The sequence below is a fragment of the Callionymus lyra genome, chromosome 3 (assembly GCF_982586985.1).
Source record: "Callionymus lyra chromosome 3, fCalLyr1.hap1.1, whole genome shotgun sequence".
In the NCBI taxonomy this organism is placed as follows: Eukaryota; Metazoa; Chordata; class Actinopteri; order Syngnathiformes; family Callionymidae; genus Callionymus; species Callionymus lyra.
The window spans coordinates 23541019-23613107 of record NC_141820.1 but is presented as its reverse complement, the minus strand read 5'-3'; the positions used below and the strand labels follow the sequence as shown (position 1 = coordinate 23613107).

Sequence of the window (72089 nt, the reverse complement as noted above, 5' to 3'; positions counted from 1 at the left end):
CCACCTGCCTTGTTGATTAAGTCACAACATTATGTCCTTATATTTTAATTTTCCCAACGATCTTGCTTATTTTACCTCTATTTTGACTCTGGATTCTTCTCATATTTGCTGCTCTAGGTTTGCAAAACTCCTCCTTCGTCTCCCAGCGCTGCGCTCCATCGGCTTGAAGTGCCTCGAGCACCTGTTCTTCTTTAAACTGATCGGGGACACGCCCATCGACACTTTCTTGATGGAGATGCTGGAGGCGCCGCACCAGCTCACCTAGAGAGGATGAGTTCTGACCTCACAGGACTATTTCACCTGCCACACCCTGTTGAGGACATTGCCGCTTCTCATTGGGCTGCTTGCTGCAGCGCCTGCTGGTTTGAAACCCACCAGCACTCACATCCACACACAAACACACACAGGCACACACACAAAGTGTGCCGACACCCCACTGTTACAAGCTGATCCAAACTTGAATCAAATAATTGAAATGTTAAACGCACACACTCGTTATACTTCCTGTATTACTCCTCTGTTCTGGATAAAGCTCATGAGACAATTTTCTTTCATACACAAATGATAAATGTCTTAATTTAAGTCCTATTTATCATCTCAGAGTTTGTCCTGCTCTTGAATCACTGGCATCCAAGATGTTTCATCTGACATTTTAGCTGCGGCTCCGTGTCCGACTTTCACTTTAGCTTGAAATCAGGTGCATAGCATTTCAATAACAAACCCTGGAGGAGTCTTTCACAGGTTGGTGGACTCGGTGAGGTCGACCAATCTATATCCTTAATGCTTTTTATTTGAATATTCATGCTGATAAGTTTTTGAATTTCTATCTTGAAGTACTGTACTCATGAAATGAGAGCTCTTTCCAAGGCATTGAAATCCAGGAAAAGGGTCTGGGAGCACTTTGTCGAACTTCCCGCCCTGATGCGCACAGTGGGCTTTGTAAGACGAATGACTTGAATATTATGTTTAGTTTTTGAATTCTCAACGTTGGCAGTTGGTAGACATTTCGAGCAGCTCAGTTCACAACCTCTTATTTTCCTTCCTCAATTCTCCCTCTTAGTGGTGGTCATTTATGCACTTTTGTCAGTCGTAACCGCATTGATGCCAAACAGACCATCGCCTCGGACCCCCGGCGTGCACAGAGAGGTGCTGCGTGTAGGATATTCTTATTAAAGATTAGTTTAAAGATAGAAAAATGAGCGTTGCATACTGAATAGATAAGTTGATGCTTCGTGAGAATCCAACTGTGTGGAGTCCATCCCCTCATCCTTCTGAGCCACTTGGATGTTCTATCACTGAAGTGACTCGGGGTACACACAGTAAGGGAATTACTGTGAAAAATGTGGATGTTGATTGATCACAGTAAGAGTTAATTTCCAATAGATAACAATTGGGGCTGCACAGTATATACAAATGCATATTTAAGTTTGTATTTCTAACAAATGTAGCTTTTGTTTTGCCTCAAATGTTTGCTTAATGGTTGAACTTGCTTCGTTCTTCTTTTAGTAAATGATTCTTACTTGTATATATTGCTACTGCTGAATCAGGCGCCCACTCACAATCACACACTGATGGGAGTAGGCTGCAACCCAGTGCCAGCTAACCATCAGGGTTCAGGATTCACATGTAAGGAGCAATTATTGTGTTGAATGAAATTATTCACTCATTGTTCAAATAGTTGCTAAATGTCCTTAATGCCAAAAGTGTTGATGGGGCGTATACTGTGCAGCCCTCACAGTGTTGCAATGCATTAATTGACTCGATGATAAAAATCCTACACGCGTGTCTTTAGTCGATGTTTATTTGCCCACTATTGCCACTTTTTCCTATTCTACGGTAAAGGTCAAAGACCTTTATTATTGCGTACTGTTCCGAGTGCTGATCCCCCCCCCCTTCTCTGCTACTTTTGCACTAACTCATGCCAACTGCTGTTGCAGCTCACTGATGAGAAATGAACAGCACTCAACGTAACTGAAGTTCATGGGCAACTGAGCCGCCCTTGCATGTATTCGAACCATCTACAGGTGCTCACAGTAAAGTAGATTAGTTCTCGAACATTTCAGGCTCAAAGGTTTATTTAACAAATAATAAATGAACCTTCCGGTATCTTTCTACGAGGAAATTCTACATTAGTTCTCTACCAGGTGCTAAATAACTGTCAGATCAACACTTTACAGCGATGCAAAGCACATGATTCAAGCATGCTGACAAGTCACACACGTTGAGTTCAGCGATAGATCCAGGTTTTCCTTCTGTTGAGTCCCCCTACGAGAGCCAATAGAATTGATTTTGTTGTCGGGAGCTTCATCCACTATCCTGTGTTTTACATGTTATCACGTGACGGGGCTAAAACTCACGTCATCGAAAAGTAGTTAAATTAGGAATATGACGTCAGATTAGAAGAGCTGCGTCTTTGTCATGATTCCTGGTGAAAAAGAAATACAAAACTCATGAGCGAGCAAGATATTGGTAATTAAAGTACATGATGTGCCAAAATGGTCACGTTTGCCTCTTCACTAAGACTTTCTGATCCAAATGAATCCCCTCTTCTTTAAAAAGGAATTTGAATCATTTATCAAATTGATACTCGGTGCAAACCTCGGTGGCGTCTGAAATTTAGCTTCTCACTGTCGAGATTCCTGCTGTGCAGTTAGTCTAGAAACGTCTTCTCAAAAAGGATATTAGGACCGTTGAGGTCGGCAGCTGAACAACCTGTGTGACGGGACTTTTCATTCGGTTTCTCCCCTTTAATCGTGTTTTGATGTCAAATCGCTTCATATTTCATGACTTGTATCTAAACAAGGATGTGGATGTTGGAGGATGTGGATGAAAACTATCAAACCTTGATCTTAAAGCAGCGATATGTAAGATTGAAAATATTGTATCTGGCTCCCTCTAGTGTCAGAATTTCACACCTGAAGTTGTACGTCCGTTGTGCGTATACCAAGTGTTTTTTATTTTTTTTTACAAAATGAGTTAAAGGCTCTTGTTGTGACACTTACTCATATTATCTTCCTAGTAACTTAAAGTATTTTGGTACTTTAGCAATATGCTGTAAAGCAGTTTGGTCACATGGGCACTCACAGATGGTCGTCCATGAAAAGTTGAGCGCTTGGTTTTACTAAATGAGTCTTGACTCTTCAAAATTAAAGCATTATAGAAATTATAAATAAACAAAAGGAAAATTGCTTCATATATTGCCGCTTTAACATGTGATCGTGACCGCAGTGATTGGATTGGTCGATCATTTCTCTTGATGGACATCTTGGCTTACCTTTTTCTATTACGATCCAAATGAAGTGGGATTTGTTTTGAGTGTTTTTGACTACATTTTTGTGAGCTTCCTCTTTTGAACCTTCAAGCAGAGCGAATAATTCCTGTAGAGTGGTGCACAAATGTCAACAAATATTGGTTAGAGGATATGGTTAAAAATATGCAACATGTTAGTTGTAGTTTGATTCAAAAACAAGGTTGTTCTTTATTATGCACAGTCCTGTCAAGAGCATGACAAGCACATCCAGGAAAAAAAAATGTATGAGGGGCCTTGATATTCTATAATTTACCTGATTTTATATATAGCAAGGCATGTCAACATTATACAGCAGTTATCTGAGTGGGTATGAACTTTAAATAATTATGTCTGTCTCTTGCTCGACTATTAATTCTGTGGTGCTGGAACTGTTTTGACTTTTCACTGTTATCTTCGATTGTTGTTTTGGAAAGGACAATGGAAAGAGAGTTGGTGCAGTGTTACATTTTCAATTATTCATTCTTGTACGCGTGGTTTCATCTTTTAAAAGTCGGATGAATATAGATTTTGGGCACCGAGTGTTAAAACATTGCCTTGCAATTGAATAGTTTAACTGATCCAGAAAATGGTCGTTGTTAACAGAAACTGCGGAAGCTTTTACTTAATTTCCTTGTTGGCCTGAAGATTTTGAGCTCGGCTGGTCAATGTTTGCTTTGTGTCGGCTCTTTAAGAAAATACCTTAATACCTGGAAATTTCTTTTAATGTTCTTGAAGCTTTATTAAGGTTCAGAAATGGGTGCGTGTGGCGTGATGGTATTTTCCTCCCTCGACCTTTGACCCCGTTCGCTAAGAAACTGTCCAGGAAAGCACCAGGTCCAATGGACTCTTGTTCGTGGTGTCAAACTCGGTAAAATATTTGGCCAAAGACGGTGAATTTCAGAGGAATGCCATTTAGAGTTATTGGAGACTCATTTTGGCACGAATCATCTTTAATCGTCAACTTCACATAATTCTCTTTCCCTAGAGCCAATATACGTTTTTTCAACCTGAACACTGAAATCTTTGAGGTGTGATTTTCACATTTCCAGTCCACTTTTTCAAGGTACACATTTTAAGCTATCCTGGGCCTCATGAACTGCCCTCGTTTTTCAGAATTGCCCCCCAATGCCTTGAGGTGTCACACCAAACCGTCTTCTAACATTGCCCAGAAACGAAGAAATGGAACATCTCATTGAAGAGTTCCAGAAATGACCCTGATGACCAGAACATCTCATCAGTGGTTGGAGTAAAGAATTCTTCCACTATTTTCGTCTTCCAGTCATGATATTGTGTGGCAGAGATGATCAACCTTATTGGTGACCTTTCATCACTCATGGACGAGAGTGCAGTCGATATCTGTTACTGACCGTCTCTCGATAGCTTGACTTGTGACCTTTGAACTGACCCCCCGGTGTCGGACGAGCCTGTATTTACTTGAGAAAAGGTTGACGCTGAGGCGACGCCCACAGAGGTTTTTGCTGTTGCGCTCGAACGCTATTCAACTAAGTAGTGTTGTCGCCATCGTTGTCGCTTTTTGTCTGTTGGGTTTTACTTGATTGAGAGTTTGTCTGATAACCAACCAAACCACCACACTTGACTCACACTGCCAACTGTGACCATCATATCCGTCTACTGGTTCCAGGATGTGGACTCGTGGACTTGATATGCCCTTTGATACCATCGGTATCGACCCTAATTTGGACACGGAATCAAAGTGTGGTCCAGATTTCGGCTGTCTCGGTCCTTAATCTGCACACGGGTGTCTTTGTGGAGTTTTGTGAAGCAACAACATTATGACCACTGACCAGTCAGGCTGGAAAACTAGCAAGGATAATCTTAAGTAGCAACGTGCGTTATCAGTTCCTACAAAGTGACCAAGACCTTAACAGGGACAACCGTTTGTCGAGGAGAATGAGAGTTGGCGCTACAATCAGTTGATTCCTGTGTTTAAAGCTGTGCTACAAAAGCTGATACTGCTAAGTGGGAGGAAATCAATCATAAAGACAGGTACTTGAAGACCGGACGTGTCAAGAAGAAAACCTTTCTTTGTTTGAGTTATATTACCATTGTTTCTTGTTCACGTGTGTCACTTCCTCTTCTCCATCTATGATCCTTTTTTTCTTTCTTTTTACAACACATTTAAAACTTGTAAAATTCAATTACGATATTTCACTTCCCTTTTTTTTTTTTTTTCTCCTCTCCGCCATCTGTCTGTTGTCATGTTCGTATCTCACTCAGTCGTTCACGTGACGCCGTGTTGACGATTGTGTGGATTGGAGATGGAAAGAAAACAAAATTGGAATTATTTTATATTTTTGGTGATTAATTCTGAATGTGTTTGTTGTACCTTGTCCGAATAAAGGTTTTAATACTGTACCTCAACTGCCTTTTATTTGTGTTATTTTCGACAACACCACATTTTGCATACATTTTCTAGAGACCGTGATGATCCTTGAAAACAAGTATTGAGATCCAAAGATAAAACGTTGATAACAAAGTCATTTGTGGAACCAGGTCTAAATAAAACATCGCAGATGCACAAAGGTCTAGATTGAGGGTTCCTTTTTAAAACAGCCTAGAAAAGTTTCAATTTTCTGAACAGTACCAGTGGAAATGTCTTTTGATTGAAGGCTGATGCAAAATAAGATTTTTTTTCTAAATGAATGACTAAGTTTGTGGTCCACCTAAAATCAACTTTCATCATAAGTACATGTATGTAAATGTACACATTAAAATGACATATTTTGGCACCAGGGCCCAGAGCTACTGACGTTAATTTCAACAGCTGATGCTTTATAAGAACTTCCCTGCAAATGTATAGCAACTTCTTGAAAAACCAGAATGAATGTAAAAGCAACATTTTAACGACTGCATGAAGAGAGGACGTGTATAGAGTCAGTCCAGCAGGACCCCAGGGCCCTGGATGACCACCGCACATGGCCGATCCCCGTGTCCACCGCTAGAGGGAGCACTGGTCCTAAAACTGCACCTGCGGCACTTATCGGTCATTGTTGAAATAAACGTGACGAGGTCCAGCTCGCAAATAAATCTAAGATGAGTTTCATCTTGTTTAATGATCATTATTAATACATTCATTTACATATTATCTTCACTTCTTGACTTTATATAACTGTGTGGGAAAACCTGCAAACACGTGTGACGGACAGTAAAACTTTTTTTTTGGTGTAATATTAACCGTTTTGGTGGTTTCCCCCCCCCCTTTTTAGATCTAGTGTCTTTCCTGCTGCTGCCAACGGAGTCACTTCTGTGTTCAGACGAATAAGATGTTATGGTCAGATTGAAAAAAGCATTTGAAACAAACGTTTCAATTGCTTTTTCATTGAGGTTAAAGATTGGTTTAGTGTTTTCACTCTTTGCTCAACCTCGGTGCCTCCGAGATTTTTTTTCAAAATTCGCTTCAAGCGTTTTACTGTCTCTCATCCCATCTTCTCTCCTCAGTCTCCTTCTGGCTCTAACTCCTCCTCTTCCTCCAGCAGGCCCCGCCCCTTCACCTGAGTGAGCAGCACAGAAAGATGTCTTTTATACCAGGGTTGAAATTCCTTCTCGTTGATCCCACAAATGTGTCCAACATAACGTTCGTGTCAGCGTGTGACTGGCTGGATCAGGAACGTCAATCTCACTCGCGTTGGTGGCAAAAAAAACACACAAAAACGGCATCTACACAAAACATAACAAATAACAGTCGGTTTAGTTTGGGAAATTTTCTGTGCAATTAAACCAACAACTGGTTGAGCAGAAACAACAATCATGACCATCGAGTAAAAAAAGTTAAAAGTTTAGTAACTAATGTGGACCTTTAGGCAATGTCCTTCGTGCTACATGAAATTGTATATATTGCTGTAAAATACAGCTGTGAAATGACTCATCTTAATAAGACAAAGGAAATCATTTTTATCAGTTTCACACACAAACAAAAACGATGAAAAGTATTTTTCATTTTCTTGAACACACATGTATTTAGAGATGTCAAACTTTATTTACAGTTGTTTTTTTAATGGAGACAGTCACACTCAAAGAAACCAGGACATGGGACAATATATGTACAAAGCACTATATTGTCAGTCTGTAGTCTTGACCTCACCACAAGATACTGACTGAACAGAGGAGATTAAAACTAAAAGAAGGATGTACAGAAAGTGATCTAAAAAAAAAGGGTGCAACAGTTAAGATGATAATAATCATAAAAAACGTGGAAAAATTTAGTTTGTGGTAGCTAAAATGTTTGCTGTCCTTGAAGGTACAGGCCGATATATATGTAGAACAGTACAAATATGCAGAAAACCCAAATTACTAGCTCGCCACTATCTTGTTACAAGTGTAATGACATCTTGCCGAGGATGAAAAAACTCAAGTCACTCACAGAGGCGAGTTCCCTTCTGAGCTATGTTGAGAATCTTCCACAGAAAAGTATATACTTCTCCATCAAAGAGTGGTTTCTGCTGTTGCCTAGAATATGGACGGTAAAAATACACCAGACTATGTGGAACAAGAAATGTAGCATGGGGACCAACATGTGGGAGCGAGTTCAAATCTTATTACAAACCTCATGTAAGTTCAAAACTGAATTACAGGCCGGGATTCAAACATAGTTTCTGGAATACATGACTAAACGTGAATATGGAAATAAGTCACTGAAGCGAACGAATGTAGGATTAAATGACATCTGAAGGGACCACATCAAACGAGGAAGACCTTTTTGATGAAAGTAAACCAAGTGAGAGCTCACTCAAAAGAGTAATCTGTTCCTTTTTTGGAGTTATAGACAAAAATATATGTCCATTCGCAAATGGAGCTCCATTTTATTCGTCCAAAAAGACACTTTAAAACATCCAAATACCTCCTTACTGCTCGTCTGTAACGTCCATCTTGTACTGACACCTTGACAAGAGGAAAACAAATACTAAAAAGTCTAGATTTTGAGCTTCTTCATTGCAGAAGCTAAAATGCTAACATGCTACACGGCCAGAGCTCCCAGGGTAGACAGTAGACTGTAGTTAGTTTTATTTATTTAACAAATATAATACAAATGAATGAATATCCAGTGAACTAGATGTAAACGTGTATTTGATGGTTGCTTACGATTTATTTTACTTTTACAGGATACATGACTTACCGAAACGAGGACAAGAAAACATATGAAAGTGGCCCACAAAGATGAAAGAAAGAAGAAAAGTTGGAAGTAGCAGTTGTCAATAAACATACATTAACGGGAGGAGCGTTTACACGTATTTTAACAACATCATTTCTTGACATGACCAAGAGAAAAATGCACTTGCCAAAGCCAAGATGAGCAAGACCGAGGAAAGTAGTTAGAGAATTAAACACGTTAGTTTGAATTATGTTAGGATCAGTCAGAGGTTAAGAATAGAGTGCAGACAGGGTGGAGATGAATGGAGTGATGGAGGTAACAGAAGAAGAGGATGATCGAGATATGTGAAGGTGGAGGACTCTTTGTGACTCCTGATGATCAAATTATGAAGAAACGTTTGTTTAGTTTAGTCGTTTTGTTTAGTACGACTCTGAATACTCTCAGAAAATGACTTGAAGTGGTTGTGAACTTCCTCAAGACTTGTAAAACTTGTTTCTTAGTCACACAGAATGATGACAAAAACGTAGTTTGTATTTTTATACCCAGTAAATCCTCATAAACATGGAGCCGTGGATGGAAAAGTCCTGGAAAAGCAGCCGAGGAGGGACAGCGGCAGGACTAATGTTCTGCTGCCGGAGAAGATGGAATGGGTCAGGAAACAACGGGCGAGCGAGCGCACGGAGAGGAAGAGGGAGGGTTGTGTTTTTGAATATCCGTATCACAGTCAATTACCCGCGGCCTGCTAATGTGCTTGTTGTTGTTCCGTAATCGGATGAAAACGAGGCGTCCTTTGATGACTGGAACGACACAGACTCGCTGGAATGAGCTCATAACCACAACACTTGTTTTATTTGTCAGTTTCCCTGACCTCATTACCCGACCGCTGCTTCTGTCGATGGTTTCTGCTCAAGACAAAGTAAGTAAAGGTTATTTGTAAAGCGCCTTTCAAGACCAGGGTCACAAAATGCTTGAGCAATCAAAAACAATACACAGTTAAAATAAATACTCTAAAAGATCAAGACACATAAGAAAAAAACATGAGTTCCAGAAAATCGGGGGAAAGCACAAATAAAAATGTTTTAAGATGTTTCTTGAAGGAGTCAGTAGATCATCAAACACAGAGGGAGAGGAAGATCGTTCCAAAGCTTAGGAGCAACAGCCTGGAAGGATTTCTCTCCTCTGGTCCTGAACCGTGTTCAGGAAGCATCAGTAGATTCTGATCCACAGACCTCAGAGCCCGAGCTGCGGTGTAAGGCTGGATCAGATCACTGATGTAAGGAGGAGCCTGACCATGACTAGATCTGAAAGTAAGAACCAGAATTTTAAAGTTGATCCTGAAAGAAACTGGAAGCCAGTGAAGAGTTTTAAGGATCAGAGAAATGTGAGTTCTTCTACTAGAGCGGGTCAGAATTCTCGCTGCAGAGTTTTGTATTAACTGCGGGCGAGACAGCTGCTTCTTGTTTAGACCCGAAAATAAACTGTTAAAGTTTATAACTGTTAAAGCGGCAGATCTAGATGGATTCAAATTCCCTTCATAAACAACAAGATCTTTAAATTTGTGTTTTCTCACACACTTCTCAACACAGCGCTCTTCAGTGTTGTGCCTGAACTAGTTTATTGAACGATACACACTCTTCGTTCATCTTTGTCAAGTAGGTTGCCAGATTTCTATAGTTCTGAACTAGTTCATATTTCATTTTGATGCATTGAACTTTGTAGAAATTGAAAGTTCCCAACACTGGCGCTCATCCTCACATGGTGATCCTCAAAGGTTCATTTCAAATCTATTTTTCTGTGGTGGTCAAAGCTGCTGCCTCAAAGGAAGGAGGTTGCCGGTTTGCTTCCAGCTTGAGGTGTTCCAGAACGCAGTTTGCTTGTATGCGTTTACTCCGGGTACTCCAGGTTCCCACGTCGTCCAAATACAGAGGTCGATTGAGAACTCTAAGATGTCCAAAGGTGTGAGTGTGCGTAGTTGTTTGTCTCTGTGTAGCCTGTGACAGACCGGCAATCGATCATGGCGTCCCCCCGCTCTCACCCTAAGTAGCTGGGATCGGGCACAGAATATAAAATCACTTATATCAGTTCATTTTTTTTCATCGCAATGAGTCTGTTTTTTTTTCTATCTTTGACCCTAAAATGTCAGTCCGTCTTGGCGGCCTCTAACAGCCCAGCCACGGTGTGTAAGGTTTGAAAATGTAGTCGTGAAGAACCTCAGGGGTCCCAAGCACCAGATCACACAGCGCTTCTTTCGACCTCACCATCTGACTCCCGGTAACTTCTCTCTGCTCCTCTACTGTATCCAGCGAGAGGGCCCTGGTCTCGGCAGCTTCCTGTCTCACAAAAGACCCCTCTGTTTCCCTCCCGAGTTTCCTCCGCTGCCACCCCGCACCCCTCCCTCAACACCCCTGTGGTACATTCCCTCCCTTTCCCCAGCATTCCTTGTTGACTTCGGACAGCAGAGGAGTCGCCCTGTCATCGCGGCGCTCCCGGTCGATCCTGCTGTAAAAGCAATATATATATATATATTTATTTCTTCTGATGATACACTTTTAGTTATATATTTTAACTATTGATTTACAGTTTTTTTGTGCTTAGTTTATTTTATGTTGTTTTTTTATGTTGTCATGGATATATTTTTAGGGGGGGCTTTATTATTAACCTTTTTATTGATCAAGTACACTCTGTTTATTCATGTCAAACTTTCTCAATATATGATGATGACTGAAAATAAATAAATTGTAATACATTTTTAACAATGTTGCAAAATCTTCAACAAACAACACAGAAAAAATTCTGTATATCTAAAAAAAACAACCAACTAATAAAAGCGTTTGGGATTTTAAAAAAACAACAACAAAAAAACCTATAAAAAACATCTATACTTTTTTTTTTTGCAGTTTGTAAATTATTTCTCACAAGCTTGTATTTTAATTTTGCACTTCCCAGCCACCGTACATAACAGATCGTCAGGTGCAAGACTTCCCAGTCACCCTCGCGTAACAAGTACAGCTCTTGTGTGACAAGTCTTTGGTGAAGCCACTGCTAATGCAACAGGACGAGCTGCTACAACTACAAGTCGTCACACCCAAGTCAAAATGACCCAGGTGACCCTTGACCTCAGTGTCCAGCTGGTCAGTCTGGGTCAGATCCAGGCTTTACTTTCCTTTGTTCATTCACTGTCCGAACGACTCCATACTTTGCATATTTAACATTCTTAAAGGCTACTGTAGTTGGGAAAACCACCACGACGTACACCGGTGTATTGATCAGAACCAGAAACAGCTTTATTTTACAGTAATGTTAAAAAAAAAAAATAGATTTACCATATTTTATCACAAGAGTCAAGTTATTTAACAACAACAACAAAAGTTTAATGTTACTGGCCAACATTGTAGTTTGCTGACTGAGTAGTTTTACCACTATAACAAAAGCAAAAGTACTTGATTATTGATGTAGCCAAAAATATGAACAAAGCATAATTTTTCTCTTTATTTATAATTAAATGGTACAAAGTACCACAATGCACTAATATTGTAACATCAGACAGAAGTAAACTATTTCAATTCAATTTAATAATGAAGATTGATGTCACACTTTCATTTTTTTTTTACTTTACCCTTGTGTTATTTCAGGATCAAGGTGACACACATTTGTTTTCGGGCCACCGGATCACCTTGACCCAAAGGTAACACAACGTTAAAGGGTTAAAAAAAATCATGTTCTGCTTTCATTTTGGTATCATTTTGTGTGTGTCCTGTATTCTCCTGTATTATTAAACTGATTGATGACTTGATGACAAATGGCGACTGATATTTTGATTTAAGTGTGTCTTAAATAGATGTTGGACTCTATTGTATCATCAGTATGTGTCTGTTTGTACAAATCTCTCTTTTCTTTTAAATATTTACATTAGAAATTTATCTTAAGCCCCGCCCACTGAAAACACTTGGTTTGTCTGGAGATTAAATATTGTTTACCATAACCACACCCACTCTATTGTGATGGTCAAGCACCAAGGTTTGTCACTGCACGTCATCAATTCAATAAGTATACACCTCCTAGGGACTCGTTGTATAAACAAAGCAGTGTGTAATTACAGCTGGCTGGAGGAGGAGTGAAGCTATTATTACATTCCAAGATTTCAGACGGGGGAGAACTTTATAAAGTAAAAAGTTCAAAACATGATCATGATGAGAGACTTACTGCATCTTGGAGAGGAAGACTTAAACATTTGAAACATGTGAGTGAGTCAGGAGAGTTTTTACATTGGTTTACCCTTAAATACAAGAATAAAGCAGCAATTTGTACCAAAAATATTTAGTTCATCCGTACTTTAACTCTCCCGACACTTTTTCCAGGACGTTAAAAAATGTAACTAATAAGTAAACGTGTGCTTCACTGAACAGGCACATAAAGCCCTCCCTGACCGAGGAAACTACGACACAAATGTTGTGACTCTGATCTGAAGTCAGCGAAGTGTAATCGTCGCCGCAGACAACAGCCGAAGTGACTTCGCGGAGGATAAACGTGACACAAATATGTACTTGTGTCAAAGTCCCACCCAAAGTTTTAGTCAGTAGGTCAGTCAGTGTTCGCTCCGTCTGTCCTGCCGGAGTGTTCTGGAGTCTCGGTGTGTAAATACCTTTGATCCCTCCTCTCTCCCTCATCTTCCTCCCCCCTGTTCTCCCCTTTTCACCTTCCTAAGCTCCCTTGGACTTTATCAATGGTGCTCCTTCATTTCCACCCGCTGGCCACATGCCTGTGTGCCCCTCACCACCAGCTCTCTTCCTCCACCTCCTCTATTCATTCCTTAGCCTGGTACCTTTTCACCAAACTCTCACCCTCTCCCAGGCGGCAGGACCTCCTCGCCCCCTATCTCTCTCCAACATCTCTGGCTCTCGACCAAAACGTTGACTTTCGGGGACGTTTATTTTCGCAATGCTTCTCTGTATTCATGCAAGAAGTCAAACTTTTCTGATCCTAACAAAAGTCTGTGACCCATCCTGGATTGGCTCCTTAAATTCACTGCCCAAGACCACCCATCACTAGAACATTCTTTTGTCCATCGTGCGGCGTTGAGAACAAGAAAGTGAAAGTGAGATGATTGAAGGAAGCACATCTGACAGTTTCGACGACACTCCTGGTGCTTGTGTTATCCTTCAGGGCTGGTGAACGCTCGCTGCTCGCGGGGGAAACAGACTCACTTGTGTGTGTTGCTCCACCAGCCCTCCTCCACCGCTGCCCCGTCGTCACCCCTGCTGTTCCCTCCCTCCCTCCTGCGCTGCCTATTTCGAGGTATGTGGTTAGGGTGTGTTCCCGTGGTCTGATATATAATCACTGACCCATTCTCTGCCCTGGATTCTTGGCTCTACCTGGACCCGCACACCTCCGCCGGTGTCGAGGCTCCGTTTACGAGTCACACTCTTTGACCCCCCTTCCCGAGCCTCCGGTCGCCGCTGCTGTCCCCTCACGGTCTCGTCTCGGCTCTGATCTATTTCGGTGTTTCTGTGGCGAGCAGGGTGTGTGTGAGCGTTTACGGCCCTGCCCAGTAAAATACAGACTTTTCAAGGAAGTCAGCAGTATAATATGGCCGCTTTATTGTAATTACAAGGTTCTCTTTTAGAAACGGCACATACAGAAAGTCAGCTGCCCGCAGACACTGGCCGTACGCTGACTTTCCTTCTCGAACGCCCTTCAGGTCTCCCCCGAAGTCCAGATGTTTCCCCGACAGGTGGCTCTGCATGATCCACGCGTGGATCTTTAGAAATCGTTTTTAATGGGTGGCCTTGTCACCTCCCATACAGTGTTTTTGCTCTTAATTCAAGCCCTTAACCGTCACGTCTGCCTCTGCAGAAGACACCCCTTCACATTCCTTCACCACAACACTAGAGTCTGAAGTTCTATACTGGCTCTACTCAGAGTCTCTGGCAGGTGACTGACAACAGAACTCATCTCTGCCTAATGTCGTCATGAAAAGGTACCTCAACTAAACTAGTCCTTGAGGCGTAGAAGCATCTGTACTCCTCTACCCTTGAAGATTACGGCCTGATAAATTCTATGTCAGAATCCAATTCGTCCACACGAACAAAGCTTCTTCTGTCACCGGAACCTCAAGTTCTACAAGCAGATTCTGGATGGTTCCGTAAATTCCATGTCTTAATCTGTGTGATCGAACCATCTTCCTAACCTCACCTGAAGAGTTCCTACATCACAAAAATCAGATACTTGGTACCGAGCAGAGCATGCTTTTTTTTGTTTGTCCGGAGGGCAAAGACAGGTGGATCTTGTGTTTCCAAAAAGTATATGGTCAGCCGGAGGTACTACAACCATATCACCCATTTTTTCCCCAGGCCAAGAATGGCATAATACGTAGATGCAGTTTCATCAGGTTTGATTCTTCCAAATTCCAATGGTTTTCACTGTTGCCATCGCCATGTAAATGAGCCTGAGGTCGTCAAGAGAGTGACTGGAAAGGAAGGCTCATGGTGAAGATGTCTGTATGCATACCGGTACCAACTTCGTACACGGTTCTGAGGTAGTAGTATCTTAAAAACCTCCAGTGAAAACTAGCAGAACTGTCATTCCTACATGACATCTCAACCCCTCCAGTCTTGGGGTGGATGACTGAGCACCCCAGAACCATCCGACCACTCCAGCTAGCTAGCGTGTCCTCGTGGCATGACCCCGGGTTTATGATTATAGATGTGGTTAGGAGCTTAATTTAAATCACGAAACAGGGATCCTTGCCTATGCAAGGAAGCAGTAATTCCTACATCCCTACTCAAGCGAACGAGACATTTAGTCATTCATTATAAGCTCCACATCCAAGACGCTGTGGTCACGTTGCATCATGGAGTCAACCCTGCTGATACAGAAGTCTGATTCTCTTGGTAATTGAAGAGCTGAGTAGAGGCAACCATGAGCGTAGACCACGGGCATGTATGTGTTCATTTACTATCAACCACGTTATAATGTTGAAATATTTGTAAAGAATCAGTGTGATCCATATCTTAGATTGATATCACTTCAACATAGTTTGACCTTATAGTTCTTGAAAACGGGGTCCAAAATAGGAACTTCCGGAAGTAATTTTGGCTTTGTCAGCATACTGTATAGACGCCCCACTTTTAAAGGTGCCGATGAGGAGTTGGTGCATGTTATCTGGTCATGCACTGTGATCGTCACATCACAACCAGAAGGTTGGACACAGACAGAAATAATCATTTACAGCAAACGTCTCACCTCCTCTTGAGTCCAAACTAGAACATGCTTCCGGCAATTCTGTCCGTTGTTGTTCTAGAGTTAGGGGGGATCTTCCGTTTTGGTTCAGTTCTGTTGTGACTTCTCTAAAAACACACACTCAGCCATGGTCACTATGACCATATCACACATTTTTGCACCGAATAATAAAGGGCGTCATACTCTGTAGATGCAGTTTTATCAGGTTTGAATCTTCCAAATTCCAATGGTTTTCACTGGTGCCGTCGCCATGTAAAAGAGCCGGAGGTCGTCAAAACAAGGGATACCACAAACACATTTGTTTTCTGGCCTTCGGGTCACCTTGACCCTGAGATAACACAAGGGATAACGAAGGAAGGCTCATGGTAAAGAAGTCTGGACGCAAAGACTTCAAGCATCAGCCACACTGGGTGACACCATCTACATTTTCACTCTGGCTTGAGAATGCCTTGATGCTCTTCTCACAGGATTAGTTTTACCTGTGGACCTTTGCTGCTTCGTAAATTATCCCCCACCTCTGTTATTTTAAGTACATTTGCACGGGATAAGCAACGTCTGTAAAATAGTCTGTTTTACTGACATTACGGCTGGATATGTCGTCAAATAAACATCGCAATTACTGAAAGAGAAAGGTAGCATGTACGCAGCAAGATGGAAAAGCGCGCAATTACAATAAATAACAGCAGGATACAGATTCGCACTGGACTAGTATTATCACCGGACACTTGTGTCAGGCCAAATACAGTAGGTCATTTGCGGCGGAATTATTACATTACAAATTACAAATATGGCGCATTCGCACGGGATTAAATCTCCGACATTCTCCGCAATTATTACAAATCGCCTTAGGTCCAGAGGTAACACTTATCTTTCGGCCTTTAATTTTAGATTTTAATAGCCTGGAATCTGTGTTTTCTTTTTTTTAAACTTCCTAAAGAGTTTTTCATAATTTACGGACTCCAGAAGATCTTGTTTATTACACAGCAGGTCGTCTGAAACTTTACGAAAAAAAAAAAAATCTCAATTATTGACATCAAAAGTGAATGAAGACGTAAAACAAGTTTTGGGGTAACCAACGCTCAATTATGGCGACTGCCGTGTGATTATGATGGTATGTTTGGCGATGGAAATCGCAAATCTTCTTTTAAGTCTTGATGAGAGGCGTTGAAGTCAATTTGAAATTATGACAGGAATGTCTCCCAGAATTATGGTCGTCTGGCTCGTCTGTGTCGTTTCAGTTTTGTTGCTGCTGTGGAATCATGTCAGGATCTAGTTCACACATTTATCTGACACTTTAACCCACAACTGATGCTTACTTAGCAAGAATAGCTAATGTTAGCATTGGTATGTTTGTTTATACTTTTTGTTATATATATACTATATATATACATAGATAAATTGCTATTCTTATTTAATTAAATTAAATTGTTTCAGGTACATATAATCATTAAATATTTTTATAAATGCTTTTAATGTATAAAATACCTTAATTTAATTGTAAATAAAATATATTTTTTAATTTCCTTATTATTTAAAATACCTTAATTTAATTGTAAATAAAATATATTTTTTAATTTCCTTATTATTTAATAAACATTTTTATTGATTTTTTTTAAATCCATATTTTATACCATTTTATTCATGTATTTTTCTTCCATATGAATAACAATAAGTTAGTAAATAGAATATAAGCAGCAATTAATGTTGTGTACTATTTTTTTCACGTTTGTCTTTTATTATTATTATTATTCATGAAGATGATTCTAAAATATACAGATAATTCATTTTGTCAAATAATATTTTTGTTTATTTTTATTTATTTATTAGTTTATATGTAGGTAAATAGTTTGTTTATTCCTCTCTCGTACGTTACTTAAAACAAACAAACAAATGAATTAAAATTCAATTCAATGACACATATTTCATCAGTTCAAGTCTTCCCTGCGTCAACCATCATATTTCTTAATCTATCATTGCTTTTTCTACTTTATTCTACGTTATGTTTCTTTAAATACATTCCTTTGAGCTCTTTATTCTACAGAACCCCAGTGTACTTTACCTTGTCTTGTCTGAAAGAGTAGCAAAATCAATCTAATCAAATGAACCAATCGTATTTAGAGGACCTGCCAGGTGGGCGGGCCTTCTGGTGCGGACAGAACCCTGATTGGCTGGCGGCTCTGTCTCCTATTCTACCTCGTTTAGTGAAACTGAAGACTTTCTCTGTGATCCCCACCTGCTGTCTTCTTCTGCGGTGAGGTCAAAGTGCACGAGGAAACACTATCATATACATTACCAGAAACGTTGCGCTCCTCTGTGCGCAGTTACGCGCGAGGTATCTTCCTTCTTCTCCTCCATCCTTCCCTCCCTCCCTCCATCACCACCTCTCCTCCCTCTCTCTCTCTGACTCTCCCTCACACACACACACACACACACACACACACACGAGGACGCACACACCGCCAGTCGTCGTGGGAGAAAGTAGAGAAAGGGGAGAGTTTGTTCCCAGGTCTCTCTCCGCGACTCTTTCCACTTTGGGTACTTGTACCCGGACTGACCCGATGGGGCTCTAGCACTCCGGGCTTCAAACTTTACTCAAACCACAGCCGAGGAGGTTCGAGCGCCACCACGGGACAGACGTAGGCGACTCATCCATCCAGGTGAGCGGGAGAAGCGTCGACTCCCGGGGGTTTCGAGAAGGTTCCAGTCGGGTTCGTGTCGTCGGCTGGCACTTCTGCGGGGAAAGGCAAAAGAAACACCCGAGCTGCACCAGAGCCGAACCACCGCTGATATGGATATTGACGATTGTCCCTTTCGGAAGAAATGGAGACCGCGGCGCATGGAGCTGTCATCGCTCGCCCTGCTGGTGGTGACGCTCGCCCTGTGTCAGACGACCGTGGTCCAAGCAGGTAAGACATTCAACTATACAACTGTAACTCCAGGATAAATGACGCCTGCACTTCTGCCATTAGTCTCCAGAAATAACCTCCCTGGGACAGCTACAAAATGTTTCAAATCCACTCCATTATTTAGATTGTGTCGCTTGCATTTGGAGTTATTTCGCAAACCTTTCAGCAGGTGGTCACGCGCAGCCCGAGGGGGGTCTTAGGCTACAACGGTGGTCGAGTCAACGTTCTCTGATTCATTTTTATTTGTATTTTACCGACATTAGTATGTATCATATATATATATATATATGAGAGGTCTTATTTTATGATTTTGAATTATATTTTTTTATAAGAGACTCTTAACGCTTTATTAATAATAGGTCAACTTTCAATATCTGATTTATTATAACACGTTTCTGATAATATGGTATAAACATAATATAAACGGCGCCTCTTGTAAACGTTTTAAAAAGTTAAGTGTTTTCATTTCCAAGCGGTTAAATTAAACGTCTAATCCAAACCACGTGATGGCGCACTTTAACCAAATTCAATTTTCTTTCTTTTCTTATTTTTTTTTAACATCCATATATTCCAAGGATTGTCATTTGTACTATCACCATAAACCCGATTGACCATTTGTGCTTATATATTTCGTTATTTTTTGTTATATTTTGATACTACATATAACTTTTATAATCTTAATTATTTTCATTAAAAAAATATTAAATTGCGGATCCTCTTTTATCCAAAAGTGAGGGCTGTTTGTATGAATACTTGACTCCGCAAGATAACGTATATTTTAAGTCTAATAAGGAAATCAAATGCTCCATTAGTTTGTTTGGTCCAACAAGATACTTGGATTTAATTAGTTTGTTCAAATCTCAACATAAAAACAGCGCGTTGAGATCCAGAACAAGTCCCAACATTTCTAGTTTTCAACTGTGGGATTAATGAAACTGTTTTGACCAAGACTGTGGACATGTAGAAATGAGTCTACACTCTGATTTGGGAACGTCTCACTACCTCTTTCTGCTCAAAGATCGTCCAGGTGAACAGGGATGATGGGGAAGCAGCAGTAGGTGGTTGGAGATGAGATTTAAGAAAACAGTTCATCTCGTGTATCTCTTGCATTACCGTCATATGACCACCAGAAGGCGCAGTCCGGTCTAAACTCAAGCTGTGTGTCAATTCCTGAAAGTGTTTCGACTATGAATAGTTCATTATGACAGCGCATCGCAGAGGTTTGAGAGTGAAAGCGTTTAGTGTCTCTCTCACTCTGTGTGTGTGTGTGTTTGTGTGTGTGCACTTGCGTAAATGCTTCCATGATGCAGGTTTTTTTTTTTTGCTTTGGAATGTTGAAGTTTACACTCATATGAATGTGAGTCTGTGTGCAGCACCTGTGCAAACCTTTGTTGATGACTGGGAATTTTAAATTCTTTTCATAAAGTCATCCAAGATTAAACTATTTTTCCACTCTGAGACCAGATGTTCACCACACCATGTCCATTGTTACACACTCATTGTAATCATCTCTGCAGAACATGATAGACCCCTAGAGACGAAATGGCATCATCTTTGGTTTCATGCTTGACAACCAGGATCAGCAATTATTGAGGAAGTAGTTCAATCATTTACAGACTTATTTAATGTTTGTCCTTTAATGTCCTTGTGTATTTCAACAGCTTTTATTGACGCAACATGACTTTCCCCTTTAGTTTGCAACATTTGTTGTAGATGTACTAATAAACAATGTTCAGAATACATTAATATTTGAAGTTATAGAATAGTTTTAAAAAATATACTTTATTTTGGAACTTTAATTCAACATGTGATGTGGCCAACACCTCACACAACACACAGAAGATATTAAAAAAGGAATTTTAATTGATATAGAATAAATATTATATTAATCAGATAATTATTTTGATCTAACACAGTTTGATGTTTCCAAATGGAGGCTCAGGGGCCACATGTTCCATAAACTTTAAAAATGTCCTTCAAATCTATTTCTTTTTAAATCAATGTCCACGATACAGTTTGACTGTATTTCTGGTGTGTCACTGACTTTATTTTCTATAATCCAAAGGCTTGGGACAGGAATGTCCTGATGTCATGTTTTACTTTGAAACATAACTAACACTTGTGTTTAGTTTGTGTGTATACACATGTACTTGAGTTGTCATCACATGCTACTTACCAAAAACACAATATCAAAGCAGATTCACAAGTAATCAGAGACATGCAACACTTTATTTTGAACTTTAAAACCATTATTTATTATTATCGCTTTATGTTTGTTGTTTTTTTAAAACCGTCAGTAATTATTAGAACAGTTCTTTTTTATTATTGTTATTATGGTTAATCATGGTAGATATTATTCCTGCACTGTTGTTAACTATTCCTTCTCTCACACAAAGTTGAAAAAAAAACGTTTTTCAATCAGAGTAGATTCATTAGCACACGAACAAAGCATGAAAATTTAAACTTTAACAGTAACTCTCTCTGACCCACATCCAGCCCCAAAAATCCTCAAAAGCTCCGACTCTTTATTCCCATAAAGAAAGTGAGGAGCAGCAGGAGTTGGGGGAGTGGTCTCTGTGTCAGCTCTGCTGAGCATGAAAGACTGGTTTTGTTCAGGGTGAGAGAAAATCAAAGTTAATATTTTCTTGACTGGGATGTTCCCCTGAAAGACCTTCTGTCTGATCCTGGCTGCTTCTCAAAGTACTTCGAGTGTCTGTTCCTGGAGGTTTGAGAACGTGAAGAGATTTGTTTCACTTCAAAACTCTGACACACACAATGACAGTAGAATTGTTGTAATCTTGCCTGTTAAGATTTTTGTACTTTGAACTACGGTTTCTTCACTATCTTTATCTCTTTGCTAACGTGTTTAAAAAACATCCCAAAACGCTGATGCCTTATGACTTGGAATGTGAATCGTTGAAGAAACTACATGATATGATCCATAGTGTTCCGGTACCAGTCCCTGATATGGTCCTTCTTCAGCCTTTTTACTCTTTTTATGAACCTGAGCCTCCCGTTGCTCTTCATCTGTTCTGTCATTCATTCATTTTCTGTCTCTTATTTAAAGCTGTAGAATCTTCATTATCTATCATTAACTGATAAAACAGATACAACAGATCAATGTTACTGAACTTAAAACCTGTTTCAAGTTCAGTAAAACTGCTAACTGTAGCCAAGATCAGACAAAGATATATTTTAAACCAAGAGGTGCTGATCCTCATCTCTGTTGGTCCCACATGTGTCATATAGCAGAGAGGTAACTGTAATTTGAGATGTGTTTTTTTTTTTTTTTTTAACAATTTAACTATATATTTTTCTTTTTTACAGTTTATGTTTCAAAATCTATTACAATGGGTTTTTTTTTCATAGAAGCTGATTTAAAAACAATTCCACTGAGAATCGTTCACAAAATATCCTCTCAAAACCTACTATTAAAAAAAGAACATTTTCTCTGAATATTACTTGTTTATTTGCTTTTACTAGAGTACATTTTTAGACTGGCAAATCTAACGGCACCTAAGTAAGTAAGTTAACTGTTATTGGAGTAGTACTTTTACTTATTTCTACCCACTGACTATAATGGGTTAATTCATTATTATTATTATTATCATTATTACTATTTTAGAAACTTGACCATGTGTATTTTATTAATTTAATTATATCGATTTTTAAATTAAAACTTTTAAAACTTTTTAAATTTAAACTTTTTTAAATTTAGTTTCTTTGACAACAGGAAACAGTTTTCTTGTTTCATTTTAGTTCTCCAAGATTCTAGACTGTGATTCTAATCTAGTCAGTAGTCAGTGAAACCGCGATCTCATGAGTCACGACGTGGTCTAACCTCCGTCCATCGTCTCCATAGAACTTCATTTCCTCTTTTAAAATGTTCTGTGGCTCAGAACCTGCTGCTGGGATTAACGTCTCCGAGAACTCCTGCGTTTCCTCCGCCACGAGCCACAGCCGTCACCTCGCAGTAATACCAGGGGCTTCGGCTCGGGCTGTGGCTGAAGCTTTTATGTCGAGTTGAAGGTTCGTACTTGGACAGTTTGGCACAGATGCACAATCGACTCTTTCTGACAATAATCCTTCAGGATGAACTTTTTTCCATCGACGCCTGTTTTTCACACGGTTACTTCAGTTTTCCGAATAACTTTGAGGAGCGTAAACTTTATTGCACCTGACAGGTTCAACCGGTTTCTTAGAATGAATAGAAAATCCTCCAGCAGAGCGACGTTGATGATGAAGTTCAACACTGAAGTTTTTGTCAAAGTATTTATGTTCAAACAAACAAACGTTATGTTCACAAACCGCTTCTATTAAACATGCATTTACATTCAGGTCAACACAGGAATATTATACCTACTTTTTTTTAATGTCCGACATTCCTCGTCCTACACTGTCTCTCCTCTCCATGAAACCATCTGATGACTCTTTAACTTGAACTGTTTCACCTCCTAGATCCAATCCATGTCTAGTCACTTGCAATTTAAACCATAGCTTCTTCAATTCTGACTTCTTTTTTTCTTCACTTTTCTTCACTTTTCACACTTGTTGCTGCTCCCAGCTCAGACATTACACCCTGCCTGCACTCTCCTCTTCGCCTCCCTCCATCTCTGTATGGATGATTGATCTCAAATCCTTTTTTTCATCTTCTACAAATCAACAAAACTACCAACAACTTCTTTGTCAAACCAACCTGTCAAACTGCCTGTGAGATATTTGTACACAAGGCTCGGGAAAAACTCACATAATGTCTACTCTAAAATCCCTGCCACCATTCAAACACGCCCAACAATGCACTGCAATATTACAATTACATTATAGTTTATGTTACAAGATAAATCAAACCATTGTCACCATCAAACACGGTTTGTTTCAGAGCATCTAAGATGTTGTGGCAGGAACTGGAAGCTAGGTAATGTGATGTGTTTTATAGTAATATGTAGTTTCTAAACTTTATTACACAGTAACTGAGTTAATATAAGCTAAAAACAGGGAGACCTGGTGATTTGGACAGCAGACATGATGTGCAGTTCAGACACAGAGACATGGGCGTCATAGCTCAGATGGTACAGTAGCTTGTGGCCTAAAAAGTTGCTGGTTTAATCCCAGCTCCAGATGAGATTCACATTTTGTCCCTTTAGTGTAGAAGTAAGAGCCATTTACCCTTTACAGAAGAGTCGGAGCTCAAGTTGATCTCTTCGGAATCAGAGTAAATCTGTTGCAACAACTGGTGTAGGCGAGAGCTGGACTTTCTGTTTCTCCGGTGCTGGTTTCGGTGGTTTGTTTGTGGACTGTTTGTCTCCTGCGAGGAGCTCGAGTCAGACCTGAAAGGTCCAGATCCATAATGACAGGCTCTCCGGAGGCTATTTTTGATCACTGGTATTTTACTTCTTGGAAGTCTGTTGTGTAGGAGGGTGTGGACTTTAGCTGGAGGGTTTTATGGGATCCTGATGTCCATCATCTCTTTTCCAGACAACTGCAGTGCAAATATTTAAATTCTAATGCTGCTGGTTTATTTGGACGCGGTCAGAGAGTGTTATTGTCAAGACGACGAGATTTTGTTTGTGTGGAAACGCTTAACTGAGATGCACGGTTAGGCAAGAAAGCAACTGAGTGACACTAGATATGTTTGTTGCTTGTAGATTTTAAATTAAATTAAACATAAATACAGTCAGCTGCATTTTGAAATTTTAACTATGACTCTGCTTGAGGAAAATGACCCAAATATGACCTCAGATAAAACTAAGAAGTAAAAGAGAGTAACACAAGTTATAGAAAGGTTTCTGACTTTAAACTGTAGGAAAAGTACATACAAGACGTAAGTGAGGCTAAAACAAAACTGTAAAATACAGAAAGACAAAGAAGAAAAATCTATGTCTTCTTCCAATAACATTGTCACCACCAACTGGGTTTTTAAGTGCAACTTATATGAAACTCCAACTCTCCTGACTCACATGTTTCAAATGTTGAAGTCTTCCTCTCCAAGATGCAGTAAGTCTCTCATCATGACCATGTTTTCAACTTATTACTTTATAAAGCTCAACCTCGTCTGAAATCTTGGCAAACTAGAGGTTACGAGAGCGGAGTCTATTATGACGTAACAATGGCTTCACTCCTCCTCCAGCCAGCTGTTATCACACCCCACTTTGTTTATACAACGGGTCCCTTGGAGATGCAGACTTCCAGGATTGATGACATGTGTGACAAACCTCGATGTTTGACCAATCACAGCAGAGTGGGTGTGGTTATTATAAACAAAATTTTATCTCCAGACAAAGTGTTTTCAGTGGACGGGGCTTAATCACATTTTCTAATGAAAGTATTTCAATGAAAAGAGTGTTTTGTACAAATAGACATACTGATGATACAATAGAGTCCAACATCTATTTTGGAGACACTTAAACCAACACATAAGTTAACACCTTTAAAGGTCAAGACCGACAACATATCTGAAAACTTTTATTAATTAATGAGGCTAATTTAAAACCATTAACCTGGAACCGTTTTTGTGATTTAAATGGACTTTTCTTATCCTTTAATATACTATGAGGTTGCTGGTTTGACATTAAATGCACTTAAAGGAAGTTGTAAAAGTGGTAAATCCGATGTATTCTTATTTGGGCTCTTTGGGAACCATGACAAGTCTCATGTAAAAAGTTTGACCGACATTTTGGCAGTTTGAGTCCAAAATGGCTGACCCTTCACTTTTAGCAGCGACATGCTTTTGAGCAGCAAAAGTTTGGTGTGCCTAACAAAATAAAATACTTTTTTTTTCATTAAGGTATAATTTGAAGGCCAACATTCATCATTAGAACTCTCAAAGGTTTGGTCCCAAACTGAGATTTAAAAATGGCCGACCTGTGGATTTTCTAGCGTCACAGGATATCTTAGAGTCGTATCATAGCTCTTAGCTCTCTCCCGATGTCTGACAGCCACAAGATAAATATACTCAGGCACTTGTGTGTGTCGAGCACTCGTTCCATCATAAATACACAGTAAGTACATGTTTGAAACGGTAGCCTGTAGTTAAGAGTCAGCGCCGAGGTCCGCTGACACAGCTGGTGATTGAGATTCGTTTTATATTTAAGGATGATGATTACAGACTCAGACCTGCTGTATCATTATTTGTCTTAATGGATGTGAATGAAATCAAATCAACGGTTAACATGTATTTATATACCGCTGTTAAATGAAGTTAAGGTCACATGGTCGATTTACCAACACAAATGTGACTTTTCTTTAGGATATTTAGGAAGATAAAAGCAGTAAACCCGTGGAAGAAGCACAGTACACACACTGTATGAATATTATAAACGTGACATAAGGTACCAACATTACTTTTAAAAGTTCAAGTTGGAATTGAATATCATTTAAAAAAAAAAGGATAATAAAAACAAAGTAACGAAAAAAGGAGTTTAAGAAGATTCTTAAAAATTGTCATAAAAATGTCATCAATGCAACTGCAAACATGTATTATTAAATAAATGAAACATACAAGAATTTAATCTTGTAATAAGCGTAATGTATATAAATGTAATCTTGTAATACATTTAATTTATACAAGTTTAATATTTTAATACATTTAATTTTTACAAGTTTAATCTTGTTATGCATTTCATTTATACCAGTTGAATCTTGTAATACATTTTATTTATACAAGTTTAATCTTTTAATAAATTAAATATACAAGAATGTAATCTTGTAATAAGAGTAATGTATACAAGTTTAATCTTGTAATTCATTTAATTTATAAAAGTTTAATCTTGTAATACATTTAATTTACACATGTTTAATCTTTTAATAAATTTAATTTATACAAGTTTGATATTGTAATATATTTAATTAATACAAGTTTAATCTTTTATACATTTAATTTATACAAGTTTAATATTGTAATACATTTCATTTAAACAAGTTTAATCTTTTATACCTTTAATTTATACAAGTTTAATATTGTAATATATTTAATTAAACAAGTTTAATATTTTAATAAATGTAAATTATACAAGTTTAATCTTTAATAAATGTAGTTAATACAAGTTTAATCTTTTAAGTAATTTAATTTATACAAGTTTAATCTTTTAATAAATTGAATATACAACATTTTGTAATAAATTTATATACGAGTTTAACATCTTACTGAATCTAATACAACTTTAATTTTGCAGTGTTTGTCATATAAACGACTTTAATCTCATAATAAATGTGAATAAATGCAAAATAATAATTTGATTGGCTCTCATACTCAATCTTACTTTACCGTGATGCTTGATTTAAAAGCATTTTCAACGCTCTCAACTTTCACAATTTTGACGACAATAACACTGGTGTGACTTTGTGTCAATCTGTGGTCAACGTTGCACAACCTTCTTGTGTCCACAACAATGTGGTGGTTGTGTAAAGGTGAGAGGTGAGAGGTCAACATGTCAGCTGGAGTGTGTGTCTGGTATTTGACGCAGCAGTACCAGCAGAACGAGAAACACACGCACACGCAGACACGCACAACGTGTTATGATTAGCATTAGCATAATTAGCATTTATCAATACTTTTGGTACTAACAGCTTTGTCAAGCAACAGTTAAACAAGAAATTGAACTCGGTGTCAGCAGAAGAAGAAAGAGAAATAGCTCCGCCACATGAAGTAAGAAAATGTAATGTTTCTTTTACATTAGGGTGACTTTCAAAACAAGCTAACATGATGTAGCACGCTGTTGTAAAGCATAGCATTTTAACTACTATTTAGGAAGCTAGCTGATGCTAACAAGCTCTAAGTGGGGATGTTGTTGTATTTGTCTTGTACTTCATGTTCGGTTTGAAGCTACTAAGTTAAACTACACTTACCTAATAATACTTTGAATCATATAATGTTGTTTTAATGATCCATTTCAGGACATTGAGACGCTGAGTTAGCGCTTAGCTCTTTCTGAAACTACTAAACTAAACAAATTGTAAATTCAGCTCAATTTCAGTTTCAGTTTCAAAATTGAAAAATCATCCAAAATAATCAGATTTCAATGACTTTCAGTTTTTTTATTGCCTTATAACCAAACTATGATTGACTGAAGTCCAACATGAGGTCAACACAGGTTGTTTGGCAGCCATTTTGACTAAGTAATAAATGAAGAGTGTGTTTAAAAACTGACTTGAAATTTAAACTCAAATAATGGGAAGAATAGCTATATTATTATCATCATCATCATTTATCTTAAATAGCACAACAGCTGCATCATTATAACTTTCTTAAGTAACACAAAGAAGTATAGCAGCAGCGTAACACTGCCACCCACAGGTGAAATAAAACAGTGGAGAAGAAGAGGTGAAGGATCTTGAGATGGTTCCACCTGATGATTCCACCTTCTGCTGCAAATCTCCCAAAATAAAGGTTATTAGTAGCTCTTTAATTAAAATGAGGACTCAAGTAGTGTTTTGAATGTAGCCATTAGTCATCTGGTATTCTTCCAGACCTCCATCGTGGGAATGTTTCAGTGTGAAAAAGACAAAACAAACTCCTGTCTCGTAGCGCCCTACATCCACTGTAATCCACACCCAGAGTGCCCTCACGTGCCGACGCGCCTCACTTCCTGTGCGAGCGCGGGCACAGTAATCGCCGTGTTTACATCAAACGGCGACGGCCATCTGTGAGCGCTTATGTTTCTAAAGACGACTGGAGGGAGAAGAAAGAGACCATTCTTTTTTCTCAGCTGTCTGTTTTTCTTCCTTGTCCGACTTCATATTTGTGACTCCTGGTCGCGGTGCCCCCCCGTCCTGGGTAAACGTGCACCCCAGTGGCCCCGTGTTATTTCTGAGGGTGTGTTTCGGCCGTCATTGTGGTATTCTGGGGAGGACTGCAGATGTGAGCGGGCCGAGCAGGAACAGAGCGCCACATTGTGCTGAGGTGCACTGGGGAAGCACTCGCTGCAATCTGAGCCTGCATCCTTCCATCAGAGGACCATACTGTCACTGTTGCCCCCCCTGCTTAGACCCTCCACACACCACACACTCCACCTCTGTCTGAACCCCTCCACATCCTCCTCTTCCCATCTCTCCACGCTCTCTTTCTTGCGTTCCCATCGGAGTCGTTGATGAAGGTGTTGAGGGCAGACTGTTGGCTTTCTGAGCGAAAAGCTTTCCCAGGAATGTGATGCCCTGGAATTTGCCAGCTTAAGTCGGTTGCTCTGAATAAATGAAGGAAAACCTGCGTCGAGCTTCTTCTGCATTATTAGTCAACATCAGACAGTTTTTGAATCATCCATGATATGTTAATAAAACTTAGGAGAGGTTTTAATGAAAGAAGATAACTAGCTTGTCTAAATGACTTCCACGTCATGACCTAACAAAAAATTTAGTCACCTAGTTAGTTACGTACAGTACTGCAAAAACTATAATTTTCTTGTCCCGCCCTCTTCCTCTCCTTCTCTTTTTTTATCACCGTCAGAAAGCCTTAATCCTCACAGTATAAGAAACACATGAATTTAAAAAAAACTCTTTCATTTTGAAGTAAAACTTTTTTTAAACGTTTAGATATTGATATGCATCCCAAAAAATGCAATATACATAAGACTTTTCCCAGCAGTTACTGGTTCTTAAAGCCTGTCTCGGACACACAATTTCCCCCCAAAATACTCCTGACAGATAAAAAGAATACCCAGTCTCTTTCAATGCAAAATTGCTCAAAAAACTGTTGGAAAAAGGACAGAGATAACTTTGTATATAATTTCCTGAAGAAAATAACTTAAATAATAGTGCAATGTCAAGACATTCCTTAAAAACATTTGCAATGTGTGACTTGTGGTGAGAGTCTGAAGAAAGGCGGTGGACTTTTTTAAAATGTTGATTTCTTAAACCAAAATAAGCTACAGCAGTTTTAGGTCATAATAATAATGCTTGCAATACAAGATAAACAATAGTTTTTTCTCAATGTCTGTTTTTTTTTTTGCTGCACTAACTGGATTTGCAGGTTAGAGTTGGGACGTAAACCAGTTGTTCTGTTTGTGCTCAAGCCTTCGTTGAATCTGAGCATTCAGGTTGAACTTAAGGTCCTCATGAATGGATCTAGAAAGGTATTCAGACCTAGTGCTCAAAGTCCAATTTAGTTAGTTCTGGTAATACTAATTATCCGGTTCTCCTAATGTTGGGTTCCCAAGCTTTGGTGTGATCTCAGTAACCAGAAACTCCTTGTCTTCCCCGCGAGACTTGGACCGTGACGGGCAGGAAAGTTGACATCTGACTCCGAATTTGAAAATGACCCAACATTCCACAAACTTGGTCCTGATGGTGTGCAGGTGGAAGATGCCATTATTGTGCTGATATGTGGTGAGCCTCGAACGAGCTTCCGGTCCAGGGTGTCCCTCAGGGCTTGGACCATTGTCCAATGCCGGGACATTAAACTGAACTACTCCACTCTCACTCATTCGTCATGTGATCGACTCTATTTCACGATTTGCATGTCGGCCAGGTGGTGTCAGGTTATTTAAACACAGAGCTAAAGCAATCCCTGCCCTCTACCTTTGAGCAAAGTGAGGAGAGCCGGAGTGCCGGGCGTGTGAAAGTGGAGACCTGAGGTGAGACTGTTTTGTGTGTGTGTGCGAGGCGAACCTGTGAGCCGCTTGTGTGTGTCCAAGCACAGACATTCTTTTGACCTGCCACTATCACATCAACAGCTACTTGTCTGGCTCACTTGATCTACGAGAGCACAAGCGGCTGTTTTTGCTCCGATTTACACTGAGCTGGACTGTATCTGCCGGCACTGCTGCCCCCGTGTTTGACTTGGACCTGGGCCCATTCGCTCGGGCACACTGCGTCCTTTCTTACTATAAGAGTAAATGTGGTCCTTGTGGAATCCTGAACGCCTCCTGAAGTGTTTTCAACGCTTATATTATCTGATCAGTCAAGCTGAAAATATGCAATCCGGGCAAAAAAATGTTGAAGGAAGAGTTATCCTAGATCAACGTTATCGAAGTGGAAATTTGTTGCAGAAATATGGCAAAGAATTGAGAAGTTTTTAAAAACTTCTACCTCTAGACCAGGGGTGTCAAACTCAATTACACAAGGGACCAAATTCTTTTAGCATCAAAGTTATTAACTTGACGAAATGTATATTTACCAACAGGAAGTACGAGTTTGATTGTGATATCATATTTTCATTAGTGGAGGCTCGACCTATTAACTATCCAACTATCTCTGTGTTTAAACTTTCTCGCATCAGTCCTATCAATTTCACTGTTATTGTTGGTCTCTGTACAATTGTTGGCCTTCATAATCTCTCCTACTTATCTTATCTTAAATATGTTTTCTATAGTTCACCATATCAATGTGAATCTACCTTGATTTTGAGCCAACCATTCACTGGGCCACATAAAAGGATTTGGCGGCCTGTATTTGGCCCCCGGGTCTTGAGATTGGCAAGTGCTCTTGACAAACATTTTTCCTGGTTAAAATATTCCATTTACACAGTTTTCAAACGGTTGGCTCAGAAAACAAAGTTGATTTAAAGATTTGACTATAAAAACCAATAGGCATCACAAATCAATGTAAGAAGGTAACTATTACCATTTGTCTTTGTCGTCTCTTGATATGTATTGAACATCACTTTCACTCTCACAGATTCATAGTGCAAATTGTTGACCTTATTTAAACGTTTTTTTGGTTGTTGTTTATTTCAGATCCAGTGGACGTGTTAAAAGCTCTACAGGTTCCTACCCTTCCTGAAGGCGTGAAGAAAGTTCCGGGCTTCTGCACATCTCGCCGCTCCAGCAATCCCGATCATGCCTACCGCATCACCAAGAAGGCCCAGATCTCTGCCCCCACCAAGCAACTCTTCTCAGGTAGACGTCAACAGTGTGTCCGTGTTTAACTTCTTCTTTATTGGGAGGCGACACACATGATTTCATTGTGTAATAGGGTCGAAGTAAGTACCTGATCTATTTCCATGTCGTAGTTTAACGACCACTCCTTTGGAGAGATTTCCAGATTAAGACAAAAAGTTCAGTGGTTTTGATCCATTTTATTTTTAAAAGCGCTTACGAAGAAGGTAGAAAGAATGTGTAAATTCTTGGGGGTAGAAAAGCTCTATTATGATTGAGGGTTCTATTGCTGAAGTTAAGTGAGGCTGTCAGGACTCCAGCTTTTGTGAGGCATAAAACGTCTAATTATGTATTGCAGCAGAGTGTGAAGGAAAACAAGACAAATTAAGTCGGCAGTTTTGTCCAACACCCAGAAGAGGACAAGAAAGTAGCACTTAAATGCTCGTGAAAAAAAGTATTATGAAGGTTTCAGTGAGGAGATGCTTGTGTTTGGATCACCTGTAATTAAGTTCTTCATTATTTTTACCCTTGTACACACAAACACACACGCACACACACATTCATGCAAAACTGCTGTTGTCATTGATTCAGAAGCCTAAATGTTCATTCATGAATCCCAGATATAAAAAAAATGATTGTGTTTATCATTGAAAAGACAGGTGCTACTCAACAGTTCACAAATGGAAAATGTATTTTGTTATTTTACCTCTTTTTGCATTTTGGAAAGAAACCGGAGAGACCAGCGAAATCTCATGAAAGCATTTATCAACAACAAAAGAGATTAATGCATTATTATCTGTAATTAATCTCACCTAAACCGACAAAAGGATTTTAAAAGCCCTTATCTTAACTTTTAACTTTTATTTAACTTAAAATGTATTATTAAGGCAGATCAAAATAGTATATATTAAAAAAAAAGTCTTCATGAAGTCTTTTATAGTTGACGACTTGCTAGCCATTTTTATTCTGCTGTATTTGAGACTCAACTGTTGCAATCTTTAGTTTCCACCAGCAAAGGTGAATTCTGTTTGTGTCTAAATAATTAGAAAATAAAAAAACAAAACACCAGGTCTATATATAGTGCTGCACATCAACAAATATATAAATAAAAGTATTATATGATTCACCGGACCAATCGGTTTCCACTTCAGGGTGGCTTGTTTTTTCCCTGAAAACTCAAGCACAAGACCAATACACAAGAAGTGTATTAAATTAAAAAACAGTAAAGAAAAAAGCAGTAATGATTGAATTTATGATTAAATTAATACATTTATATCATCTTAATTACAATCCCATTTCCGTTGGTCTGCCCTCTTGTGGAATCCTACTGTAAAAGACACAACAAAAGAAAATAAAAGCACACTTAAAACACATGGTGAAATATGAAACACTATTCGATTAGATGTTTCACTTTTTAAACATAAAAAAGAAGCCATGATTGATTTAAATTAATCTAAATACAGACAGGTATATTTTAAATAATTTTCACTGCTTTTTTATGTAATCAATAATAGTCAGTAGAAAGAAACTACGTCTGTTACTCATGCAACAAGACTCATAATGCACTGCAACAATCTTCAAAAATTCATTATCATTCAACTAATATGCATTAGACTGTGAGTAGCTTCTACACCATTTACAATAAAATATGCTGAAGTATCTTTTGTGTTTCTAATAATCTCTGTCGTGCAGGTCGTTTCCCGGAGAACTTCTCCATCATGGCTCTGGTGAAAGCTCACTCCGGCCTCCAGGCGTTCCTTCTCTCCATCTACAGTGAGCAAGGAATTCAGCAGCTGGGCATCGAAATGGGCCGCTCGCCTGTGTTCCTGTACGAAGACCAGAACGGCAAGCCCGCGCCCGAAGACTACCCCCTGTTCAAAGGCGTCAACCTGGCTGATGGCAAGTCAGTAACCGACAACCCAGTTTGAAGAGCCACACTTGCATCATGAGGTTTTTCTTCATAATGAGTTCATCGACGGTTTCCCTCTCCAGGTGGCATCGGATTGCCTTCTCTGTCTCCAAGAAAAATGTGACCCTGCTGCTGGACTGCAAGAAGAAGATGACCCGCCCACTTCCCCGCGGCAACAACGCAGTGGTCGACACCAACGGCATCACAGTTTTCGGTGCCCGTCTGCTGGATGAGGAAGTTTTCCAGGTGAGGACTGTTGGAGTAGTGACCGCCATTGAACCTTGGCTTTGTGAGCCAAGATTTTGACTCAGGAAGGCTCATCTCTATAACTATAACTTATCAATACTTGGATTAATTGAACGTACATATTGGTAGGATATATAGCATAGTTGTTGAGAGGAAATGGTTTTCTATGGGATGGTGCAGATATTGGAAAAGTTGCAGGAGTAAAGAATATCTTAAGACCATAGTCCTCAGCCTAAGACATGGCAGGATAATCCAACACAAAAATATCTGGACTTGTATCTCCTCCTGCTCTCCTGGGAGCTTTCTCAGGAAACCCAAGAAACATAATCTCTCCTGTGTGTCCTCGGGCTGACCCCAGGGCTTCCTCCATGTTGTTTTTTTTCCTGGAAAACCTCGCTAGAAAGGTGTACACGAGACGAAACAATTGGTGCCCATGAACAGCTTGAACTGGCTTTACTCAATGTTGTGGGGAATCAATTTCAATGCACGACTTTTCAACTGGCGTAGCTCTGAAAGGGTTTTGATTTTTCTTTTTAAACTTTTTTTTTAATGTGACATTTTTATTGCAATTAGCAAGAGATTTCAGCAAGCTTTAGCCGCACATGTAGTAAAATATAAATATGTTAAAATACAAGATTAAAAGCCACAATTAATGTCTTAACTAATAAAGCACTCTGACATGGTATACCTCCACCAAATCATGTTTTAGTAATATTTCCCTTTATCTATTTTATCTCTATGATTTTATACATCTTTTAGCATCTTAAAGGCCATTGATAGCAATGAGCTCAATGGAAGCATTCCAGACCTTTCTTGCATAACACACACTAAGAAGTTGACATAGAGAGACCATTGCAGCTGCAGCTCTCTCAAATGGTTATTTGGACAAATATCAAACTCGTATCATCAGTTACTTTTGTATTGCAATGTGTTCTTCTGTTAATTTCGATAATTGAGAGACATGCAGCCAGATAAACTTACATTACAGAACCTCCTTGGCAGAGGTGAATAATAATATCAAATGTATTACATACAATTGATGTACATATACATACTAAGAGAAAACATGGAAGTATCAGATACCCAGATTTTAATTTAGTTGTTAAGAACAGCTGCTTTCAACATTTCACTAAACTGACAAGAAATAATCCAAGAAAATTTGCATCTCATCAAAATGTTTTTTCCCATTCATCCCGGTTTCGCTAACTACAAGCTCCTCCTTTCCTATAACACATTTTCTCATCAGTTGGTAAAACTGTTTTTCATCGTCTGGCCAATTGGAACACATAAAAACAGGTCAATAATTTACCATTTTCCACAAAGTCGTTTTGAATCTCTCTACCTACGTGCGCTTAGTTTACAAAAATGAGTCCCCTTAGGATGGTGACTTCCGGGATTGATGACGTTGCGTGACAACACTCTATGCCTGAGCAGTCAGAGCAGAGTTGGTGTAGTTGGAGTGATTGACATTTCATCTCCTGCAAAACAAAAAAAAAGTTTTATACTGATGATATAATGGAGTCCAACATCTATTTAAGACACACTTAAATCAACACATTAGTTGATCTTTAAAGATTTGTTGAGATGACAATGTTGTGATCAACACAACTGCTGTATTTCATTGAGGACAGACCATCAACTTGTGTTTATGTGAAGTATGAAGAGATTTGTCTGGCTCGATACTAAGTATTGTTGTCTCTTCTTTTGATCGTAGGGAGACATCCAGCAATTGTTGATCGCCTCCAACGCCCAGGCTGCCTACGACTTCTGCGAACACTACAGCCCCGACTGTGACTCCCCTCTACCCAAGACCCAAGCTCAGGACCCCAACACATACGTGAGTAAAAAGCCATTCACACATATGTCCCACTCTTGTGTCTGGTCCGTACAGGCCTCCACACGTCTGATCACACACGTCTCTCACTTCATGTTAAAACAAACATCACAATTATCTGCCTGAGCTCGAGATGCGGAAAATTACAGTGTTAGAAACCTCAGGGTGTCACACGTCTGCTATCATGGGCTCATCGGCAGCTTCCATCAAGCCCCTGACACGGTCTGAGGGCTTTGAATTCCTTTTCTGTGGCCTATGAATCATATCTATAGAATTTAATAAGCTAGAAAAATACAGTCCAAGAGGCAGAGCATCAACACAAAGACACTGAAATGTAGTTTAAAAAATCTCAAACAGCTCTTGAGGATTGGCAATATCTGGGCAGGACAAAATATGGTTGTGAGTTGACAACAGATGACATTTCCTTTTCTCTATTTTGTAGATTATCAGGCTAGTATTATCAGGCTTTTGAGTTTTTTGTAAAAAAAAAATTTTTGTTCTCTGTTAATTTACACTGTTGTTTTATTTTGTTGTATCGGTACAAACATTGTGGAACAACAATGAAACATTTCCATATGCATATATCAGCTGATGCTACTGTCTGTTAGCTTAGCTTCTTTAACATATAATATCCTTAGTTCCTGGTGAGTAATTTTATTTTTTATTATATTATATTATTATATCTGTGATAATTATAATAACTTTTTGTAGGAATATTACAACTTTTTATTGCTACTAATAAAAGTAGAATTAAAATAATAATAATTTGCTGACATTACGGCTATCATTCCGATGTGGTAGAAAAGTGCGGAAAGTGTCCTTAAATATGTCTAATAAACACACAAAAAGAATGTAAGATTGTGCTTATAGGCAAATCATACTTTACCACGTTGATTTCTTGGTTCTATTTAGCTATTTTTACAGTTTGCCTTCAGACGTATTTTTGACTAAATTCTGATGTGATTTTTTGCCGTCATTTGAAAATGAGAATTAAGTCCTCAGTGTCAGTTGGGTTTGTTTGCTGATGTCATCAAAGTGCTTCTCTCCCTTCCTGTCCTCTCTGAATTCATCTGGCAAATGTTTGTATTCATCCTCATTCCAAACATCCTGAATCTTCTTAACTTTGTAACAATCTATGAGACATTTCTTTCTCTCTCGATGTCTGTGGAAGAGGAGGATACAAATATTGACGTCCGTCTCGTGGAATGAATCGAAGAGAAAGTAAAGAACTAAATCATTCTAATTGGCTAAGTGTCAGTACATGGCATTGAGATGGCTTAAGGTTGAGCCTCTTTGCTTGGCTGATACTAGTTGTGTAGATGATGCTTTACTGCCCCTCTACATGATGCCTCCCACCCTCCCTTCTTCCATGAATGCAGATCTATGTTTGGTACCAGACATTCACACTCATGTACCAGCCAATGATATTCATCTGCATCCATCCAAAGTACATGATCTGTGTTTTGGGGTCTGCTCATCTTTGACCAGCTGTCTGCTCATCATGTATAAATCATCACGGTTTTATTCATGTGCTGCTGAAATTGATTTTTTTTTCATTTGTCTTTGTGGTCTGTGTCAAAAAAAATTGTATCATTATGACTATTCTCTGTGACAAACTCAATTGGCAGAAAATGTGAGCCAAACAATATATATATATCCATTTTAATAATTAGCAATGGTCTTTAGCATTGAACTTCTATGCAGTTGGCATTGATGAAGCTTAACTGTTACACTTAGACCACAAGAGGTGCTTGAAGCACCTTAATTATCGCTTCTTTCTAACAAACCGAAGTGGATTAAAGTGTACGATTGTTGAAAATTGACGACAGCTGATACATGTTTTTTTTAATTTGTTTTAGTCCGAGTGTATATTGGTGCTAAACCTATGTGAAGGACAAGATAAGTTAGCACTGAAACAAACAAATAAGGGTCAGTTGACCAAGATTGTGTCATGGGTTATGAAATGGCACTTCACTGTGGATGATTTAGTTTTAGGTGAAAGCTTAGGTAGTATTTGATTTAACCATCTATTTCTGTTCACTTAAAAGTAATTGGTGGGCTGGATTTGGCCCAAGGGCCATGAGTTTAAGATTTGTCCTTTTCCTCAACGTATTCATCAACACAGACCACTTGATCAATGAAAAACAAAAATCTGTCGTTACAATGTTTCTTTTTTTTTCACTGCTTTGCCCTTTCGTATCACGTCTCTCTCCCCCACTGACCTCTGCTACTTTTCCTCACCTCCCTTTGAAAATTCTATCTGCCATGCTGTGCATTCTTCATCTTTCCATCCTTCATGCCTTCACTCACCTCCCACCCTCTGCCAACCCGACCTGCACTCTCCTTCTCTCCCATCTTTCCATCTTGGTCTCAGTACTTTGATGAGGAGCAGGATGACCATGAATACCCCTATTATTACGAGGAGTCCACCAGCATTCCCTCCCCCACTCTGTTGCGCTCCCAGCAACCTGGAGACCCATCTGAACAGGTAAAGAAGAAAGAAGGAGGAGGAGAGAGAGGGCAAAGATGGTGAATGTGAGGGATTGATCAAGGGTGATAGTAACACACCACAAATGTACAATACTTCCAAAGTACACACTTTGATCTACTTTCTCCCATGGATTAACTCACCGATATCACCCTTTATCCATCCATCCTCACCATCCCATCCCTCGCTCGTAACATGTTTGTGCTCTCCAAATAATATAAACCTCCATCAGTCCATCTTTCACACTGACCCTGAGATGTTGTTGTCTTTATTTGTGTTGACGTGTTGTGTGTGTGTCTAATTTGTGGCCATGTTGTTCTAGTGGGGGTGCACAAGGGTGTCGCAGGTTCAGCGCTGCTGGCCCAAACTTTTACTTCCCTCTAAGAAGAAGTGAAGTGAATAAATTGGAAAACCAATCAGCACTGAGATACTCATTCTGGATCATAACCAAAGTGGGAAACCACGATGTCATGGCCACAACATTGTGCACTTTGCTTGCATTTATGGTTGTTGAATTTGTCCAGGGATTGCTGCTAAAAGGCAGCTATTAATTCATTTTCTCAAAGAGATTTTTTTCAATGTGTAAACCGCAGCTAACCAGCCTCACCCTCAGTACCTCTGCTCAAACATAAGGCTCCGGTTCTTTTAGTCATAAAGACGCTGCTTTGTCAATTAATCATGAGAATGGCATTACTGGAGAGATCAGCAAAACCATTTCCTGTGGTGTAAAGACTATCATTGTGAAACGATAGAAGAAATAGCGATTAATTTAGGTAGCTGATATCATACGATGCAAACCTTGCTATATCCAGTAATGCCTGTACAGTCTCAGTAATATCATCCAAGCCTTAGCCATCTTTATGTCATTGTTTCTCAAAACATCCACTCTTGTCTTTCTCTCTCCTTCTGTTCATCCCTGTTTGTGCTTTTTAAACCCCCCTCCTAAACCCCCACCCCAACTTTTACTTTGCTGAAACATACCCACACACACTTGTACACACTCTTAATCAACTTAAATGCAACTATCAGAAGAAAGCACCAAATGGAAAAGTGGCTCCCACCAAGTCCACAGTGGTGAAGCCCAAACCTACCCCCGTTAAGGCAGCCAAGTCATACAAGCTAGTAGTCAAGCCCTCTATGCCCAGCAAATCCAAGAACGCTAAATCATCCAAGGCTAAACCAACTGCAGTTAACATTCTATTGTCTAAGATCCTCCCTACCACAGGGTCTAAATCTAAGCCCACTGCAACCCCACTTAAGAACAGTAAAGTAACTGTCGAGAAGAAAATCAGTGGAGCTAATGGAAAAGTTGTTTTAACAAAAACTTTTACAAAAACCACTGAAATCAAAGTAAACGGCAACGGCAAAACAGTAGTTGAGAAAAAAAATAATGGCAATGGCAAATCCTCTGTAGAGAAGAAATTTACTACTGTTACAAAGGTTTCCGGAAACGGTAACGGTAAAGCATCGGCTGAGAAAAAAGCCAATGGAAAATTTCAAATAAAAGAGGTCAAAGTTAATGGAAAGTCCGAGAGCAAAGCCAGTGCATCTGCTAAAGCCAATGGGAAAGTTGTTGAGAAAATGACTGTGGTAGAGAAAAGAGTTGGCAATGGCCAGGCTAGAATGGAAACCACTTCAAAGGCAAAGACGGAGAAGATAGTCAAGGTTGAAAAGTCCATTGTCAGCTCTGCCAAATCTGCTAAGGTTGAAGTCAAGGCAGCCAAACCAGTACCAACAAAAATGTCTATCGCTGTGTCCACCAAATCTCCAGCAGCAAAAGCAAATGGAAAAACCCAATTCAAAGAGGTCAGCAAGACCAAAACCATTGTCACCAAACTCCCAATCACCAAGTCATCTGCAAAGACTGTGGTCGAAAAGAAAGTAGTTTCAACCTCCGCACCTGTTCGTCCCACTCCACCAAGACCAACAAAACCCAGGGTGGTGCTGGACAATAATGTCAAATCACACCACAGACCTTTCCCTCCTTTTGGCAAGACTGCGCTGAGCGGAGCCACCGTCGCAGCGAAGAAAACTACCAACGGTTACCAACAGGTACAACTTCAAGGCTCATGGTTGGGTCGGAACGCCCAGAGTTGTATGTCCAATCGGTCCAATGTTGTTGTCAGGTTCCTCCACCATCATGATCTGCCTCAAAAATTCTCATATGTTACCTGAAGTTGGGTGACGTGAATGAAGATGCATTTCTTTAATGGTAGACTATCTGATCTTCGATTGGACCAGGGGCATACGAATCTGGCACCCTCCATCTACTGTGATATCATATGAACTCTGGGAACTTGCCAACCTCTCCATATGATATAATGCAATGGGGCACATTGATGCATGGCTGATTCTACTGTTCTCTCTTGCTCTGAGACTAGATCTCAGAATCTCAACCCAATTAAGAACTTTCTTTTTGGGAGATCATCAAGTCAGAGGAATGAGCATGGATTGCTAAATGGTGCCAGAGTTGAAACAGAGGACCACCGATACCTCACTCACATGCAACACCATCAATCTTTCTTGTCTCTGTTTCTGTGTTTGTCTCTGTCACCCTTGAATGAACGAAGCAGCCTCACAGCAAATATTCAGTGTTCATTTTCTTTCTCAATGAATCCAAACAAATGTCCCTGATTTTGTCAACTTCTTTAAAGAATCATTGCTTGTTCATTGTTTGGGATAAACCGTTATTTTTGCACTGGATTTTGTTTTGTGAGGCTGTTTTGGGGGAGGGGGTATCTCAACTCTCTTTTTTGATTGAAAAACCATCCCAAAACATCACTTCATGATGTTTTATGTCAGAGGATGGATGCCAACCTTCAGTGAGAGTAGACTTCTGTGAATTGCGGTGGAAGAATAAAAGCAAAAGAAAGAAATTTCAATGGAATCATCTCAATGACTTTGCGCAATTATGGTCATTCAGATTTTCAAAGAAATGAAGTTTCTTTTTTTTCTATTCCACTTTGAATCATTTCATTATCACTTTACCTTCAACAACCCCCACCAGCAGATTTATGAACTAACCGACCTCTTCCGATCAAATCTGCTTGCTTCCTCCCTGCTCCCCATTTTTCTCACGACTCGATCAATCAGGATGTAGAGTATTCCGAGGCTGGCCACACCACTACAGAGACTGATTATTACTATGAGGAGACGCTCGCTCCCACAGACGGTGAGGTGATTGAAGAAGAGACTCCCATCCAGGTAACGACTTCAATACGGCTCACACAACTCAGACACTTCCATGATGAAGACCTGTGTGTAATATTTAAAGGCAAGAAAGAAAGAAAAAAGTTTGGCACCAATAACTGTATCACCTGCACCATAGAAATTCACCAAAACAACGGAAGCAGGAAGGAGAGTTTTAAGCTGCAATAGTAGAAAAATAAAACAGTTAAGGGAAAGGCAAATCATACTGTGCATCACATTTTATTTCTACGAAGTAGGTTAATATATTGTTTCTCATTTGAATGGTATAAAACTGCTTGTCACACATATATATTAATCATTACTACCATTACTATTAGTAATCACAGTTTTTTTTTCATGAATTAAGAAGTTTAAATTAAAGACATTAGTAGAACCAAGTAAGCAAGGATCTGTTACATGATTAAAAACACATATTGAGGTTTAAACACCAAGTACATGAGTGGAACTGACCTATGAGTACAAACACACAATGAATCTCACTGAAACAGACAAAATGGAAGAAGGCAGTACCAACGTGGCGGTGAGCCCAGTCCTTGTTATTTAACATAGCAACCATTTCCTTCTTTAACTCACCATCAACATTTTGTCTTCACTGACACCAAATCAATCTTTTTTAGAAAACGCTTTTAAAAAGCAATGCAGCTCTGTTATCTATCTAAGAGATCAATGCTTTTGTGTGGCTCTCCTTTTCGATAACAACAAGATGTGTTTTGTTGTCATCTGCAGATTCTTTGAAGGCATCTTGAGATAAGATCAATCGTCTTGTGAAAAGAAGGGCCACACATAAACATTGGATTACTAATTTCACCAAAAAGGAGATAGATAAGATGAATTGCTTTTTAAAAGATATTAAAAGTGATTTAGAAACACTTTCTCTTTACAATAGAAATCCTCTTCTATTTGCGTGTTTGTTAACTAAAGTGAATTTTTGTTTCCAGGTTAGTTTAACTCAACAATGTTGTCAGGGGTGAATAAATGAAGTGATATTAAACTGTTTGTACAAGCTTTTGTTATAAGACGAAATCATTTCTCTGGAACAGCTTTATGTGATTACCATGGTAAGTGAAAAACTAGCTAGCTCGGCATAGCGAAGCCCCGACTTGTTTGTTACATCATCTTGTGTGAAACTAGACAATAACAATTTCAGAGTAAAAATACTTTGTCAGTTTGGCTTGAGTTGATCAGACAAGTCGATGGGCTGGTAGATGGTTGCAGTCAAGTGACCTAGTGGTGGCTGGGCGAACGCCCTGTAAGGAGGTCGGGAAGCTCTGAGTTAAATAACCTCTCCTTAGCTTCTATGTAAAGCATCGTCAACAATTTACAGATTTGTAAGTGGCTTCCTTAATTTACAAGATGCTAAACTGATACTTAAACTGCCTTTCTTTAAAACTTATCCATTTGACTGTCTCTGTCCACGTAAACTTGCAACTCTATATAGCTTGAACTACTTACTAATCGACCAGCCGCCACTAGCATTTAAGAAAATTGTTAAAGGTCCAAATGGTAAGATTTCCTCCTATTTATTCTCTCTTGAATCTTCCATTCTCTACTCTTTCTGTCAATCTGGCTCTGACCAATCCCACGCCAGCCGCCAATGGAAACAGCAATTGAGGGAGAGGAAGTCGACAACACCAAGGCAGGCGGTGTCGCCGAAGAGTCTTTCACTGAGGAGTATGTGACTGGTGACGTAGGAATGAAGGAGTACGACTATTCCTATCGGGACTACAATGAGCCGAACGTGGAGCGTGGCGAGATAGACGCCGACATGGGCCCCGCCCTCTCCGCGGTGACGGACGAGGGAGGCGTAAGTAGTTTTGCTTCCATGGCAAAATATCGAACCACATTTCAACCAAGTCTTTTTAAATGGTATTCATTTAGTTTCTCGTGATAAGCCGAGTTCGTCAACCCTACCAGGACAACGCACAGAAGGTTTTTTGCAAGTAAATGTTCCCAATGATTGAGGACAAACCACACCAAGGGTCTTACAACTCTTCTACTTTACAGTGTGGTTTTGTTCGAATTGATTTAACTAGTTACCACCAATAAACAAGTTTAAATTAGACAAAAAATCAACTAAAAGATTCACCAGTAACCGTGTGAAAACATTCACAACTATGAAATAAGTCAGAGGGCAGAGACCTCCTAGTATTTTCACTAAATTCATTCCTTATTTTTTGTTCACAAATAGAACCTTTCTAACAATAGGAGGTGCCCGTAGCGTTAGCACTGAAACTCTCTTGCACAACCCTATAGAATCTGAGCAAGAAGGTGGAGCTTGAAGTTTCTATTATGGTCCAGTGATAGTTTGAAAACTATACTATACTTATTTGTTCTTCTCAGTAAAATTGGTAATTCCTCAAATGTAATTGAAATCGGTTCAATCATTTTGCTTGCATACAAAACAAAAAACATACCTACATTTTTGGTGGAGGCATTACAATTGAATTCCTTCCGACAATGGTCAGGCTCAGTGAACCGTGACTCTGTACTCCTGAAGCTGTTCCGTTCAGCCACAGAACACCAGCTCGAAATACCTGAGCTTGAATAGAGAACGCTGCCTTTACAGCTGTCATGAAACAATAATTATTTAACGTACCTAAAAAAAAACTGGATACATAGTCAGTGCCATTGTTTTTGGCAAGAAGTTTCCCCTGGAGTCCTCCACAAACTCAATCACAGTCAAACTTGAATGTGTTTCAAAGACTTGTTGAAATGGTAGAAAACACATAGAATGTGCTTCAGCTGGCTAATGTAGTGCTGCCAGTGGAACGCTTAGTAGTAGCAACTGAGAACTCAGTCCAGGACCAATGACAAGGATGGGAATAGCTTTGTTTGGACAGAAGTGTGAGTCAGTGAATTGACTTTTTTTTGTGGATATTTAGGTCACATCAATGTGGGAGGACTTTTTACTGAAAGTTTGTGTTGTTGGTTACATGTGTGTTTTCCTCAGGCTGCTGTCAGAGGCCAGAAGGGAGATAAGGGAGAACCTGCTGTCCTGGAACCTGTAAGTTCCTGTTCAATACCGTTCTCGAATGGACAAAGTTTCACACTATCAACACCCATTGATGCTTTATTTAAATCTTGTGTAGACAAACAGCTTAGTCTTCATCTGCAGCGTAAACAAGAAACTCTGACTGGACTTCTGTTTATGTGGTTTTCTATCCTAAATTCTTTGGCGTCTGCAGGGTATGCTCATCGAAGGACCTCCTGGACCTGAGGGTCCTTCGGTAAGTCATAATTACCCTTTACTTCTTAATTTAAAGTCTTTCTCATATCATTCATCCTCCTATCATAGGGCCCCACGGGACCCCCTGGAAGTTCAGGACCTCCTGGTTCTGTTGGTGATCCTGGAGAGCGAGTGAGTCCATCATCTTCATTTACTTTTGCTGGCTGTCTTACGGACCTGAGAAAAATAAAGTTTTAGATGTTCAGGGTGCAGAAAAGATGATCTTTCTTTTCGTCCCGCCTACAGGGTACTCCTGGAAAATCTGGTCTGCCTGGAGCTGATGGAGTCCCCGGACCTCCAGGAAGCTCAATCATGTTGCCTGTAGGTAGATCTTTTTATTGATGATTGTCACAGTTTACCAGTGAAGATACTGTAAAACCTTGTTTCATTCAAAATTTACTTTTTTAACGATTTGTCTCTCTATGTTTGAATTGAATTAATCCTGCAGTTAAAAAAAACACATATTAATCATTGATCATAATAAAGGCTCTTTTTCTTTTTCCATACCTATATGTGTTCTCAAAACAAGGTTCCTCGTCTTAGTAGTCTTTAATCAATTTTATTTAAAATATTTTGCAGTTCCGCTTCGGACAGGGTGGTGGCGATAAAGGTCCTGCTGTGTCTGCACAGGAAGCCCAAGCTGCAGCCATCTTGTCTCAAGCTAGGGTGAGTATTTCTGAAGATCAGTTATTTATGAAAACATAACATGGTACTAGTCTTGCTGGTAGTGGTTAGCTGGTTCAAGCACGTTGTGGTTATTATAGTAGTTGTCATGTTTAGTGTTGTCTGTTGACGAGACTAAGACCCTGAGTTAGGCCTAGATTGGGAATAGATCTGACTTGAATCAGAAGATGCCTGAAGTAATGAGTTGTTTTATTTACATTGATATGGGTTTGAGATTCATTTACTTAAAATGAAGTCCAATAATGAGGAGTTTGACAAAAGATTGACTGAATTTGGGCAAACTAATAAAATTTGTAACATGTGCAAATTGAGATTAGGGTTCAGAAAAGTCTCTTGGATAGGTACAGACAAGGACCTTTATCTTTGTCTTTGAGATTCACATCGACATGGGACTTGACTTGGACTAGACTGGAGCTACCCTCTAGATTTGAGTTTTAATTTAATCAATGTTTTCCTGTAGATGGCGCTCAAAGGACCTCCAGGCCCAATGGGATTTACCGGACGTCCCGGCCCCCTGGTGAGTTCATCGTACATACTATTTGATATGTTTGATAAATTCTGTCAAGAATTGCAAATGTATGGAACAGAACACAGCAATGAGTCAAAACATATCACATGGTCACGTGTCTGTTCCAGGGAAATCAAGGAAGTTATGGTCTGAAAGGTGAAGGTGGAGATCCAGGTCCACAGGTATTGAAACATATCATGTGAAGGTATATCTTTGGAGGACTGAGTGATAATCTGTGTGGCATCCTTTAATCTTCAGGGCGGTCGGGGACCCCAGGGCATGATGGGACCTCCAGGAAAGTCTGGCAGAAGAGTGAGTGCAGAGAGTAGAAATAAAGAATCTGGTTCTTTAAACTGTGAGACTAAAGGTGACTTTTAAATCTTCAGGGCCGTGCCGGAGCTGATGGATCAAGAGGGATGCCTGGAGAGACAGGTTCCAAGGTAACATGGAATATGGAAACTTTATATTATTTAGTATTAAGTATTTTAGACTCTTATTCATTTCTTCTTACCATGTTTTTTTTTACATTTTAATTTTATACTTTTGTATCTTGTTTTATGGGGCTTTTATAGTTCAAATTTGAATTTGATCCAACCTGCTTTTTTAATTATCATTTGATGGATGCATTGTCCTCATGATTATAACATTTTGATTTAAGCATGGCAGGTTTTAAGTCTTAAAAAAAGTAAAATAAACAATTTTAATTATGTTTAAAAAAAAATGACAAAGCATTTGAAGGATCTCCAGTATTTCCAAACCTCCTGATGCACCAATCCAGCGACAGGATACTAAACAACTTCTTTGTCTCTGTCAGGGCGACCGTGGTTTTGATGGTCTCCCAGGTTTGCCAGGTGAAAAGGGAAATCGGGTGAGTTGCCAAAGAAACCATTCCTTAATGTACATCTTAATAGAGGGGTGTTAAAGTCTATCACTCAAGGGGCCAACCATTGTAATAAGTCAAGGTTGTGGGCCAAACAAAATGAACATTTATCAAAGTGTCAAGTATAAGAAGGGAATTCTGATTTATTTTTAAGCCACTTATTGGGCCAGATTTAGTCCCCGGGCCGGGAGTTTGATTCCATAATGAATTATATTCATGGAAATACGGTGATGTGACAGTTGTTGATTTAAAATGCATCTAAACACATGAACTGTTCCCAGGGTGACACTGGACCTTTGGGACTTTTGGGATCTCAAGGCGAAGATGGAGAACGGGTATAAAGAAATTTGCACCCTGAAGGAATGATCTTTCTTCAACAACATTATTCTTGTCTGATCTGTTTTCAGGGAGATGATGGAGAGGTCGGACAAAGAGGTCTTCCCGGTGAACCTGTGAGTGTTTACACAGCAATATAGAAAGAGTTTCTATCTGTATAGTTCAATTCGATTTTATTTAAAGTGTCACATCAGAACAAAGTTGTCTCTAGACACAGCTTAAGAAAGACTAAATAAGAGAAAACATGGTGACATAATAATTCAAACGGGCACAATCTGTATGTAAAAGTAAAGTATTTTCTTTCCCAAAGGCCGTTTTAAGAGGTTAAAAATGTTTTTGTTTTTTTAAGTTTACATCATTGTGTTTTGTTTTTCAAACATGTTAAAAACTCAATTTAATTAGAACTCATTTAACATACTGTTGAAATCTATGTATAATATATATACGCACTATATTTATCATATATATAGATATGTTTATTAATTAATATTTTAATATTTTCCTTTTCTATCTGTTTTTTTCTCAAGGGCCCTCGTGGTTTGCTGGGTCCAAAAGGTCCTTCTGGAATCGCCGGACCTCCTGTGAGTAAAAACCACATGGTGCTCGTTTTAACTTATGTTTCTTTTGTGGTAGTGGAACACACATGGCGATGTTGACGTCCAGTGACCTGATTTTTTAAAATAGGTGACCTAAATTTGAACGTCCATAAACCAGTGAACTCCATTTGAGCAGGATAAAGATTCTAACACTTATTATTGTTTCAAAGAATAAATACTTCCCCAGTTTAAATTCACTTTTCTTTCATTTCAATGAAAAAAGAGGTGAGATAACGTTGAGATTTGTAAAGAAACATACGTACATGACTTTAACTGATTTCACTGGTCACAAGTACTGGTGCATCCAAGAAACTAACTTGCTAATGACTAAGTGTACATTTTAGTTCTCATATCTCACAGAGGTTCAAGTAGCTACATTAGCAACTTCTTATTTCCTACGATGTGATCTCATGTAAGGATCTTCAGGTTGTGATGAAGCTTTCTTTTGTCTCGTCTACAGGGTGTCAGAGGAAATGATGGTCCCCATGGTCCTAAAGGAAACTTGGTAAGTAAAATGTTATATTTCCAACCGTGTTGCATGAAACCACTTTATATTTTTTTGCCTCCAAGGGTCCACAAGGAGAACCAGGTCCTCCTGGTCAGCAGGGAACTTCAGGAACACAGGTGCACTAAGATTGTATTCACAAATGAATACTTGTTCTTAAAAAAATACTATAAAAGATTAAGGCTCATGTTGTGTTCTGCAGGGAATGCCAGGACCTCAGGGAGCAACTGGACCATCTGGAGAGAAGGTTTGAATCATATTTTTCATCCAGCAAGACCAAAACGTCCACTAGACATGCCTGCTCTGGTCACTAACTACTACCGGCTAAAAATCCACAACAACAATATTGACGAGGGAAAAAAATTGACAAGCTGTTTCTTATAAGTAACAATACAACATTCGGTGCCCAACTAGACATAACTTACACCCTACAAATGGCCCTTACCCGGTGAGCACCAAATATTTATAAACCTCGTTGTTTATCTGTGAAAATGTATTATTGTTTAAAACGGAACACAAAAAAGGATGTGTTCAAGGCCTTCAATCTTTTTTTCTTTCTTTTTTTTACCTTCAAGGCCAAGGACTGACTGTTGTGGAGGGGCAGCTCCAAACAAACACATATAAACCCAATGCAAACAGCTAGCCTCGATAATAAGACAAAATAAATAAGAACAACAAGATAATAGAACGATAATGGGGTGCATATTGGGGTATTCTTCCAAAATTTGTGAAAAATGAAACCACACGTTATGACAACTCCCATGGAAAAAAATGTGTTTCTTTTCCAGGGTCCCACCGGGAAACCAGGTTTGCCAGGAATGCCTGGAGCCGATGGTCCTCCAGTAAGTATGCAGAGGTCAAATTCAGATGATTTGATTCTAAAATAATCCTGTATTTGAACTGATTTCTTGTTCTTCACTTGCAGGGCCACCCAGGAAAAGAGGGACCACTTGGCACTAAAGGAAACCATGTGGGTGTCTAACGATTAAAAATAAACCTTATCCTCACTTTTCGTATTTTAACTTAAACTACGTATAATTCTAATATATTTTCTCAATTCCATCTTTTGTTTTCAGAAAAATAATGAAAATGAATCCCAACCTTTCATTATATTTTTACATCTCCTGTTATATCTACAAGTTTACCCAATGGCCGTTTTACTGAGATCATATATAATGACTAAAATGTACATCCCATATTAAGAAACAGTTTTGCTCATATATCATTTTCTTTTAACCCCACCAGGGACCAAATGGACCACAGGGATCAATTGGTTATCCTGGTCCTCGTGGTATCAAGGTCGGTGTCTTATCATGTCAATCAAACTTTGTTCCCGGCATTTATAGTTCAGATTAAAATGGCATTCTTTCTTCTTCAAATGTTAGGGGGGTCAAGGAATCCGCGGACTGAAGGGACACAAAGGAGAGAAGGTACCTTTTTCTTTCTACAAATGGTGGCAAAATATGTACAGTTTATTTAGGCAATACATGATTATTTTATGCTTGAATTAATGTATATTTTTTAGTTCTATCTTGTTCTGGTATAATTAATCACAAACATCCCCAATCTCCTTATTTCAGTGAACATATAAAATATATGTTCCCATATTCATATCCTGTTTTCTTCCCTGGTCTAGGGAGAAGATGGTTTTCCTGGAGTCAAGGGTGACTTTGGTGTCAAAGGAGAAAGGGTGAGCGGACAAAACCAAATCACTTTTTAACATTTTCCTCCGTATGAGAAACTTAGAGATTAACTTTTATATGGTGTAAAAAGGGTGAAATTGGAGTAACTGGACCCAGAGGAGAGGACGGTCCTGAGGGGCCAAAGGGGCGTTTTGGACCACCTGGTGAACTTGGACCGCTTGGATTAGTAGGCGAGAAGGTATGGCCCATTAAGTGACAGAAGGTTAACAACCAATGAAGCATTGACTACGATTACAGTTTTCTTAATTGAGTTGTGCTGCATTGAATTATAAATGTATTTTGGAATATTTACAGTTCTCTTGGAGCGTATAATACGAATACATGTTCTCATATCTACCCACATTATCAGAAATACTTTTGAGAATCTAGTGATCTCTCTCTCCTTTCAGGGCAAACTCGGAGTGCCAGGACTTCCTGGATATCCTGGACGACAAGGACCTAAGGTGAGACAATTTTCATTGAGATGATACCATACACTTTTTTTTTGTAGGAGCAGAGATTGTTGAGTTGGGAGTGTTGTAGAGGGCCAGTTGATTACCTATAAAGTCAATGTTCAATATTTGTCAATTCCAAACATGTTGAGAGGATGAAAAGGGGGACTTTAAAGTAAAGTAAAATAATTGTAAGATACAAAATGTATGATGTACTTTTTCACTGTACTCATAAACCTCATTGGTTGTGTTCTTCTTTAACAAGCTGAAAGTGTATCTTTCTAAGAATACTAAAACTTTACTTGTACGCCTGGTACTTCTGATAGACATCCAAAGAGTTTTTATATACAGTAGATTTCTAGGGCAATTCAGACATTCTCAGAATGATGTTTCTTAGTGCATTTGTGTATCTTTGGATAATTTAGGTTCAATTGTCTGCTGAGGTTTGTCGAAGATCTGCACTTTCATCCTTGGTTAAAAAAGGAAGAGTGCTTTGTGACCAGAGCACAGAAGGACAGCTTCTTTCAATAAAGGGATAAACTTCTTGCCCTCAAATTGGAGGAGCTTTTTTGTCTTCTGGTCTTGTCTGCAGTGAAGGCAAGTTAGAATCAACTAGAGTCACCATTGTGACACAACAATGTTGTGTGTGGCTGTGGGTTGAGCAGAACAGTACAATGCATGTGGTGAGTAAAGAACGAGAGAGTGAAGAGCTGAGCTCGAAGTGGAGCTGTTTGGGAGAGCAGCCTATTCAGGCAATAAGTGAGAATGTTTAGGTGCCTCAAGAAGGTTCCCTTGGTGCTTGGTTCTGTTTTTCTGTTGCTTATTTAGTGTATTATCTTATTTCATTATTTAATTCTGTACTGACTCCACATAAAATCACGTTTCTGATTCTATTGTAATTACAGGTTTACAATACATTTCGGGAGGATTAACGATTGTTTTTTTGTGTGTTTTTTTTACCAACATTTTATATGTGGCATTTGATCACATGTGAACCCATCCAAGGCACCTCATCTCTCCAATCTAATCTTAATTACTTCCTCTCTTTTGCCAGGGATCTCTTGGATTCCCAGGTTTCCCAGGAGCTAACGGCGAGAAAGGAACAAGGGTTTGTTAAGATGTTAATATTCAACAGTCATAAATGACCGACCAGTGTTAATAATCATTTGGGCTATTACTGCTTGTGTTTTAGGGTCTGGGTGGAAAAGCAGGACCAAGAGGACAACGAGGACCAACGGTAAACATTTTTATTCCTTAAATGTTAGCAAAGCATTCAAAGTATGTATGCATACTTTTACTTAATTGACCAAGTCACCTTGGTTGTCTACATATCTTAAGTTTACTGGTTTTCCCAACATTCTCCATCCAACACTGTCTTTCCTCTCCAGATCTTCCAAACTTCTCCACATGAGCTCTTAACTCAAGAGTATCTTCATCACTGCCATTTTTAACTCAGCTTCTTGAAACTTAAACCACACATCATGACAGCTCCGATCACTGTCCTATAAATGTTTCTTACACTCTCACTGCTCCCTCAACCTTTTCACCCTTCTTGCACTCTTCTCCACCTCTATTTGTTATGTTTTATGTAACCTCAAGATGCCTGTGTTTCTCAGGGTCCTAGAGGTCAAAGAGGACCAAGAGGTTCTACTGGAAAGTCTGGAGCTAAGGTCTGTCTTTATCTATTCAAACTGTTCTAACTTACTTTTACGTTTTTCATCCGCCCTGTAAAAATTGTTGAATTTTTGTAGGGAACTTCAGGAAGTGATGGTCCTCCTGGTCCACTTGGAGAGAGAGTGAGTCGTTATATATATATATTTTTAATGTGATCACTTTATAGGTCATATTGTTTTAAAGGTGTTATGTTTTGGTCCCTACAGGGATTGCCAGGACCTCAGGGAGCCAATGGTTTCCCTGGACCCAAAGGCCCTCCAGTAAGTGGTGCCTCTCATGATTATGTCACGAAGGGGATTCCGACTAAACAGTGTTTCCGGACAGGGACCACCAGGAAAAGATGGACTGCCAGGACACCCCGGACAGAGAGGAGAAGTTGTAAGGAATATTGAAAAATATAAAATGCAATGATGTGTGTATTATCAGAAGAAAAGCAATTAATTTATGTTGGTTTGTTTAGGGTTTCCAAGGTAAAATGGGACCACCTGGGCCTCCAGGTGTTGTTGGACCTCAGGTGCGTATTTCTATCTTGTAGAAAATAATGGTGTTTACCTGAAATAACAAACTCAAGTTCTGATTTCTGATACTACACCAACTTCTATTCAGGGACCATCTGGAGAAACTGGCCCAATGGGCGATCGTGGCCACCCTGGACAACCAGGTCCACCTGGAGAGCAGGGGCTTACTGGACCATCAGGAAAAGAGGGAACTAAGGGCGATCCTGGACCCCAAGGAGGACCTGGTAAAGATGGTCCTCCCGGACTGAGAGGCTTCCCTGGTGAAAGAGGACTTCCTGGAACTCCTGTTAGTATGATGACTCAAAACATTGTAAAACGACAATAAGAACATTGCAATAACATTGTGTTAACTTTTTAGGGAGGTGGTGGACTGAAGGGCAGTGAAGGACCCGCTGGACCTCCTGGACCCGCTGTAGGTTTTAGTAAAAAAGTTCATACATCATAAAAGTCTACCTGACTGACATGGTGTTGTGTCACACTTTGGCAGATATGTGTTGGATGTATGTATTTGTAGTGCTGCAGAACTGTGGGACAAGATAAATATGATGTGCTTTAGATGTTGATGTGAGCTCATTTATAAGAATGGTGCTTCAAGAGGTTTGTCATGTTGATACCTAGAACAATTGCCGTGTGTGATGCCTGATAGTTCAGTTGGTGAAAGGTAAAAACAAGGCAGGTGGACTTAATTATGTTTCATTCCCAGGGTTCTCCTGGTGAGAGGGGTTCTGCTGGTACTGCGGGACCTGTTGGACCACCTGGTAGACCCGGCCCACAAGGACCCCCAGGGCCTTCTGGAGAGAAAGGTGTACCTGTAAGTATTTATTTGATCTAAACGAAAAAGGGAATAAAAAATAACCTGATTTATCTTGTTTTTTAGGGTGAAAAGGGTCCGATTGGACCTGCTGGTCGAGATGGAGTACAGGGTCCTGTTGGTCTCCCAGGTCCGGCTGGATCCCCAGGTGTGCCAGGAGAGGATGGAGACAAGGTCTGTGATTATAAAGATTGGATTCCTACTTGACCACTAGGTTGAGTGTACGTACTCTCATCCTGATAGTTTTACCATCTTATATCGTGACTTGGTCTGGTTTGCAAGTGAAGTGAAGGCAGCAAGCGCTAAGCTTATTCAGCAACAGATTTTCCATTTCTTCCTTCATCAACGAGCTGACAACTATCAAAGGATATTTTGTCAATAAGAAAGTCTTAGAACTTATTCATTCAAGGAGTCAACTTTCATGAAGTATCTTTGCAGCTTTGGTCCAGAATGAAGTGAGTGTTTTATATGGTATGGACTGGCTAAAGGTTTGTGCAAACCCTTTTATAAAACATAGAAGAGTAAGGGAAGTCTCTTCCACCCAACCAGTAATAAACGTGGAAAAATAGATATATTAATGATTTCTATCTATGGCCTAGCAGGTGGCTCCTGAAATATATAGGAAGGGTTTAGATATATTCCTGAGACTCTTAACTCAGAACTAGCTTCAGGGTAGGATACAATTGAAACTGTTTCCTATTTGCTAGCTTATTGCTTTGCAGGTTTGACCAACACGACATGTTAGGCCTGATGATATCTCCACTCTAAATTTGAAATGCCTAATAGCAGGAGACAAAAGTGCTTTCAATTTATTTTTAACTAAAAAATGTAACATCCTTGCACTCAACACAAAACAGTTTGACCGCCATTGTCGGTCAGATTACTGAGATTGTTTAGTACCTTGGAGGCTCAGTCCTACTCCCCAAGGCCAAACATTATCAAGTTCGTTGTGGCCTTATATCATACTTAATTTTGAATCGGAGAAAAACCCTCTGATATGTCGATGTATCAAGTTCATGAGGAGTTTGGTTTGACAGAATCAAAAGAATGGACTTTGTCTCTGCAGGGTGAAGTTGGGGAGCACGGCCAGAAAGGAGCCAAAGGAGGAAAAGGAGAGCATGTAAGAAGAAGTACATTTTCGCGACACAGACCTGTCGATCAAAATATTTAAAGTTGTCTCTGTTTTAGGGTCCTCCCGGTCCACCAGGGCCTTTGGGTCCAGTCGGTCAACCTGGTCCAGCTGTAAGTACAGACTGTTAAATTCATTCAGAGATCTCATCATGATAAATTCTCACATGTGTGTTTTTAAGGGGGCTGATGGAGAGCTGGGAGCCCGTGGCCAGCAGGGCCCGTTTGGAGCTAAAGGTGATGAAGGATCCAGAGGTTTCCCCGGTGCACCAGGTCCAATTGGACTGCAGGTACTGTACAAGCTAAACCCAAAGACAGGAATGAATTACTCTTTAAATTTTTAAGCTTGTGGGTTTATTCATGTTGCATTTTAATGGAAACTACAGTAAGTCTTAGGACCCATTGTGAGACATGATTCCAGGAAGGTTATTGGTTCTGTACATGCCATAAACATTTTTGCCAGTTTATGATCATATCCATCAAAGTATTTTGTATCTCATCTGCAGGGATTGCCTGGACCTTCAGGAGAAAAGGGAGAGACAGGAGATGTTGGACCTCTGGTGAGTCTATAGCTCAAAATTAAATTTGTTTTCTCTTATTCTTTAGTGCTTTTAAGAATGGCTGATACATACATAATTAGGTCATTGAGTCAAATTATGACTCACTTTTAGACACAATATTTAGGTTAAAACAAACACTTCATCTCACACTATCGTCAATGCTGTCAAAATAGTTTTCTCAATTTAATCAAACCTTCGTTTTCAGGGTCCCCCAGGACCCCCCGGACCCCGTGGCCCTGCAGGACCCAACGGTGCTGATGTGAGTATTTAAATGATAAAAAAAAGACTTGACAAATTAGAATGTTAATTGTTTTAATTGTTTACCAAGATATCTTATAGCTTAACAAAATGTATATAACAATTAATATCAACATCATTTTATTACTAGGGAACACAAGGCCCCCCAGGTGGTTTGGGTAATCCTGGACCCCTCGGTGAAAAGGTGATATTTTTTTATTTTTTTAATGATTTCAACTTCCTCATTTACTTGAGTATTTTTTGGTAAAAAATGTAATCTTGAATTACTCAGGGAGAACCTGGAGAGGGAGGACCACCTGGTATTGGAGGAGAGCCTGGAAAGAAGGTGGGTGTTAGAGGATATTCAACTTGTGATTATTCCTGGTACACTTACATAGATAACTTCCATGTGCAGGGACCACGAGGTGAGCGCGGAGAAAAGGGAGAATCAGGACAACCAGGAACTGCTGGACCTACAGGAGGAAGAGGAACACGTGGAGATGATGGACCTAAAGGAAATCCTGTGAGAAACTGGCTAAAAAACCCTTTGTAGTTATTTATTTGTAAATTCTACTTTACAAATATATCATTTTATGTAATATGTGTTTCTCATTTTCAGGGTCCAGTTGGTTTCCCTGGTGATCCTGGTCCACCCGGTGAAGTTGGACCAAGGGTAAGTCTTTGTCTTTTCCTCTTTCACATATTAATATCTGCAAGAGCTTGGAGCAGACTTTTGGAATTATTTCTTAACTGTATGATTCCCTTATTAGGGTCAAGATGGCGCTAAAGGAGAGCGAGGAGAAGATGGAGAGCAAGGAGAATCTGTGAGTCAATTAACTCTTTAATTTAGGGAGTTATGTTCTATGTTACTATGAAATATCTAAGTGTCTGCTGCTATCATGACTTCAGGGCTCACCTGGACCATCAGGTGAGAACGGACCCCTTGGGCCTCCAGGAAAGAGGGTAAGACGTTTTACCATTTATGAGACTTTTTTTGCTGTTGGTAATCATCTAAAAAATGATATTCTGAACTTCGTCTCAGGGTCCTGCTGGAACGCGAGGACCAGAGGGTCGTCAGGGAGAGAAAGGAACCAAGGTGAGCTTTAGCTAAGGAATATCACTTTGAACACTGAGTTACAACGTAATTCTGCATCATCTCAGGGAGACTCCGGTGCTGTTGGCCCACCAGGAAAGACAGGCGCTGTCGGCCCCCAGGGTACTGCAGGTAAACCAGGAACTGAAGGTCTACGTGGACTTCCTGGATCAGTTGTGAGTGGTTTTTCTGTTTTGTAAATTATACATATTTTCTTAGCTGTGAAACTATTTGGCTGATTTTGATCCAATGTCTAAGGGTGAGCAAGGATCTCCAGGGCAGACAGGGCAGAAGGGACCACCAGGACCGATGGTAAGAATATACTCTCTATATAACTAATACTTGCTATATCGTTTTATGATGTTAAAACTTGACTTTAAATATCCTGTTCTTTCTTTGACTCTATCCTACAGGGTCCTCCTGGTTTGCCAGGTCTGCGTGGCGAGCCCGGTTCCAAGGGAGAAAAGGGACATCCAGGTCTTATTGGTCTTATTGGACCACCTGGTGAGCAGGGAGAAAAAGGAGACCGGGGAATGCCTGGGCCTCATGGGTCCACTGGATCAAAGGGAGAGAATGTAAGTCCAGGGATCTATTTTTGCAGATTGTTGTGTTCCAGGATCAGACATGTAAGGGTGTTGTGTACTGGACTTTGTAGGGAATGTCTGGTGGAACGGGACCTTTTGGCCCTGCTGGTCCTCCTGGTCTACCTGTAAGTGTTGTCACTTTACTGTTATCACAACAAAGCCACAGTGAGATCAACAGTAATGTTGATTTTTTGTTCTTTAGGGTCCTCAAGGTGTCAAAGGAGCAAAGGGTGCCTCTGTGAGTGCTTCAACTAATATTATACTACACAGAAAGATTTTTGATTTATTTATTTTATTTAACCAGACTTCTTTACGTTCTTTTTAGGGCGGTGCTGGACCAAAGGGAGAGAAAGGTGTTCCGGGACCTCCTGGACTTCCGGTAGGATATTGTTTTCCTTTTTGAAAAAGAAAACAACAAACTGTAAATAGCACGGGCAAGCTGAATATTCATTGTGTGGTGTTTCCTTGCGGTACAGGGCCCAGCAGGCGAGGTCATCCAGCCTTTGCCTATTCAAAGGAGTCCAAAGTCCAAACGTTCTATTGACGCCAGCCAGCTTCTCCCAGAGTCTGATATGGATATGCCTGCTTCTGATGCCACCGGCACAGAGTTCCTGATGGGCAGTGAAGGAATGGAAGAAATCTTTGGCTCTCTGAACTCTTTAAGACAGGAGATTGAGACCATGCGCTTCCCCATGGGTACCCAAGAGAGCCCGGCCCGCACATGCCAGGACCTGCACCTCAGTCAGCCAGAGCTCAAAGATGGTATAGAGTTTGTTTTACTCCACCCACAAGTATTTTTCTTGACTGCCATGACTTTTACCATCGAACTGTCACCCCTGTAGGTGAGTACTGGATTGACCCCAACCAGGGCTGCTCCAGAGATTCCTTCAAAGTCTTCTGCAACTTCAGCAATGGGGTCGAGACATGCCTGTATCCCAGCAAGAGCATCGATAAGGTTAGATGATCCGGACACTGGAACATCATTTTTTCACATACATGTGTTCCCCAAAAGCTTTTGGGAATATTGTAGTATTTTGTTAAAAGAATCGTTGTCATTGAAAAAACACAGATTCAAATGTATTTTGTTTCATCTTGATTCTAGATTGAGATGAGCTCCTGGGATAATGAGACCCCTGGATCCTGGTACAGTAAATTTGCCACTGGCAGCAAGGTTTGCATAATTTTCTTCCCCTACGTTCACCCTTCTTATCCGTAAGTTTTTTAAGCTGATTTTTTCCTTTCTAGTTCTCCTATGTGGACTCAAATGGCCAGCCTGTTGGCGTGGTCCAGCTTGGCTTCCTGCGTCTTCTCAGTGTACAGGCCAGACAGAACCTCACCTACCACTGCCACCGTTCGGTCGCCTGGGCTGACAGAAATGCCAAGAACAGCTACAACAGGGCGTTGCATCTTCAAGGCGCCAACGATGATGAGCTGAGCTACCAGACCAACCCTTACATCAAAGCTCTGGTGGACGGCTGCTCTGTGAGTAGATCCGAAAACATCTCAGTCTTCTAAGACGACGAAGAACTTTAGTCTTCTCCACAGACATTTAACCATTAATCGTAAACAGTTTTCTTTGCAGTTTATTTTACCATAACAGACAAGATAACCATAGAAGTCTACTAACTCTGTGACTTTATTATTCTGTGCTGTTACTACACCAGGGCCGGGTCTAGGCAGGGGCAAGAGGGGGCCTGGCCCCCTCAAATAAATGTTGTGCCCCCTCAAACTAAATTAAAGGTAAAAGGTGCTGGAGCACAATGCCCCCTCAAGATTTGTGGCTGCCCCCTCATACATGCCTGTCTAGATCCGGCCCTGTACTACACCAATGTCCAGACTTAAAGTGATAGTTCACCCAAAATTCCAACTTCACTCATTTTTTACTCACCGAGTAATCTGTTCCTTTATAGAGTTATAGGTAAAAATGTGAGTCTATTTTAACGTAGGAGACTGGAGCTCAGGTTCATCTTCGTCCAAAAAGACACTTCAAAACATCCAAAACCTTTTAATTTCTCAAAAAACGACAGTGCGCCTTATAATCCAGAGTACCTTTACCTGGTGGTTGACTTGTTTACAAACACTTTCATGACTCTGCGCCGACTGAGCCGACAGGCCATGGGCATGATTCGGTCATTGCGTCATAACAGGGTTGGATTTACGACCCACGTCACATCATGGCGGCGTCTATGGCGTGATATTACTGCCACCGGTCTAAGCGAGTGTGTCTTGGTTGTTGTACACTGAAAATCACTCGAGCTGCGCGCTCAACCAATCATATACGTGCGTTCAACATGTCATACACACTCTAGCTGTCATACACGCGCTCAACTTCACTGCTGTTTGCTCAACATTTGTCTGCTCACAACACCAGTCTCACGCGCTGCTGCTTGAAGCCTTTTAAACATCATTTATACATCGTTACCATGGGAGTGAACGGAGTTGTCAGAACGATTCATAAAATTTGACTTTATCTGACTGTTTTGTTGACATTCCCTTTAGCACAGCTTTATCTAGTGGATGCATAATGCAACCCCAGTCAAAATTTCACTGCATATGGTATTTAAGATACGCTTAAATCAACACGTTAGATGCCGTTTAAATGTTAAACCAAGTGGTTCATGTAAAGCCAAGTCCCATCTGATCTTTGGAGTTCCCCCCGTGTCTTTATTGTAAGTGCACCAAAGAATAGGTTGGACCGACTTTTTATTGACGGACCCTTTTTAGACATTACACAAACTAGTATCTAGAAGACAGACATAGAATTGATGAATTGCTGATCGATCGTCGACAGCCAATGGTTCAACTGAGCAACTTCAGACACAGTGAAGGTTCTACTTGTCTTTTGGAATCAGACATCTTCACAGCGACTTTTGCCAATCCTAAGAATCCTTCCTAATCCAACCTGTCACCTTCTTTTCCTCGTTCACCACATCATTGACGCTTATTTGTTTTCTTCCCCTTTGTTTAGCAAGTATCTCCACTTGTTCGTAACACACTCTTCATTCAAACAATGGGATTACCTCCCTCGATCGCTGAGAGTATTCTGACCAGATCAACCCTTGTTTGTGTCTCTGCAGTATCGTAAAGGCTTCGACAGGACTGTCCTGGAGGTCAACACCCCTCAAGTGGAGCATCTCCCTCTGCTGGATATCAAAGTGTCGGACTTTGGGGAGAGCAACCAGCAGTTTGGATTTGAAGTGGGACCTGTCTGTTTCCAAGGCTGAACACACACACCACAAACACACACGCACCTACAGTACCACACTCATACAGAGGACACGAATACACACACGCACTTAGACACACATGTAATTAACACTCACGGTAATTTGTAAATTTACTTGTAAATGATAAACAAACACATCCACAAAGATGCTTTTCTCAGACAAACTCGTCTTGGAGTCTGAGGGAAACAACATCCTCCCCACATTTAATGGACGACACAGAAAGCGAAGAGGAGTTTACACACCGTGGACCAAAGAAAATCACTCGCCTGCGAGACGCCAGGAGTCTTTGTCCGACTACATCAGCGCTCTACGTATTCTGCCAGCACGCGGGTCGACCTGACGACGAGCGATCCAAAGCCTGTCATCTCCGACAAGCTCCTCCTCTTTCTCTCGGCTACTTCCTGCTGTCTGTCACACTCGCGGGCAACATGATTGACAATTTTGAGAATGGAACAGCAGTCCAAGTGTGAGCTGCCTGTGTTTTTAAAGATGTTTGTTAACAGCAGAATTGAAGGCTTGAATCGACGTTTTGAATAAATGCTGCATCAGCTGGATCACCCATGGAATGGTTGTGCCGTCATTGCAGTAGGAAGCTAAAGCAAGTCCTTAGTTGTTACTCATTTTAGATTTAACTTTGCCCTCACGCCATCTTTGACAAACCTACATAAGCAGTGGGTGTCAGTAACGGTTGTAATGTTTGCGTTATAAGTTATTTCGATGTCATCTGTTAACTGGGGCTAGCAACTTTGTTAGCAACCTTAAACGTTCAAAAGAATCCAAGATTTTGCTACAGCTAACATGACATTTAAACACATATAGTATCTGGGTTTTGTGTCAATTCTCTTCTTTTAATCGTAGTTCTTAGATACTTGCTCGCTACTATGATGATGGGAGATGCTTGGAAACTCATCGTAGCATTTTCTATCATCCGCTAATTTCTGATGCTAATTCACGACCTCGACCTGTACGATGTTCCTGAGATCATCTGTGTCGTGTTGAGATCTGTCGTTTTCCATTGGTATTTTTGCCGGACCCATTCCGCGGTGATCCAGGAAGAGCTGAAAAGTTGTGGCCAAAAAATCCAACCGTCACATCGTCTGCAGATTCAGTGATTAGCATCTGTCAGCGAACATAAATTCAATGAGAAGGGTCGTCCACACTGAGTAGGACCAGCTGAACCAGACCACCTCAAAAATAAAGACAACCAACCAAACTGTCAATCATGTTGCCCAGCTTAGAATAAACCAAAAAGAAATATTGACTGATCTATTGGAGTTTTGTCCTCATCCTGGTCCCGTGATTTGTTTTGGGAAGCATGTTCAAGGGTGGGACGGACGATTGGATTTAAAGCCATTATTTTTGTGCTTGTAATGTTTTTGTTTTTTTTGTACTTTAAAAAGGGGCTTATTTACATTCTGCATGGCCTGAAACACCAGCATTTATTGACTATGAAGATATTTTCTTTCCTGCTTTACCAAAACAAACTGTGTCATGGTGCTAATAATCGCAAAGCTTTAGCGTTCCTACTTCCTGCCACCATCTTCTACCTGGGGAAAATGTGCATTACATTCCATTTGTACAGAAATAGTGATATTCTATTGTATTTATTTAAAAAAAAATCAGGGTGCTATGAGATAAATCAATAAAGAGATCAGCAGATATTCCAGTCCACAGTGGTTTACTCCGTTTGTATTTATTTCCCATAGCAATGGATTCACCAGCCAGCCCGAGTTCACCGAAGATTCTGTTCACGGCCCTGTTCACGCTCACTTTTGTACGACCAACCAATCTGTGGCCACGTTCTATTGTAATGTCCCTTTTTTTCTAGTGTTTCCATCCACTGTACTGTTCAATGTTGCATCCACTGTAACGATTAAATGGTGACTCTCTCCAGTGCTGGCGCGCCTCCTTGTGGTGACTCTCAGACCAGCACCGTGACTGGCAGCATCTGGTACTACCAGCAGGGTTCGAGAGTGTACCCCTTAAACTTCAGTGAAGAAAATCTCTTGCACTTTGATGAATCAGTAATTTGATCATTGAGAGAGAAACACTTTTTTTTTTTTACTTTTTTTCTAAAAACCACTCAAAACATCCACGTCTCAAGCGGTATCTTAAACATTGCAAATGTAATTAATTTAGATACCAAATCATTTATTTCGGTTTTCTCAGACAGCAGGAAGTAGTACTTGTTGAAAGAAGAGGAATGTTTCGCTACAATGGTGTTGTTTTAACGTGTCTATGACATCACGTCATTTAAAGTGTTCAAATCTACATTCAAATGGTTGGAGTTTAAAATATAATTTTATGTTGTATGTAATTTCATTTTTTTAAGAAGAAAAATGTATTTAATGTAATATATCTTTTGAAGAAAAAAAGAGCAACTTGACTATTGTTTTTATTTTAAGGGTGCGATCATCTTGTCTTACAGCCAGTGGCCACAAGGGGGCGCAAATTATCATCTTCTATTTTGCAGAGTGGAATTGATGCCGTTACAACGTTACAGTTTGCGATTTTTTTAATCGCTTCTTAACCTGTAGAATGAGTGCAGCTAGCACCGCTATGTTGGCAATTATTTTTCAAAAGTTTATTTAACTATTATGTGGTGCAAAGGTGGTATTTCTTTTGAATGTTAACGTAAAATGAGGAAATTAAAATAATAATCATTAAAAAATACGTATAGAAAATTGTTTAAATAATTAAATTAAATTCACAATTAGTTTAAAACATGGACTTTTCTTATCTTTGGATTTGTATCTTCTTTCAATGTTGTGAATTATAACCTTACAAATATAGACTTACACTCATAGCCATGAAACAAGCCGAGCTCTGCTCCGAGTCACAACAGATGACATCGCTGGTGTCACCATCTGGCTTTTTCACCAGTAAAACAATTTTTATCATGACGCTCAATCGACAGCCATAATGAATTAAAAATAGTGAAGCTGGGGATCATAATACACCTTTTTCCACTTCTGTTTAATAAAAATCAACATATTAAGGCAACGGTGTCCGAGGTAGACATGTGTGGTCCTCTACTGGCTCCTGCCTGATCGACAACATCATCATCTGTGATCATCTCTTCACGGCACAAACATCTGGACCAGCGCTCACAGCTGCATCAGCCCATGAAGAGTCCACCTGGAACACAGAGTCACCATCAAGAAGAGGAAGTGTCCGGCTCGTCTAAACCGGCTCCGACATACCAGTGACTTCAATACTGGCTCCTGTGATGTAGCGAGAGTCATCCGAGGCCAAGAAGGCGCAAACACTAGCGACCTCTGCAGGACATCCAAAGAAACATCATGAGAAAGAAAAATGTATGTATTTTCAGTAACATCACGACTTCAAGAAGTGATGAAGGAGAACCCTCCCTTTAAAAGGCCACTAGATGGCAGTGTCTGCTGTCGTATCTCTTAACTATAACTTCTGGATCCTCACTTCCTCTTTGACGTCATCGTTTAGCTCAACAATTGTTGTTTTTAATGGTTTAAATCCCCGTTTACTCACCTTCAGGCTCACCCATCCTGCCCAAGGGCACGAGAGACTTCATCTGGGAAATGAAGAACAGAGGGAACTGTTAGGGGTTTTTGTGTTTCCATGAAGCGACCCCTCCCCAGCCTCGTACGTGGTGATGGAATGAAGGACAGACACATGGATGAGTTTAAGAAAAATGCTCGTTTAGTGAATTATGCAAAAGTCAGAGACAAACTTACGTGAACACGGGCGCTAGCAAGCAGAGAGATCTATCGCAGACGTCTTCGAATGCCAGAACGCAAAGATCAGACAAAATGGTGGATCTTTATAGTAGAATATTCAGGTTAACGCCTCTAGTCAAATGTGAATGTAGGATTGGTCAGTAACTGTAAACATTTGATTCTAAGATGGCCGGTCGCACGTGATCGTAGTGGAAATTTACCAAAAGTTGTTGTTTTCAAGAATCTGTTCCCAGCGACTTGTGTCCTTCAGTGTGAATTCTCAAACAGGTGTCCAGACGTCCTGGAATCTGGGATTGTTGAATCTTTCTGTGTGTGCAAGGCTTTGTGACCTCGGCCTTTGAGTTGTGAACCTGAGTTTAGTTTAAGTGAATGCAATGCAAGAATAGGATTATTTAATATGAATTAAATATGTAAGATTATCAGTTAATCAAGTGACTATTTGAAATGTGTGTTAAATCTAGGTGATTGATTACAGTAAAGTTGTCATTTCCTTACACTCCCCCTGATTGCATCATGAACTAATGATGCAATAAAACAAAGACAAGTCTGATTTCAAAATAATGATCGCGAATCTGATTATAAACTAAACATGCTAAACTATCATCCGTATAGTGCCACACAAAGATTACATATGGTGAGAAAGCAACAGAGGAAACACAGATTCATTTAATGAAAACAATTATACATTATGAGCATTTCTCTCAAATCACAAAAAAAAGAAAAAATCCAAAAAAAAAAATTTAATAATAATAATAATTCCAAATTATGCTATGAATTAAAACTGAAGTAATAGAATGCCAAATCATCAAAAAACATATTCACAACAACTAACTCAAATCTAATAAGTCTATTTTGAAGTAGAGATTTTGATAAAATATATATTGATATGGAGCCAGTATCCACTGCTTTGAAAAACCTCTTTAACGAGGTAAAAAGAAAGCAGCAGCCCCGTTTTCGGCGACTTGGATGTGGGCTCTTCGTGTGAGGTGTTGTTGACGTACTCCCCGTCAACAGTGCATCATTGAGCTCGTCCTGCAACATAGGAAAGACATGAACAGCATCGCATTCTTTGGACAAATGAGAAACAATACATCTTTAAATCATGCTTTTTATTTAGAATGGACTCATACTACTTCATGCAGACAAAATTAACCCCTTCCTATTTACTACCTAAGTCAGAGAGATAGTCAAACACAGTCGTACCTTATTCTCGAGCTGTTTTCTACACCAAAAATTTAAACTAATTGAATGCAATCTGGACAGAGCTCCCTTCAGCAGTGTTGATCGACAGAACCGTGCAACAAGAATCACCATCACGTAACAAACCTATTATCCAGCTAAGTATCTATCTAAGTCCTCCCCCTGAGGGACAAATAAACAACCTTATTTATTTGTATTTAAAAAATGTTTTCTTGAATAACTTTATATCCAAATCTATTGTCAAATCATTTAATTAATCATAATACTCTTTGTATTAACTCTCTTAAATTAGATTAATTAATAAATGTGTTTAATTACATGACATCATTAGCTAAAAAAAATATTCTAAGCTTTGTTTAATCTTTATTATTCCTCTTAGATTTGGTTTGAAAGTCTATTGCTAAAGTAAATGGATAATATCAAATATAAAAAAGTGACTGTCAAAAGTGACCATTTCTGCATCCATTTATTTATTTTTTCTGATGGGTCTTATATTTTTCAAAGTCAATTCTTTTCCCTGCTTAATATTTTGTTTAATGTTTATAGTTGTCTTAGAACGTTAGAAGCAGCTTTAGAAACATATTTCCATTTCTTATTGAACTTTTTCAATAAATCAATTTAATTATTTTTAATTTCAAGTTTCACTTTTCATATTGTCTATTGTATTATTGGCTGCTATTGATGTAGATAAAAGTATTCTACTAATTTATTTAAAAAAAATGCATATTCTTAAAATGATTAATTCGAAAATATGTTTAATCATGACAATATATTTTCTGTTCTTTGAAATTCCCTCCAATGTTTGGACATTTTCCAGCCCAATTGATTGTCCTCTTAAATATATAACACCAATATGTACCTTCTTTTAGCTTTAAGTAAAGTCTTATTAGTTTGAGGGAAGTTGTATTTATCTCAAATCATGATTTCTTGTGTTTGGTAATTTAAACATCTTAACTATTTCACCACATGTCCAAAGAGTAGTTTCCTAAAACTACATTTGTTCATATATATATTTAAAAGTATGCTAGTCAAGTTTTTAGCTTTACTCATGCTGGCTCATGTTTCTTGTACACCTTCTAAGAAGGAGATATTTTGATATATTTAAAAGTCTGCAGTGGACAGTGGCTTCTTATTTCTCCCTCACTGGAGGGCTTCTCAACACCACCTCTAACAGGATAAGATCAGAAGTTATGAGAAGGTCAGTTATGCATCTATTCAGGTGGTGATGAGGATATTGTGTGTGTGTCATGAGTTGTGTATTCATAACTTTGATCTGTGGATGTCTGTTAAAGTTTGTCATGTGTTTTATTTGAATAAACCTTGAAGTTAGCAGAGAGTTCAAATTATCAGTATGTTTTGACTTCATGGAGAGAGAGAAACAGAGGCGGGTGTTCGAGAGAATTCTTTCATTCTCTCTCACACACACACACACACACACACACACACACACACACACACACACACACACACACACACACACACACACACACACACACACACACACACACACACACACACACACACACACACACACACACACACACACACACACACACACACACACACACACACAGGGAGCAGTTTGTAGCAGAGGCACTTTTTTATCTTATTCAATTTAAATTGAAGACATCATGTGTTTGTTTGTTTATCTCTGAGATCACTGTGTTATTTGTAATATCTATGTGAATGTCTGAGATTGTTGTGTGAGTTCAAATCTGTTTATGAATGTTATAGTTAATTAGATCAGGTGTGAGTCAGACCTCTTTGATTATTTACCCACAACAGAAATACAGTATCTATTCTAGATTACTATTTTGCTTATCTTAACTAGTTTCTTTAATTAATATTCACTTCAATGAGATTTCCTCTTGGTCTATAGGTGTTTGGTTTATGCAACTAGAGAGAAGAATATCATATTAATATTTCTCAGTGTTTCTTTTAATTTATCTCTTAATCTATTTTTTTTCTTTGACCTTTCCTCCTACAGTATTTTAGTCTCTATTTTTTCCATTTTCACTATTTTAAGTCTAATTACCAAAGAACAATAACATAAATTTCACTCGCATCAATATGGAGTGGCTTAGTATAGTATAGTCTAGTCTCTATAGTATATTCTTTATTGTCTAGTCTCTATAGTCTAGTTTCTGGAGGTGACAAGTCAGCAGCTCTAGACAGAGTCACTTTTAATTAGTTTAAATAAAATTCTGCATCAGTCGACCACACACGTTTTCGTTTTGTTTTCTTATGGCTGCTTTCATCATAGCTCTGAGTGGAGCAATCAGAGTATGTTATTCTGGGATTAATTTTTTACTGTTACATTTTAAGATATCATGTCTCTAACAGTTTAGCTTTGTATGCTTTTTTCGTCAAATCGCAAACAACTTTGCATTTCTTATTCATGTGTCTCAGGGCCATAGCTTCTCCACCAGCAACCACAGCAAGAGCAACATGAGGGACAGAAGTGTCAGAGAGAGCATAGAGAACCTTGTTCGTTTGTTAGTTCAGCAGCCTCACCATCAGGACCCACAAAAATGTCACCGCAGACAAGAGTCAAGTTCATGTTTGCGACCAGATCGTGCCATTTGTCTTCATAATCACATTCATCATCATCCCAGACATAGTTCATAGTGCTGTGTGGGGGGTCCAAAGGTGGATCATAGGAATGAAGTCTCAAAAGTCTTTTCAAGATCAGGGAAATCAGATGTTCAATCATGTTGAACCAGTACAGCTCCTCCCTCTCTGGAGCAGAAGTTCATTCTTGGTGGAGAGTTTTTGAGGTTGAGTTCTTGTTTGTTCAGCTCAGAAAAATTGCTTCAATTGTAGGTGTCACCAATAGGGAACTGGACCAAAGTTCCTGGAGTAAAAGCCAAAGATGCGCCATTGTTGACCAAAATTCTTTGTTTGTTTCCATCCCCTCGTCCTCTTCTCCTGCCACACCCATGCACTCCAGCCAGTGGCCAATAGGGAGCTATGATAGGACCCTAGAACTATCATCATCTATCATCTTCTCTATTTTTTAGAGAAGCTCTTTCAAGTCTTTAATTTGAATCTTAATTAGCTGTATCAAGCTAGCTCAAGAGCTCAATAAGAGCACTTTGTTTAACTATTCTATTTATTATGAATTCTCAGAAATCATTGATGTGAGTAACACACTCATAAGATTTACCATTAAATTAAAAAACAGAGTTTAAAGTTTCTTATTTTCTTCCCTGTCAGGAGCTTTAACTTGTCACCTGTAGTAAAAGTTACTTTTGTCTTAAAAAAGAGGAGGTCAATAAATGAATAGAACAAATTAATAATTATAGTAATAATATTAATAATAATGCTGAAAATAATATTAAGTAAAGAAGCGATTATCAAAAAAAAAATTAAATGAAAATATAAAAGATGAAGAATTTAAAAATCTAAATTAAGAACCAAAACTTCAATTAACTAATTAAAATCCATTATAAAATCCGAGATAATAATAAAAATAAAACAAATAGTAAACTAAGATATTAATAATAAAATAAAATAAAAATAAAAATAAAATGGAATAATTTATGACTAATTGTTAAAATAATAAAATGTATTTAAAGTAATAATTGAAAAACTAAGAAAACAGAATAAACTGCAATTGATTCAATTAATCAATAATTAAATAATTACACCAATTGAGTCAGAACAAAAGTCAATTAGGAAGTAAACAAAGAGCAAACCAGCAGGGGGCAGCATAGCAAATACAACACCAAAGATCAGAAATTGAGAGAAGAAGAGAAAACAGGAATTAGATATCAACAAACGTACACACGTGCAAGCAGTCAGTGACACACTTGTTTTAGATAAGCAGTATTAGCAACACAAAACAACAAAGTTACACGCAATGTGACCAATTGTGAGTTGATCAATTGACAATGTGAAATAGGAAGAGAGGATGGTTAAGATCATTAATACGTACAGCAGTGAGCCAACCATCAATGTTAATTGTGTTATTGTTATTGAACACAGCAGAAGAAGGAGAAAATTGAAATGTGAGTTGGTTTGTTTTTCTTCTTAAACCAATTATACCAGTAATTAACTGTATATATTCATATATACCTCAATTAAGAAACAGGAATAATAGTATAATAACTATTGTCAACAAAGAATGTTACTTAATAAAGAGAAAAGAAAATGATATCAAACCCAATCCATATACTTAAAAGAAAAACAATAAAGGAAAAAAATAAACAAAAAATAATTGAAATCAATAAAAAATAGAAAAATAGAAATGACAACAATGGATAAAGGTAAGAGAAAACGTAATAAGTCAACAATTCAAACAAACAGTCGGGATCAACATAGAATTCAAGATGACGTAAGAATGTGTGTTTAAAGAAGACATGAATACAACGGGAGGGTCGGTGAGGAAAAGAAGGAAGTCTTAAAAGTTCAACCTCCAAGCGAAACCACTCCCACCAACAAGGAAAAACTCTTTCGGAGCTCATTCGTACTTGCAGCAGCTAAAGAGACAAGTCTGCCAAGCAGCAGTTCTTATCAGCAAGAGATAGTGTCCAAAGACACACACACACGCGGACTCAGCTGAGTCACAAAAAGTCAGAGATCTCACAAAATGAATGCCAATTTTTACAAGTACCGCAGCGAGAAAAAATTATTCAAAAGATACAAACATACAGACACAGACAATTTTAACAGAACAATATGTCATGACAATACGACGACAACAGTATTTTACCAAAACAGGCCAGAGAGACACACTATGCTACGTGGAACGAGACTCTTGACCAGCCTGTCGTGTCTAAAGTGTCGAAATCAGATTGGAGAGCCTCTCGATCCGTAATCAGTTTCAAAACACCCTGGATAGGAGACCGCTCAACTCATCCATTCTATTTCAACCCCCGTCGAACTAACTCTAAACTAATCATCAATGAGACTTTATCCATCACCGTGATTGTTCGGAAAAATTAACTAGCCCTAACTATACTGCCAAATACCTGTGGAGCCCCTCGACACAGAAACACAATGAGATCTAACTGGCCTACACACCGGCTGGCTGAGTCTTCAGACCAGGATATTGGGAGAGACCCGCTCAAATCCCACACATCCCCAAATTAATGATAGCTACTTGGCTTACTGAAAAAGTACGTCTACTATAATCACCCATTGGCCAAGCATCCTAACTAGTTTAGGAATCTGGAAAAACGTCAGATGCCCCGTAGAGGGAACCGGTTATATTCCACCCCTACTCAGAATTCCCAAGGGTTACCAGGTCGTGTAACCGTCTCCTCTGCCTATCAATTCAACTTAAATTCTAATCAACGTTTTTTTCCTTTTTTCAACGATGCTTCTTCTTCCCGGGACACGATAATGTCGTCTACACTTAATACAACAACAAACAGCAACAGACAATGCAATACCTCAAAAACGAGCATCAGCTTTAAGAAAGCACTATTAAAAAATATAATCTAAATTTGTGACAGAACCAGAGACTTACGTTTATTCGTCCAGGCAACCAAAACTAATATAAAATATATATGTAATCTTTTCCTAACCAAATATAAACTTAATTTTAGATTATAGATTATAAAATCTATGTAGAAAATAAGATAAAATCTTTCTCACCTGATTCTTGAAGTAAGGTATAGTGCCATGGCCTGGTTGCCTGGAGAACAATCAGCTCAGAGTTCGTCTCGGAATCGAAAAGGCCTTCAAACCATCAGTCCACGCCAAGGGTCACGTGCACCAAGTTGTTAGGGGTTTTTGTGTTTCCATGAAGCGACCCCTCCCCAGCCTCGTACGTGGTGATGGAATGAAGGACAGACACATGGATGAGTTTAAGAAAAATGCTCGTTTAGTGAATTATGCAAAAGTCAGAGACAAACTTACGTGAACACGGGCGCTAGCAAGCAGAGAGATCTATCGCAGACGTCTTCGAATGCCAGAACGCAAAGATCAGACAAAATGGTGGATCTTTATAGTAGAATATTCAGGTTAACGCCTCTAGTCAAATGTGAATGTAGGATTGGTCAGTAACTGTAAACATTTGATTCTAAGATGGCCGGTCGCACGTGATCGTAGTGGAAATTTACCAAAAGTTGTTGTTTTCAAGAATCTGTTCCCAGCGACTTGTGTCCTTCAGTGTGAATTCTCAAACAGGTGTCCAGACGTCCTGGAATCTGGGATTGTTGAATCTTTCTGTGTGTGCAAGGCTTTGTGACCTCGGCCTTTGAGTTGTGAACCTGAGTTTAGTTTAAGTGAATGCAATGCAAGAATAGGATTATTTAATATGAATTAAATATGTAAGATTATCAGTTAATCAAGTGACTATTTGAAATGTGTGTTAAATCTAGGTGATTGATTACAGTAAAGTTGTCATTTCCTTACAGAACCAAAAATAATATTGTCAGTAAAACGTAGTTAAAAGTCCAACAGTTGTGTGAGTCAAGCGGCCTGTCGTTAATGCAGCAGCAGCGCCCCCGTGTGGTTAAATATATATATAATAACAGTCTTCGCTTTGCAGATATAGTCGATATTTTAAGTACAGAACAGTGCTATTACTATTAAGTGATTTGGGTTGTTATCAAGATAATAACAATTAGATTGATTTATTTTTGTTCTTATATTTGCCCAAACAAATGTACCTTCTGTTGCACAGGATATTAAATGAAACATCAAATTGATTTTATTCGTTAGTTTTTCCAATGACTGTAAAAATTATATATTTAAATCTGACTACACCAAGTTAATGAAAAACACAACTCAATGCCACTTGTTTTAGTTTCTTCAAGACAACATAGACTCTACCTTGTGAATAACCTTCTCGGGGACCTTCTCTGTCATGGGGGTGGATATGAATCCAGGAAGAACGCAGTTGCATCGTATTCCGTACCTGAGAGTCGAACAGAAAGATGCTTTTGGTTCTTGTCACAGGCTCAGCACGGATGTTTCATCCCAGACCTGCTGAGCTCTTTGGCTGCTGTCCGTGTCAAACCTTCAACTCCAGCTTTGGACGCAGAATAATTTACCTGACCGAGGTTCCCCACCTGCAGACCCCAGAGAAGACTAGTACAGCAGTGTAAGGAAGTCAATCCTGTCATGATGGACTCAACACTGAAACATATCTTTAAACATATATTTTGACTTTTGACGGCTCACCTTCCCAACTATGCTGCCCACAGTTATAATAGAACCTTTGGAGGATCCACAGGCTACAAGAGCTTGACCCACGGCCTGAGCGACCAAGAACGAGCCCTGAAGGAGAATCAGTGGTTAGAAGACACCGGTTACGTTACACAGGTTCATTTCACCTGTAGAATGAGTGCAGCTAGCACGGCTAACGATGCTAACAGGTACAAAATCCTTATTTAAATCCCCTTTATTTATATAGTATGTGTTACAAAGAACAAATGAGATGACAAAATTAGTAAATAAATTACATTAAATAGTGTGAAAATTG

The 72089-nt window shown here is 39.3% G+C and overlaps 3 protein-coding genes across 14 annotated transcripts in view; 2 read left to right on the top strand and 1 right to left on the bottom strand.

Annotated features, from left to right (window-relative positions):
- Nucleotides 1-5665, top strand: part of rxrba (retinoid x receptor, beta a) — a 13084-nt gene extending 7419 nt beyond the window's left edge. For all 5 annotated transcript variants that reach the window (XM_087787164.1, XM_087787162.1, XM_087787163.1 and 2 more), the window contains one exon: nucleotides 118-5665. In XM_087787164.1, coding sequence (XP_087643290.1) covers nucleotides 118-265 — 148 coding nt within the window. In that variant the 3' untranslated portion in view covers nucleotides 266-5665. The remainder of the gene's footprint in view (nucleotides 1-117) is intronic.
- Nucleotides 5666-18095: 12430 nt separating this feature from the next.
- Nucleotides 18096-61631, top strand: col11a2 (collagen, type XI, alpha 2). 8 transcript variants are annotated; one of them, XM_087787150.1, is made up of 65 exons: nucleotides 18096-18544; nucleotides 31210-31371; nucleotides 33043-33253; nucleotides 33343-33505; nucleotides 35220-35342; nucleotides 38857-39879; nucleotides 40921-41031; nucleotides 42626-42841; nucleotides 43988-44041; nucleotides 44223-44264; nucleotides 44333-44395; nucleotides 44510-44584; nucleotides 44843-44929; nucleotides 45408-45464; nucleotides 45584-45637; nucleotides 45714-45767; nucleotides 45842-45895; nucleotides 46270-46323; nucleotides 46617-46670; nucleotides 46743-46787; nucleotides 47199-47252; nucleotides 47728-47772; nucleotides 47838-47891; nucleotides 47975-48019; nucleotides 48561-48614; nucleotides 48698-48742; nucleotides 49018-49071; nucleotides 49158-49202; nucleotides 49409-49462; nucleotides 49546-49653; nucleotides 49865-49918; nucleotides 50961-51014; nucleotides 51099-51143; nucleotides 51523-51576; nucleotides 51658-51702; nucleotides 51787-51840; nucleotides 51905-51958; nucleotides 52041-52094; nucleotides 52187-52384; nucleotides 52457-52510; nucleotides 52802-52909; nucleotides 52976-53083; nucleotides 53976-54029; nucleotides 54098-54151; nucleotides 54220-54327; nucleotides 54544-54597; nucleotides 54803-54856; nucleotides 54986-55039; nucleotides 55127-55180; nucleotides 55250-55357; nucleotides 55454-55507; nucleotides 55605-55658; nucleotides 55744-55797; nucleotides 55877-55930; nucleotides 55996-56103; nucleotides 56186-56239; nucleotides 56341-56502; nucleotides 56583-56636; nucleotides 56714-56749; nucleotides 56837-56890; nucleotides 56988-57273; nucleotides 57354-57466; nucleotides 57614-57682; nucleotides 57757-57993; nucleotides 59589-61631. In XM_087787150.1, the coding sequence occupies exons 1-65, from the start codon at nucleotides 18427-18429 to the stop codon at nucleotides 59733-59735; spliced, it is 6336 nt and encodes a 2111-aa protein (XP_087643276.1). In that variant the 5' UTR covers nucleotides 18096-18426; the 3' UTR covers nucleotides 59736-61631. The 8 variants fall into 8 exon arrangements, with proteins under 8 accessions (XP_087643276.1, XP_087643281.1, XP_087643282.1 ...); XM_087787155.1 differs by lacking the exon at nucleotides 38857-39879 and adding an exon at nucleotides 37714-37827; XM_087787156.1 differs by lacking the exon at nucleotides 38857-39879.
- Nucleotides 61632-62695: 1064 nt separating this feature from the next.
- The window catches only part of hsd17b8 (hydroxysteroid (17-beta) dehydrogenase 8), a 12476-nt gene continuing 3082 nt past the window's right edge, over nucleotides 62696-72089 (bottom strand). The window contains exons 4-9 of the mRNA XM_087787149.1: nucleotides 71789-71884; nucleotides 71591-71676; nucleotides 71438-71522; nucleotides 63246-63288; nucleotides 62942-63016; nucleotides 62696-62876 (exon numbers count right to left, since the gene is read on the bottom strand). Of these exons, the coding sequence (XP_087643275.1) occupies nucleotides 62857-62876; nucleotides 62942-63016; nucleotides 63246-63288; nucleotides 71438-71522; nucleotides 71591-71676; nucleotides 71789-71884 (405 nt within the window). The 3' untranslated portion in view covers nucleotides 62696-62856. The remainder of the gene's footprint in view (nucleotides 62877-62941; nucleotides 63017-63245; nucleotides 63289-71437; nucleotides 71523-71590; nucleotides 71677-71788; nucleotides 71885-72089) is intronic.

Bases quoted from the DNA above. Each gene is read 5' to 3' on its own strand.
- col11a2 (XM_087787150.1), top strand. From the start codon at position 18,427: ATGGATATTGACGATTGTCCCTTTCGGAAGAAATGGAGACCGCGGCGC. The intron at 44,265-44,332 runs GTAAGTCATAAT...CTCCTATCATAG, and splicing joins CTGGACCTGAGGGTCCTTCG to GGCCCCACGGGACCCCCTGG. The intron at 48,615-48,697 runs GTAAGTATGCAG...CTTCACTTGCAG, and splicing joins CTGGAGCCGATGGTCCTCCA to GGCCACCCAGGAAAAGAGGG.